The sequence below is a fragment of the Theobroma cacao genome, chromosome 2 (genome assembly GCF_053813885.1).
Source record: "Theobroma cacao isolate CCN51 chromosome 2, ASM5381388v1, whole genome shotgun sequence".
NCBI lineage: Eukaryota > Viridiplantae > Streptophyta > Magnoliopsida > Malvales > Malvaceae > Theobroma > Theobroma cacao.
In genome coordinates, this window is record NC_142640.1 from 8,510,024 (window position 1) to 8,570,971 (window position 60,948).

At 34.8% G+C, this 60,948-nt stretch overlaps 3 protein-coding genes, 2 long non-coding RNA genes and 2 pseudogenes across 8 annotated transcripts; 6 read left to right on the forward strand and 1 right to left on the reverse strand.

Moving 5' to 3' along the window:
* LOC148763983 (dihydroorotate dehydrogenase (quinone), mitochondrial-like) overlaps positions 1-669 on the forward strand; it is a 2,537-nt pseudogene extending 1,868 nt beyond the window's left edge.
* A 1,197-nt stretch (positions 670-1,866) lies between these two features.
* LOC148763984 (uncharacterized) lies at positions 1,867-2,976 on the forward strand. Its single transcript, XR_016024553.1, has 2 exons — positions 1,867-2,315; positions 2,746-2,976. It is a non-coding gene; the product is annotated as an uncharacterized LOC148763984 (long non-coding RNA).
* A 15,422-nt stretch (positions 2,977-18,398) lies between these two features.
* Positions 18,399-20,499, reverse strand: LOC18608467 (secoisolariciresinol dehydrogenase-like). The gene is made up of 2 exons (XM_007043186.3): positions 20,394-20,499; positions 18,399-19,446 (listed from the first exon to the last, which is right to left on the reverse strand). The coding sequence occupies exons 1-2, from the start codon at positions 20,429-20,431 to the stop codon at positions 18,669-18,671; spliced, it is 816 nt and encodes a 271-aa protein (XP_007043248.2). The 5' UTR covers positions 20,432-20,499; the 3' UTR covers positions 18,399-18,668.
* A 4,436-nt stretch (positions 20,500-24,935) lies between these two features.
* LOC148763985 (putative 3-hydroxyisobutyryl-CoA hydrolase 3) lies at positions 24,936-30,663 on the forward strand. Of its 4 annotated transcripts, none has more exons than XM_088803377.1 (14): positions 24,936-25,007; positions 25,379-25,459; positions 25,647-25,715; positions 27,613-27,676; positions 27,944-28,023; positions 28,110-28,193; positions 28,292-28,376; positions 28,523-28,608; positions 28,703-28,824; positions 28,916-28,976; positions 29,068-29,166; positions 29,296-29,397; positions 29,472-29,513; positions 30,147-30,663. In XM_088803377.1, exons 1-14 carry the CDS (start codon positions 24,969-24,971, stop codon positions 30,282-30,284), a joined length of 1,152 nt encoding a protein of 383 aa, XP_088659503.1. In that variant the 5' UTR covers positions 24,936-24,968; the 3' UTR covers positions 30,285-30,663. The 4 variants fall into 4 exon arrangements, with proteins under 4 accessions (XP_088659503.1, XP_088659504.1, XP_088659506.1 ...); XM_088803378.1 differs by having other exon boundaries at positions 30,168-30,663; XM_088803380.1 differs by lacking the exon at positions 25,647-25,715 and having other exon boundaries at positions 24,947-25,007.
* A 448-nt stretch (positions 30,664-31,111) lies between these two features.
* On the forward strand, positions 31,112-34,773 carry LOC148763986 (uncharacterized). Its single transcript, XM_088803384.1, has 2 exons — positions 31,112-32,035; positions 34,615-34,773. The coding sequence occupies exons 1-2, from the start codon at positions 31,112-31,114 to the stop codon at positions 34,618-34,620; spliced, it is 930 nt and encodes a 309-aa protein (XP_088659510.1). The 3' UTR covers positions 34,621-34,773.
* Positions 34,774-43,747: 8,974 nt separating this feature from the next.
* Positions 43,748-49,486, forward strand: LOC148763987 (dihydroorotate dehydrogenase (quinone), mitochondrial-like; annotated as a pseudogene).
* A 1,197-nt stretch (positions 49,487-50,683) lies between these two features.
* On the forward strand, positions 50,684-51,793 carry LOC148763988 (uncharacterized). The gene is made up of 2 exons (XR_016024550.1): positions 50,684-51,132; positions 51,563-51,793. It is a non-coding gene; the product is annotated as an uncharacterized LOC148763988 (long non-coding RNA).
* Positions 51,794-60,948: the final 9,155 nt, after the last annotated feature.

Sequence of the window (60,948 nt, forward strand, 5' to 3'; positions counted from 1 at the left end):
TCAGTGTGCATTAATTTTTTGTTTCTCTTCCTTTTAGTGTTCTTCCCTGACATGCTACTTTCTCTGTTTTCTAGATTATATCAAACACAACCATTTCAAGACCAGATCCCATAAATAAAAATCCAGTCTCTGCAGAATCTGGTGGCTTAAGCTTGAAGCCTCTCTTTAATTTGTCAACCAATGTCTTAATTTGCCTAGAGAAGGATGGTTTCAAGTCTATCCATGATGCTGTTGGTGCTGATTGCAGATAGTATTAATACAATCGATCAAATTATGTTGCATGTTATTTATCTCTAGAGAGAAGTCCAACATCCCTTTATAGAGTTAGTTAACCATTTAGACTGCTAACATATAGAGTTCTGAATTAATTACCAACATTAACCTTAAAAATGAAATACTGCGTCTAGCATTTTCTACCATGTATGGCAACTCAATTGGGAGTTGTGCTGACGTGACTTGTGAGATGATTTGTGGAACCATACATGCATAGCATCAGCAAAAGATGCAGAGCGGATGCTTTACAATTAGAGCAACGTAATACAAATATAAGGTGATTCACGCTGCTGTCTGCATCTAGACTGTATGCATCAACTGACTAATCAATAAGATAGGAAATGCATGTATCAGTACAACACTTAGAATATGAAAATTACTGTATAATTTTTCTCATTGTCTCTTGTAAACCTATTGTTACATATGATTTTTGGTATGATGAATCTTTAATTTGATGCTACACGAGTAAAGAAGATGAAGAAAATTTCAAAGATAAGACGACTTTATGATTGTGTTTAACTTATCAACAAGAAGAATAAAGCAAAATAAGGTTTGGGTTCTCCTTAGTCTTAGCCTTAGTACATAAGAAAGGAAAAACTCGGGTTTTAATTTTAACAATCCAGGCCAGGCCATGGTTGTATCCAGAGTTTTTATATTTTCATCATTTTAATTTAACTTTGTTCAATTAAACCCATTTCTATTTTTGTTGTATTAACAAATTGTTAAGATAAACAAGCTTTACATCATCAATTATTTACATGTCAACCGGTCAACCAAAAACAAAGAAAACATGTTTAACAAAAAAATAATAATAATAAAAGAAAACAAACAAAGAAAAGGAAAACGTGAACGGTGTTCGGCCAAAAAAAAAAAAAAAAGAAACAAACAAAGAAAGCCAACCAAGTTATCAAGGCTATGGAGGATAGAAAACTTGAAAACGATTATAATAACTAACAATCCACGCCATGGTTGTATCCAAGGTTTTTATATTTTCACCATTTTAATTTTGTTTAATTAAACTCATTTCAACTTTTACTGTATTAACAAATCGTTAAGATAAACAAGCTCTACATCATCAATTGTTTACATGTCAGCTGATCAACAATTCTTTTGATCCGTTTTGACTCTCTTTAACAAAACAAATATTTAAGTATTACTATAAGCAAGCTTTAATTGCCTGAATTATAGCTTAACTACATGAACAAGCTATAGAAAGGAATCCATTCACCATTAATAATCTTACCAAACACGTCAACTACTTTCTCATCAATATCCATTGCTTTAAGTTGTTCGTACATCAACTACTTTCTCATCAATATCCATTGCTTTTAATTGTTCGTTCTCACATGAAAAAAAAAACAAAACGTGTTTGGGTAAAAAAAAAAAAAGAAACAAACAAAGAAAACGAGAATGGTGTTTGGCCAATTAAAAAAACAAATAATGAAAACGTGAATATTGTTTAGAAAAAATAAACCGAAAAACAAAATACAAAGAAAGTCAATCAAGTCATCAAGGCCACGAAAGATAGAAAACTTGGAAAGGATTGTAATCAATAACAATCATATTTCCACGAAGGATAGAAAACTTGGAAATGTATATTCTAACAAGGGTATGTTGTCTATTTTAATAAAAAGTTCTCATAAAGTAATGGAGCTTTTGGCTTTAATGGTCCTATCTTCTATTTCTAAACATCTGTGTGATTTAGTGTCTTGAAATGGTCATATCTTTTAACTTATAAGTTTGATATGCATTCTTTTTTTCCAAGGAAAGATCCTATTAATAGGTTGTGGTGGTATTAGCAGGTAAAGTCAGGATACTGAATGATCATTACCTTCATCTTATTATATAGATGATGTCACTATTATCATAATCGTCATCACCATTGCTGCTATTGTTATTATTTTCATCTCCACCATTAATTTGATTTATGCATTCAATATAGTGGTGAGGATGCATGCAATAAAATAAGGGCTGGAGTAACTCTTGTTCAGCTTTATACTGCATTTGCATATGGAGGCCCTGCCTTAATTCCTCAAATGAAGGTATTCTCCTTTAATTTTATGAGTTCTATATTTATTTATTTTCTTTCTCCTTTACATCCTAAAGGGTATAAAACATTATACACTGACAAAAAATGTGTCGTCTTCTCTGATGGCATATCTGTCACCAGTTTGTTATTTGGAACTGCAACTTTTTTGGGACTTGGTGAAATATCATAATCTTGTAAATGCTCATGTCTTTATCCTAGTTCAGGTTTCATCAGTGTCATTTTAAGAAAGAAGTTAAGGATATTTCTTGAGTCCTGGATTTTGCATTCAATTTGTATGCTTTTGGGGTATCTTTCGACTTTTGGAGGGCTGATGTTGGGTTGGGATCATTAAGTTGTCGGGAATGGCCAATTGCTCAAATGGATGAATTATTGTTTTTGTTAAATATTTTGTTTGGCTTATTGTGATTGTGCTGTTTTTGCAGGCTGAACTTGCTGAGTGCCTAGAGAGGGATGGTTTCAAGTCTGTCCATGAAGCTGTTGGTGCTGATTGCATATGGTATTAGTACTTACCTTGCACCAAGAACTTCCTCACAAAATAGCTGTATTGTAATCTTTTGTCCTGTGCTTATCCTACATTATCACTTTTGCTTGGCTCTAATTTTTTTTAGAGGAAATTGTGGGAAATGACCTTCATAGTAAGGTCACTTCAAAAATGATTGTCTCTATAATTTTAACTATTTCTAGCCATTTTTTGGCATGACTTAACAAGAATACCTTTTAATCCAATTAATCCAAATGAAAGCGCGTCTCAGTTTCTTTTTTTCTGCTCTCCCGTCATTCAGCTTAAAATTTCAAAATTAAATCTCGATTTAGATTTAGCTATCCCTCCATCCAGCTCTCCAAAGCCATCGAGGTCTATATCGACAACCAACTTTCTCATGATCCTAAAGTGCAGAGATGACATCAAGGTATTTGTTATGGGTTCTTGCATTTATTTAGGGTTATTCATAGAAGGAAAAAGTTGATGGATAAATTATATGAGTTTGGAAACTTAAATCTGGGTGGGGGTAGCAAAATCAATCAGTTTATAGGCGATGCGTGAATATTTGTTAGGCATTGAGTCATTGGATATTAGGGTGTGTGACTGGATTTTAGGAATCGTTACCTATTTATTTGGCATTAGGTGCTTGAATATTTGTTGAGCATTGCGTGGGTTCTTTATAGGCATTACGTGACTGAATATTTGTTAGAGGTGCGTGACAAGCGTTACGTGACTGAATATTTGTTGAGCATTGCGTGACCTATTTGTAGGCATTGCGTGACTTTAGCTACTTAATGCTGAAGGTGATTCTCTACTGATTATCTTCAATAACCTAATAAGCTCTAATGTAATTAATGAAGTTTATATTTAATTTCAGACTTGTATAGTAGCAATAGTATTAGATTTTGGTTGGTCTACCATAATGCCTAAATTAAAAAAAAAAAAGAGAAAAGAGGAAACGATAACGAATTTCTTGGAAAAGAGAAAAGATATAACATTAAAATCCTTTTTCATTAGTGAAAAAGAGAGAAAATCTTTAAGCTGCTTTTTATTAAGAATTTCTTGAAAAATGATGTTTGGCCTAGCTTTCACTTTTAAGAGGTAGCTAAGATGAAAGGGCAGGCTAAACAGGTACTTAATAACCAATTCAGCCCCCCTTCATTGCATTGATATGGCTGTAGAAAACGAAGAGTCAGCTTTCATACCTATAAATAAAGGGAACCATTAACCATTTGAATCAAATTCAATTATCTTAATCAATCTCAGATAATTGAAAAATGACCTCCAAAGATCTAAGAGTCGAGAAGGGGAAAGAGGCAACCTCTAAAGAGGAGGAGGTGCCTTTGAGTGTGAGGGACCAGTTGCACATATTCTTGAGTGTGAGGGACTAGTTGCACATATTCTAGCAGGAGATGCAAGTCCTCATCGACAACCTGATGCAAAGGACTTTTGACCTAGAAGTTGCCATCTTGAGCAACGAAAAGATTCTTGTCGAGATAGAGTTCAAAGTAGATGAACTTATGAAGAAATGAACTACGGTTCATTTTTTTTGTATCATTTTCTTGTATTTTCGGAGGGGTCTTTTTAATAAAATTTGAATAAAATTTATAGCAATTTTTATTTTCATTGAGCACATATTTTGTTGAGTTATTTTCTTCGTTTAAGTTATATTATACTGAAAAACTTCGTGAGTGGATGTTAGGCATTGGGTGACCTATTATTAGGTATTAGGAGAGTGGGTTATACGCGGTGCGTGAATTGTGCAATACATATCTTCTATTGAGACATTGCATGAGTAGTTTGTATGTATATGGAATAGAGTACCTATGGTGACATGTTGTTATGTATTGCGTGACGTTGGGCCAGTACGTGATTGTTTAAGTTAGCATAACGTGAGTGGATATTAGGCATCGATTGAATTATTATTAGGTATTGCGAGACTAGTGGTGCGCAATTCACCTCTTGTTTAGAGGCTTATTATTCATTGAGTGACTTATTCTTAGTTGTGGCGAGCCTGACGGTGTGTGACTGACTTGTGCAATTCATGTGTTGTTTTGAAGTTTTTGTTCAATAGTTTTTTAGGCAGTGCGTGACTGGTTTTTATATATTGCGTTACCTGTTGTAGCGAGAGTGGTGGCACGTGACTTGTGCAATTCATATGTTGTTTTGAGGGTTTTGTTCAGTAGTTTTTTAGGCTTGCGTGACTGGTTTTTATATATTGCGTTACCTATTGTAGCGAAAGTGGTGGCTTGTGACTTGTGCAATTCATGTATTGTTTTGATGCTTTTGTTCAGTAGTTTTTTAGGCTTGCGTGACTGGTTTTTATATATTGCGTTACCTGTTGTAGCGTGAGTGGTGGCACGTGACTTGTGCAATTCATGTGTTGTTTAAAGGCTTTTGTTCAGTAGTTTTTTAGGGTTGTGAGATTGTTTTTTATATATTGTGTGACCTGTTGTTATGTATTACGAGAGTGGTGGCACGTGACTTGTGTAATTCATATGTTGTTTTGAGGTTTTTGTTCAGTAGTTTTTTAGGATTGCGTTACTGGTTTTTATATATTATGTGACTTGTTGTTATATATTGCGAGAGCGGTGGCGCATGACTTGTGCAATTCGCCTCTTGTTTAAGGGCATTTGTTCACTAGTTATTAGGCATTGCATTAATATGTATTAGACATTGCGACACTTAATTTCTGTAAAATTTTTGCGGTTGGCCAAATGTGACTTAGGCATTGCATAAGTAGTTTCTATGCATTGAGGGGCTATTTTTGATAAATTGACTGATCGTGATACTTATTTTCTATTAAATTTCAGCGACCTGCCAAATGTGAAGCTTATGATTACATACGGTGGTCATTGGGTCGATGACACTTACAAGGGTGGTGAGACACGAGTGAGGGGTGTTGGGAGTGATTTGTCATTTTCGAGACTAGTGAAGCTGGTTAAAGAGGTTGTTGGGTCAACTCACATAATAATGAAATCGAGCTACATACATCGTTCAGCCATGCCTCAGGGGTTTCGTGCGCAGTTATCAGGGATGATGAAGATGTAGCGAGTATTTTGTGAGATGAAAGGACAGTTGTTGTGTTTGTGACAATTAAGGCAGGAAATGCAAACAATATTTCACATGAGCATGGTATCCAGCATAGTAATCAACAAGAACATAATGTTAATTATTTTGACATACCACACCATGCATTTCCTAACAAACAACCATGGCAATCACGTTTAATGTATCCTCATGAATTTCAGCAGCCCGACGCACACATGAGGTGTCTGCAAATGATGTCTGCACAATTTCGACCGGAATGTGCATAGAACGAAATACTCGGTACTTTGTAACAAACACAACTATCGCTCGAAAATGCATTGGGTCCATTGTCATTAGCAAACGACACTGTGATGGTTGTGAGTGATGACGATGCATCGATCAGATTGAAGATGATGTTGAAGAGGACGACACGACGGATCGGAACAATGAGTTGTGTTATGACTGTGAAGATGATTTTGTTTGCAAACATAAAGACCGTTCAGAGGACAACAGGGTTGAGCAGACCGACATTCCTGATTGCAATTATGCAGATGGCGGTACAGGTCATACCATAACTGTTGTGTTAGAAGAGGTTGAGTTGGACGACCATGGTAGAACCGTTGAATTAGAAGATGTTGAGGGTGCGGACCCTATTTACGATAACACCATCGCACTTGAGAACGACATTTGTTCGCCTGATGACACTGATCAAGAGAGGGTAAATACAGGGGGATCTCGTTAATGGATTATTCTCGGGCTAGATATGATATCTTTCCAAACAGTTGGGAGTGAGGAATCCAAATCAATGGACGATTACTTATATCGCGAAAAAGTGTTTTTATCGAAGGCTGAATTGAAACGAACTTTGAGCATGTTGGCACTAAAAGAGCATTTTGAGTTTAGAGTTAAAAAGTCATGTCACGTTCATTTTGAGGTTGGTTGTAAAGATAAGACATGCAAGTTTGCTTTGCAAGCAACGAAGTTGCCTGAGGGAGAATATTGACAACTTCCAACATTGCAGAAGGTACACACGTGTACTGTCGATGGTTTGCACTGTAGGTACCGAACTGCGAGCGCGAGGGTAATTGGTGAGCTTATCTCCAGCAGGGTGCAAGGAAATTGTGTAACCTCATTGAGACTAAAGGAAATAATAGAAGAGATGAATCGCAAGTGGGGATTGCAATGCCTATATGGTAAGGCCTGGCAAGCGAAGGAGTACGTAGAGAGTCTTATGTTCAGTCTGCAGGAAGAGTCATTCCAACTATTTCCCTCCTATTTTCATATGTTGGAATGTGAAAATCCAGGTACTATCATGTTTGTCGCTACTGATGGGGAACAATGATTCAAATATTGTTTCTGGGCATTTGAGTCATGTATTCGAGGGTTCAGTGCTGTAATGCGGCTTGTAGTCACTATCGATGCCACACATTTGAAAGGCAGATTCAAGGGTATTCTGTTTGTGGCGATATGCAAATATGCGAATGAGCAGATATATCCACTTGCATTTGGCATTGGCCATGTCGAAGACGAAGAGTCTTGATCGTGGTTTCTTAACCAATAGCATCGTGCAATTGGTTGTCTGAAAATTCAATGTTCATTTCTGATCAGCATCTTGGCATTAAGAATGCAGTTGAGAAAATGTACAAGGACGCTCATCACTGTCTATGCAATTACCACTTAGAGTAAAACGTTAAAACAGGTTCAAGCGCGAAGATGTTGTAGCGATTTTCACCATGGCCGCCAACTGTTATAGGGTCACCGATTTTGACAAACATATGAATCAGCTGAAACAGCTTTGCAAACTTGCTTATGAAAGCCTTATGAGATTAGGCCCTGAGATGGGCGCGTGCACGGTCACCAGTAAGGTGATACAAGCTAATGACATCCAACACTGCGGAGTGTATTAACTCTTACCTAAGGCATACAAGAAAAATGCTAATAACGGTGTTGATCGAGTACATCAGAGGCATGTTTCAACGTTAGTTCTATGACTGGCACAATAAGGCATTGAATTTGACCACACCCCTTAGCCCTCGGGCTACCGATCTTTTGAACAGACAATTCAATGAAGTATGTCACTTTTCCATACAAGCAATCGATCGGGTGGAGTTTCAAGTTATAGGCGGGAGTAAAGACAGAGTCGTGAACCTCTCCACCAAGTAGTGTTCATGCGGTGAGTTCCAATCCGATCTACTCCCCTGCACGCATGCCATGGTGGCAATAAGGTATGAGTAATCATGTTTTGTTATATTGTGCATGATGAATTGAATTTTTACATTGTTCACCAACTGTGATTTCATTATCTTGGCAGTAAGTGCAAACGTGCAGCTATTGAATTATGCTCGGACTATTACAAGACTTGATCTTGGGCAGAGGGATATACAGTTCCCATTCGCCCGATTTGGCATCTTAGTGAGTGGGACATCCCCGATGACGTTCAACAAATTATCGTTTTGCCACCAAGTTGGCAAGGTCAAGCGGGAAGACCTAAGAGGAAAAGGAATCCATCAGTTGGGGAAGGCAGCGGACAACGTAGATGTTCACAATGCAAGAGCTATGGTCATAATAGAAAAAATTATCAGACTTTGTTTGCATCTCAATCGACAAAAAGGGAAACATCATTTGCTCAGTCGACGGCTCGACGACATCGACCCAAGGCATGTGCAATTTACAAACAACCCGAGCACACGCGAAATCGCTATCCAATGCGGACTACAAACTCTAATAACGTTATAGGTGTCGTACCTGAAGATAGTGGCCCTTCAAACGTCAGTTATTAGGGATTGTTTCGAAGTGGCCATTGATATTTGCATTGAATAATACTATTTCAACTTAAGTTTGACAAAGTTTGAATGAAAAGTAAGATACACAATATGTCCATATGGAAGAGAAAGACCTTATGCTAGTTATGGAGGTTTGAAAAAGTGTACCAAAGCATGAGAATTGAAGTTACTTTGAGAAAGTTATTGATGTTTCAAGGGATGGCTTCCATGCAATATGGAAAACGTTTATTGAGGAAGAAGGAAAGGAAGAAGAAGAAGAAGAAGTTGCTAGAAGTGAGGAGAAAGTGCTGAAAAAAAAATAGATATTAATCTTGTAATTGACTACAGTTTTCATTATTTACGAAAATACCATTGCATAGTTGGATCATCAAATTCCAATTACAGTACTTAGCCCATTTGTCGAATCATCAAAGTCAGATTAACGAATACAAGAAGAAGATAAAAAAAAAAAGAAAGAAAAAGAAGAATGGGAGATTTCAACCCATAATTTAAGATGATGAAAAAGTAGAGCTAGAAGAAGGAAGAGCAACTTTAGCAAAATGGAAAAGAAGCAGCAGACCCTCAACCCCAAAAACGATGCTTTGCTTCGAATTGTGAGTAATTTTTTTAAAATATGATGGGTAAAAATGTCCTTAAAGACATTGCAGAGTGTAATGTAATGTGATTGCATTGGTTTTGGACTGCAATCACATTACATCCATTGGCTGCAATGTGATTACATTGCAATTTTCCATTGCAGTGGTCTGTTACAAAACAAACACTGTAATATAATTTAATTAGGCACATTGCAGGGAATGTGACTTTACATCCCTTATACCAAACGCACCCTTAATGTCGACTATTGTAATCAGAAAACATAAAGGGCATAAGATAACTTCCAACTGTTTTTTTCATATTCCAGTCTTCCCAATATCTATTGATAGCTGCCTTTTCATCTTCCAACCGTTCCAAACTTAGTTTAACGATAAAAGGAAGTTGAACCACTAAAGCTGAACCATCCTACACTATCTTAAGCAATGGCCGCATCTTCGAGCAGACCCAATGTCCATGACAATGGCGACCAAAGTATGGGTGATGATGAATACTCTAGCCTACAATCAAGGAAGAAATGGAAACTAGATCTTTAATTGCCTGTCGCACCAATTGGTTTTTCAATTGAACCAAGTAATGATCCATGCTCTCCCTTACGGTTTAGAAACATCTCACATGGTGGTAGGTATTGGGTAATAGAGAATGCCATGATATTGTAAGGGAAAGTGGTAGATTAGGAAAGCTTAAAGGAAAACATATACCTTGAGGGTGACATATCTTCGTTTTTCGACATGGGTAAACTTGAGGGTCTAAATACCTTTTCATATTTTGATTATAGCTCGACTCTTGTTAGGGAATTTTACTCCAGCATTCACCGGAGTGAAAATGAATTTGAAAATCCTAGAGATTTTGACCTATTTGTTTTGAACGTGTTTTTGGGAGGAATAGAGTTTACAGTGACTCCCTTTGATATTAGGAAGCTTTTGAAAACGAATATATAGACATGGACAATACAGACCTCCACCATCATATGACGCGTCTCGTATGTGGGCCCAAGTGACAGGCAGAAGAGAACCATACACCACAGAGTCATATTCTGTTCGTCATTTGAATTCTGTACTAGATAGGTTGGTACATAATTTTTTGGCATCCACATTACAGGGAAGGATCAGTCATTTAAGACATGTTAGCGCTAAGGATTTGTGGATGATGGAAAAAATTAAAAGGCAGTTTGGCATGAATATTGCAAAATATATGATCATGAGAATAAGACAAGTTGCCATACGGGAAGAGACGACCCTTCCATACGAGAACATCATATCGGCTCTAGTTAAGAAAAAATGGATATGGAGCAATAAGTATCTAGCTGATTGGACCAGTCACAGGCCTTATAATCTCTCGTTTCCATGGCTTGTGAAAAGGGGATATGACTTTAGTCTTGATGAGCCATTAAACTCTGTCGAAGGTAACCCAGTTCATCCTGCCTATGATACTCCATTCAAACAACTGTCTAGAGTTCTTGTTTCCAATGATGTGATGTATAATATGCTTATGAGGATTGATGAGAAACTCAGTAATCAAATTGCTAGAATACAGGCATTAGAATTGAGGATACAGAATGTTGAGAATCTTCTAATACAAAGAATAGATACAGTTGTTCGGGCAGTAAAAGTGAGGTAGAATTGACTGTCCTCAAATGAGTTTCTCCGACATTAACCTCAGAGAAAAAAGAAGTCAGTTGTCATTGGTTCTGGCTGAGTCAACCATACTAGATGAACATTCATATTTGAGAGTTGTGGGTTAACTGGATTATGGATACTGTAGTTTGTATTACATAATTCACTTATGGTATTTTGTTTTCTTTAACTCGATATTTTGTTATGATGGTGCTTGGGGTTGAGTTATGGTTTGATATTGTTCGTGGTAATTGGCTTACCCTTATTCGAAGAACATGACATAAAATAGGTGAGTCACGCAATGCAAGATCAACTAGTCACGCAATGCAAGATCAACTAGTCATGCGATCCCATATCATCGAGTCACGCAATTCAATAAGAATTCGTAACACCACTCCATATATACTACTCACGCGGCTTCATATCAACTAGTAATGTAATTCCATAATATCCAATCACGCGACTCTATTTTTCTACTCACGTGATTTTATAATAAATACTCACACCATTCCATAATAACTAGTAACACCACTCAATATATATTACTCATGCGAGTCAATATCAACTAGTCACGCGATTCTACAAAAAAGTCATGTCACGCGCTTCCATATTAACTAGTAACGTCATTCCATATTTACTACTAACGGGAGTCAATATCAAATACTCACGCGATTCTAAATCTTAACAGTTCACGCGAACCATATTTACTACTCACACGATTCCAAATGGATTAGTGACGCGATTCCATATTAACAACTAACGTGATTCAAAATTTAGTACTCCCGTGACTCCATAACAAATACTCCTGTGAATCAATATCAACTGGTGACGCGATTCCATCCATACCATTCACGCCATTCAATAGCAACTTCTTACAACCCTATGTCACGTAATGCAATTCAACATGTCATATAGGCTATAAAGTAAAGAAGCAAAGGGGGGTTAGCATATGCAAACGAATGATGTTTGGCCTAGCTTTTGCTTTTAAGAGGTAGATAAGATGAAAGGGATGGTCGAACTAGTACTTAATAACCAATTCAGCCCCCCTTCATTGCATTGATATGGGTGTAGAAAACGAAAAGTCAGCATTCATGCCTATAAATAAAAGGAACCATTAACCATTTGAATCAAATTCAATCATCTTAATCAATATCAGATAATTGGAAAAATGACCTCTAGAGATTCAAGAGTCGAGAAGGGGAAAGAGGCAGCCTCTGAAGATGATGAGGTGCCTTTGAGTTTGAGGGACTAGTTGCACATATTCTAGCAAAAAAGCAAATCTAAAACACAAAATGTCTCTCTAAAAGTGGATGGAACTTGTATGAAAGAGTAAACTGAACTGTCTGGTTGAGAAATGAAAAGTAAGATACACAAGATATCCATATGGAAGAGAAAACCTTCAAGTCCAATGGTCGGGTCGTTGGAACTAGTTGGCAAACAATAGAGGTCGAAAACAACTGAACATGGGACTTGAGGGTTTTCTCTTCCATATGGACATCTTGTGTATCTTACTTTTCATTCCCAACCAGACAGTTTAGTTTGCTTTTTCATACAAGTTCCATCCACTTTCAAAGCAACTATTGATATATTCATAAGCTATCGATACTCATGCAGGTCCAGAACAACTGAACGTTTATTGAAACAGAAGGATGGGAAGAAGACGAAGAAGAAGCTGTCGGAAGTGAGGAGAAAGTGCTGGGAAAAATTTGATATTTATCTTATAGTTGACTACAGGTCCCTTTATGTACAAAAATGCCATTGCGTAGTTGGATCATAAAATTCCAATTAGAGTACTTAGCCCATTTGTTGGATCATCAAATTCATTGTACTCTTTCATAATTTGTTTTTCTTTGTAAACCATTAAATAAAGCACAAAATATTTAATAATATTTACGTGATTGATTTTGGCATCCTGCTTCATATTTTTGCCTAGAAAATGGTGTATAATAATAGTAATAGTTATTCTTAATATTGATCGTTGTAATCAAAAAACATAAAGGGTATAAGACAGCTTCCAATCGTTTCTTTCATATTGTAGTTTTCCCGTTGAGTTATGGTTTGATATTGTCGATGATAATTGGCTTACCCTTATTTGAAGAACATGACACAAAATAGGTGAGTCACGCGATGCAAGCGCAACTAGTCACGCAATCCCATATCATCTAGTCACGCGATTCAATAAGAATTCGTAACGTCACTCCATATATACTACTCACGCGAATCGATATCAACTAGTAACGCAATTCCATAATAGCCAGTCATGCAAATCAATTTTTCTACTCACGCGATTTTATAATAAATATTCACGCCATTCCATAATAACTAGTAACACAACCCACATATATTACTCACGTAAGTCAATATAAACTAGTGACGCGATTCCACAAAAAAGTCATGTCACGCGCTTTCATATTAACTAGTAACGACACTCCATATTTATTACTAACCAAAGTAAATATCAAACACTCACGCGATTTTAAATCTTAACAGTTCACGTGATCCATATTTACTACTCACACGATTCCAAGTAGATTAGTGACGTGATTCCATACTAACAACTGACGTGATTCAAAATTTAGTACTCGCGTGACTCCATAACAAATACTCTCACGAATCAATATCAACTGGTGACGCGATTCCATCCACACCATTCACGCAATTCAATAGCAACTGCTTACAACCCTATGTCACGCAATGCAATTCAACATGTCATATAGGCTATAAAGTAAATAAGCAAAAGGGGGCTGGCATATGCAAACGAATGAACGCTGTCATGTAAATTGTGTAAAATACTAACAGACTTTATGATATGAATAAGAAAAAAATAATGTTGTTCTTATTGGACCCGTATGCGTATCACATGAATGAATACAAAGAATAATATGTAAATGATACAACAAAGAATAATATGAAAATGATATAGAATAATGTTAATGTTAATTACAAAATGAAAAAGAATAAACAAATTCAAAAATTTAACAACTTGAGCTATTGGCAAAAATCTCAAGGGCAAACTTTGTTCGAATGCCCTCTATGGCGTTTGCCTTCAGTGTCTGATCCTCCGAGCCGATCAACCACTGCAACGAGGCTATAACCCAATCCCCATAACTGTGTGAATTTTGCTGTATCGGGGTCTTCTCATTTAACCTGTATTTCATCCGCATCAAACCTCATTTTTGACGACCTGAGCTGACAAAGTACCCTGCCCGGTGGCATATAATGGGAAACAATGATGTTAGTGGACTCATCTGCTTATCACGCAAGCCAAAATTCAGTGCTTCTTTTTGACCGTACGATGAGTCCACTAACATCATAGTCCATTTCAGAAAGTTAACGTGCACTACCACCTAGTGGCCGTTGAAAAAGCATGGCACGAGAATTGCGTTAACCTCATGATATGGCAAACCCCACGAAGGTCTCCCACCCCTTGCATACTCAAGCAAATCGTTTGGCATAACCACCTCACTCGGCTTGAATGTCTTCTCGGTGGGGGAAGGCTGCATTTTTTCACTTAGTTGGAGCAAAATAAGTTGTCAATTACGCTATGCATAATAGTTAGATGCAATTAAGTAACCCTAAATCTCATACATTTGAATAATTATAACTCAGTTAAATATAATATACTTACATAGAATGTGGTGTCAACGATCAATATTCTTTGCTTGTAGTGTTGTGGATGGTGCTCGCACACCCACTTACACAACACACTAATGCATGCATCAATTTGTTGGGTGTCCATCAACTCTGTCGGCATCTCTAATCGTCGAAAAAAATCAGGGCCCTCTTACCCTTCGATGCCCAGAATGTTAACCCTGTAAATTTAAAATAGAGTTATATTAAAATTATAGTATTGCAGACTGTTTAATAAATATCCTAGAATCGTTAACCCTAATATAGTCTACTGTTTTCATTTTACCTGGCTTGGTCATTTTTCAGGAATGACTCATATCTGTCTTTCAAATTGTCATTCGCTTTGCGCTGGACTAATAGCGGGTTAACGTACTGGCTTCGAAGGCATTTGCTAGCCAAGATCACATGTGCATCTTCGAGCTCAGGTCGAGGTGGAGCCTCAGCAGAAGGTTCGATCTCACCATAAGGGGGGGCCTCTGCTAGAGTTGGGACAGGAGCAGGACGTGGGGAAGTTGTAGTTCCACTACTCGCAAGATGAGGTACCTCTTCAACCTCATACGGAGAAGGTGGAGCCTAGGGAGAAGGTATGGGCTTAAAATGCTGGGCTGCCTCTACCGGAGATGGAATACCCGCAAGATGATGTTCAATCGGGTTACCAGGAGGTGACCTTCGTCCCTAAACGATTAAAAAAAACAAACACATTAGAACAGTGTATACATTGTACATGTTATAACTCACGCGATGAATAACATAAAACCTCATACCTCAAAATGGTCGATCAGTCGACAGACAATCCGATCCTCCAGCCCTTGCAGTGAGTGCTAGATATGCTCATGCAGTGACTACGTCTACATTTGCATCGCCCGCTAGATCTCCAACTACATTGACTGCATCTGCATCGCCCACTGGATCTCCAACTGTATTGACTACATCTGCATCTGCATATTCGTCTGTAATGACTAAAGGTCTTTCTTCCACTGTGTCTGTATCTTTTGCAGCTTTCGCTTAATGTTCGTAGTCATTTACGAGCGTAACGCCCGGTTATGCGACTCAACATGGGGGACAGCACCTGAAGCAAGAGGAGGGGTAGCAGCAGAAGCAGGAGGAGCAGCAGCAAGAGAAGCACCATGAATAGTTACAAGAAGAAAATGAGGTGCCTCAGCAGCACCGAAATCGGAATGGACCTCTTCATTCGCGATGCGTCTCCGCTTAACGGCTCCTCGTACTAGACTTTTCCCATTTGCGGTCCATTATTTTCCTCCTTTGTTGGGGACCTAATTCTGGGCAACCCTCCAACTTCCATAATAAAATGTATTGCTGCCCCTCGGAGATATTGACCTCAATGTCGACCCAGTTTGCGATCAACATCTCTTTTGCCGTTGGCTCTAACGTCTTCATTGCCCACAACTACACCAAAACATACATTGCCAGTAGGTATAACCCTCGCTACCCTATGACAATAAAAATAAAATTTAATCAAATAAAAAAAATATGGTTTCTTTACTCACCTTGCCCTCTCTCTCAAAACTTGTAATATTGACGTGGAACCTTGTAGGCCTCTTGTCACAATGTCATTTAAGCATTCTTGGCCAAACCTATCTGGACTACCGCTGCCTTCCGAACAAACTTCTAATTACAGGTATTGCTTCCAACGCCCAAAACTGCACATCAATTGTGTAACATTTTTAGTCACCTCATAAATTCTTATGCGAAAACAATAATGACAATGATAAACATTAGGCTATGGCAGACTACTTGAAAAGCCCATATCAATCCGTATAGGTGGTAGCGCTTCTTATCTACTTTGCTTACAGTAGGAGGTTCGAAACCCCTCAGCAAGTAATCCACGGTCAGACTCCAAACGTATGTGCCCCATGGGAATGCATTCCACTCGTCGATGTTCTCAACTAGAGACAACAACCATGGAACGATAGATCGTCTGTAGTCTTGACCGAATAAAACGTTAGTCTCGATCAAGACGAGGGCCATCTTGCTCGCGTCTCCCTTTTGCTGAAACTGCCCTCCCTTGAACGTGTCTAAAACTTATTGGATCTTCACCTCCTTCCCAAGTCTCCAATATCGTAGGTAAATTCCTCCAAAGAGGGCCTCGTAGGGATTGACAATGAAGGCCGATAGAGGACCAAACTTTAGTCTTGTCACCAGACAGAACTCCCTCTTTGAAAAACAGGCCTTCATTTTCCCTATTGCGAACCATAACTCTGCCTCTGTGGCGTCAGGTTCGTTGATTCTGTGCAGCATTAGATTGTACACGAGACTGGCACAAAATGAACTCTTGTTTGCTTCGACGTCCATCATGTGCCCGAAGCATGTTCTCTTAAAGCTTTCCAGCTCATTCACTTGACACAGCATCTGACGTATCACGTGCAGATGCGACCACTTACAGTGGATGTTAATGCCTACATTGAACCCCCACCGGTGCCTCGGCACAAGAGCAAGTACTCTGCGTTTTCCTACTCTGTTCCTGTGCTGGCCATCTGCAACATAAAACAGATAACATTCCCATTTTAATCATGTCAATACCATCATTGTAGATTAACAAAAAAACTACAGGAATTTCTTAGAAATAGCCCTCATCATAAGCTCACTCAAAAAATAACCCTAACAATATTTTTAACTGTTTTTAGACAACCCTGAAACAGAATAATTAATCCAAGTGTGGAGCATGGATTATTAAGTAAATCAACATATACACATTAAAACATTACAGTTGACCCAAAATAATACAGAATGAACCCATGCAGATAAATTTCATGCAGTTATGACACTCGTGCAATTTCCTACAACAATAGTCACGCAATGCCTAATCAATTAGTCACACAATTACTAACAATAAATCACACAATGATTTATAAACAAGTCACGCAATTCTAAGAACAACTAATCGAATCACGCACACACAAACTGATGCTATGCCTGAACAATATTCGCGCAATAACATTGAAACCAGTCACGCAATGGCCTAGAAACCAGTCACGCAATGACTTAAAAACCAGTCACGCAAAGTTAAACCTTTTTGCAATCACGCAAACCCTACGTGACCCCATGCCAAAATCCACTGACACAAAAGGTGCCAACCACATAAGCACGCCCCCACTCATGCAATATCTAACAAAGGGTCATAACAAAGGGTCACCTTTCTACCCCAACAACACCAACAATACCACCTTCATGTTTATATTCAAAAATTTCAAACAACAACAATATCAATATGAACAAGTAATATGTATAGGTTTATACTCAAAAACCTTAACCCTAAACATGAACAATAACCGTCCTGTCAAAAACCTCCACATGGTTCAAAATGAAATAAAAAATTCATAAAAAAATTTTATACCTTTCTCAGAGTTATGTCAACTTCTTCACACTGCTCAATATGTGAACTACCTTTATCAGAATAATAACCACTCCAAAAGGCTCCTACCACTGCCAAAATGCTCAGAAGTTGAACTGTCAAGGAATGCTTTTGACAGACTTGCTTCTGCGGATATGTAAGGTCTCTCGATGAAAACCGAAGAGTTGTGGTCCATATAAAGGACATACTTGACCCGTTAATAGGTTTTTGGTTTAGGCGCGGAGCCTAGTGAATGGGTCAGTTTCATTAAGGACAATTTTGTCTAATTTTTTTTTCTCTTGGCTAAAAACAGATAAAATTATACGGAGGACAATTTTCAAAAACACCTTATGCCTGAGGCCCATTTAAGAAAAGTTTTTTTTTTCTTATCATTTTCCATTAATCTGCCTCCTTCTATGAGTTTGAGAGGATTTACACGTACAATATGAGAAAACAATTTTGATACATTGTAGTCGCATAAAATATCAATTTCTGTGAATTTTCAGGGCAAACATACCTTGCTTCAATAAAATTGTTGTTTGGTATAAAAAAACAGCAAAAAGTATATAATCAATAGAAAAAAAGGCAAAAATTAAACAAAAAAAACTCTTGAAATTTTTATTTCTCAGTCCTTTGATGGTAACAGTATCCAGGGACGACGCCATTATAAACGATATTTTCTACTTATTGATGGTAACAATACTATATCTACTAAAGTAACACTGCTGTTTATCAGGAAAAGATAAACTCTACTTTTTCAAAGCAACATCTGGGGCAAGGAAGTAGAGTGCCTAAGTTAAACAAGAAAAACTTCGACCCTGGGAGCTAGCTGGCAATGAAGCATCAAAGATGACGAGAAAATCTACTGAGATGACGCAAACAAGCCAAAAGCTGGATTGATAGTGGTAAAACCTCCGTCCACTGCAAGATTGTGCCCACTCACATACTTGGACTCGTCAGAACCCAGGTACAGTGCAGCCTCAGCCACATCTACTTGTTGAAGAACGACCCCTTTCAGGTTAGAATAAACACGAGGGCGTTCATCTCCATCCAGCTTGAAGAAATTCATAGCCGTCCGTGTTGCAATGAAGTAGGAAGATAAGCAGTTCACTCGAATCCCAAACCTCCCGAGCTCTGCTGCCACGTTCTTGGTGAGTCCTAAAATGGCATGCTTTGAACTTGTGTATGCATGAGAAGCAACCCCACCGACACTAGATGAAACGCTACCCAGTGAAATTATGCTGCCTTTTCTTGCAGGAATCATTACTCGAGCCGCATGCTTAGTTCCCAAGAAAACGCCTGTCAAGTTAACGCTAATGACACGCTCAAAATCAGCCACATTATTCTCTACGATGCTTGGTTTGGCGTCGTCAATGACGGCAGCATTGTTTACCATTATATCAAGCTTTCCATGTAAGGAAATTACGGTGTTAACTGCAATTTCGACATCAGATTCTTTGACTATGTCGCAATGCACGAAGGATGCAACTGCAAGACCAATATCTTTGCATACGGATTGGCCTAATTCATCTTGAATGTCAGCAATGATAACTTTAGCTCCGTGCTCGCAAAAGAGTCTTGCAATGCACTCACCAATGCCGCTAGCACCTCCTGTGATCAATGCCACCTTGCCTTCTAGCCTAAGAACAATTCTCAATAAAAATAAAAAACCATGTAATTATCAATAAAACTAGCATTATTAATTAAAATTTTTAAAAAAACTAACATTATTAATACAAATAAGTTACAATTTTATGTGTTAAGGAAATACTTAAATATTGAATTAATAGTTAAAACTTGTAAGTTCGACTCAAAAACATTGGATTGAGAGTGAGATGTTCTATGTGTGGTGTTGAATCTGACTACTGCATGACCTCCCAGGCTTTCCTATGGATTTATTTTATTTCTCACTTGAAAAGCTGTGCATGATTTGGTGTCAAGCATGCTATGCTTCTGGTGACTCTTCGGTTGTTTCTGTGTCGCATGTTTGTTCTGTTCCTGTGACTCGCGGGTTGATGCTGTGTTGCATACTTGTGGTGGTGACGTTGCCTTATACTTCCTGATGATATTGTGCTATTCTGTGTAAATATTTTCCGGTGTAAGACTCTGTTTTCCATTAGGCGCATTTGTACGGACAGAACCTCGTTGGGTTACTGTCTGTTTGGTCTCTTAGGCCACACCCTTGGCTTTTGCCAAAGTATCGTATCAATTTTGTGATAATAAAATATCAGATTTGATTAAAAAATAATATAAAATATATTTTAGCCTTGGAAAGAAAAATAAGGGTTCAGATCCTATATATTATTTTTTGTTATTAATGTTTAATATATTCTTTATTGATGACATTCGTGTTGTTGATAAATAAATAGAAATTTATGAACTATTTGAACAAGTTAATGATTATTATAAGTTTACTGAATAATATTATTAATAAAAAAAATAGATAAAGCGAATATGATGGTTGATACAATAACAAAGATGCCTCCTTTTAACTAAAACTCAATATAGATATGTAAAAAATAACAATAAATATGGGAACACACATTGATTGATCAGTAATATACATGAGCTAATGAAATATATATACCTTCTTGCAGCAGGTGGAAGTAGGGAAGCACATGCCATTTTGATCTTCTGGCTGGAGATTTGTTAATCTCCTTAGATTTCTAGGCAAATTATATTGTATGTCCTCCATCTCCAGAGAGAAGCCCAACATCCTTTTATATAGAGATAGTTAACCGTGTAACAGATACAAAGTTGATGGAATGCATCCAACATAGAGTTTTTTAATTAATTACCAACGCTTATCCTAAATCAAAATTTTATATTAATTACTTGCAGCATTGACTTTAAATTAAAAAAAAAAATCCTACGTCCAGCATTTTCAAAATTGGTGGGCAACTTAATTAGCGGTGTGTAAATATTTACTTTTTGTGACTTGTGCTAATGTGAAAAGTGAAATGATTTGTGGACCTATGCATGCATACGAACCTGCATAGCATCAGCTAAAGGTGCAGAGAGGTTGTTGGACAATTAGGGCAACAAATCTAATCAAGGGAGCCCAGTCATTTGTAATGTGATTCAAGCTAATTTTGTCATTATCTTTTATCAATATATGTGGCATGTGATAAGAGTAGTAGACAAAATGAAGAAAATTTTTAAAGATATAGCTTGTAATTGATTTTTCGTGTAGGGAATCTTTATTTTGATGTGATAAGAGTCGTAGACAAAACGAAAAAATTTTTCAAAGATATAGCTTGCGTTTGATTTTTCGTATAGAGAAATTTTATTTTGATATCATAAGAGTCGTAGACAAAATGAAGAAAATTTTCAAAGATATACTTGCATTTGATTTTTCGTATAAGGAATCTTTATTTTGATGTGATAAGAGTCGTAGACAAAATGAAATTTTTTTTTAAAAAATATAGCGAGATATGATATATGAAAGATAATATGATTTTATGATTGTGTTTAACACGTAAATAACCAAAAGAAAAATAAAATAATTTAAGAGAATGAAATAAATAATTAAGTTTTACTATAAACAAGCTTTAATTATTAAGAAAAGACATTTACGTAATTAATTATTAAGTCATGTTATAAACAGGAATGATGTGTGGAACTATATATGCATACGAACCTGCATAGCATCAGCTAAAGGTGCAGAGAGGTTGTTGGACAATTAGGGCAACAAATCTAATCAAGGGAGCCCAGTCATTTGTAATGTGATTCAAGCTAATTTTGTCATTATCTTTTATCAATATATGTGGCATGTGATAAGAGTAGTCGACAAAATGAAGAAAATTTTTAAAGATATAGCTTGTAATTGATTTTTCGTGCAGGGAATCTTTATTTTGATGTGATAAGAGTCGTAGACAAAACGAAAAAAATTTTCAAAGATATAGCTTGCGTTTGATTTTTCGTATAGAGAAATTTTATTTTGATATCATAAGAGTCGTAGACAAAATGAAGAAAATTTTCAAAGATATACTTGCATTTGATTTTTCGTATAAGGAATCTTTATTTTGATGTGATAAGAGTCGTAGACAAAATGAAATTTTTTTTAAAAAAATATAGCGAGATATGATATATGAAAGATAATATGATTTTATGATTGTGTTTAACACGTAAATAACCAAAAGAAAAATAAAATAATTTAAGAGAATGAAATAAATAATTAAGTTTTACTATAAACAAGCTTTAATTATTAAGAAAAGACATTTACGTAATTAATTATTAAGTCATTTTATAAACAGGAATGATGTGTGGAACTATATATGCATACGAACCTGCATAGCATCAGCTAAAGGTGCAGACAGGCTGTTTGACAATTAGGGCAACAAATGAAGAAAATTTTTAAAGATATAGCTTTATATGTGATTTTTATATAGAGAATTTTTATTTTGATGTGATAAGAGTGATTAGATAAAATGAAGAAAATTTTTAAAGACATAGTGAAATATGTTATTTGAAAGATAATATAGTTTTATGATTATGTTTAACACGTTGACAAAAGAAAAGGAATGATATAATTAAAGAGGACGAAATAAATAATTAAATTTTACTATAAACAAGCTTTAATTATTAAAAAAAGACATTTACCTAATTAATTATTAAGTCATGTTTTTTTCTTTTTGAAAATTTTCAACTGAAACTAATAGTTTTTATAAATTGCACCATTCAAATTCACACTGCAAAAGAACAAATTTACTGAACTGGAAAAACAAAAATGGAAAAATTTCCTTCACATTTATCTGATCTGGACCATGCCAACGGTGACCAGCTTTTGAATCTTGTTCATCACCATAGGATTCTTCACGTGCTCCTGTGCCGCATGTGAGTTTCTTTCTCATCATTGTACATGGCATCTAATCATTTGTACCAACATTGATGGTATTATGATAAAAATAAGAGTAAAATCTTAAATTTTAATTAAAATTTCACGTAAATTCATTATTTTTTAAAATAAATTATAAAATTTAAAAATACAAATCACATTAACAAAAAATATAAAAAATTAAAATTTTTTTTCTTTCAAACAATGTGGTTGGCTGGTGGTTTTCCTATTCTTCAGTTTACCACCCCACAGCAAATGCTCTCTTCCCTTGACCTAAGAGAAATTTATTTTTTGTAAAAAAAATTTAAAAATTTAATTTACATAATATTAATTTTTTAAATTAATAAAGAGTAAAATTATTTTTTTAATATTACTATTTCATCAAATTGACAAAACACTAATGTTTAACTAACAGTTAGACTTATGTGTCTAGCAGAAAATTTTTTTGAAACGGATAATTTATTTTAAAAATTAATAAATTCATGTAAAATTATGATAATAATTTAAAAAAATTTAAATATTTAATTTTTTTTTTAAAAACAAACAAATAAAATGTAAATGGTGAAGTGATTGCTTTGATTTTAAGATTCGTTTCTCATCCATGTACATCGCATTCAATCATTCACACCAGCGTTAATTCTCTCTGTTTATTCTTTTACCTCTCTTTTCTCTTTTGTCTTGCCTGATAATTCTTCTCAACCCACATCCGCCACGATTTTTTGTTAGATGTTTCTTTAGGCTCGTGTGGTATGTAGAGCAGATTGTGGCTTTGTACAGATGCCTCTCCTTTTGGATTTTTTGTTTACCTCACCTGTAGCTGGTCTCGGTGTAGGTTCAGTGGAGATTTGTGGTAATTTTTGTTAAGCACTTCTCCCTTTACTCTTTATGATATATATATATATATATGACTTTTCAAAAAAAAAACAAATAAAACAAATGTGGATACTGTTTGGTTAAAAAAGAAACAAAAAAATAAAATGTGTATGCTGAGTTTTCTCTTTCTTATCCGAAATGGGTTAATTTGGTTTAGTTTTTTTCCTTCTATCTTTTAAAATCTTATAATTACGTGGGTTGGGTTGGTTGGAGGGATCTTGTAACGACCCAAGTCCAACTACTGGTTTAGTAATTTTTTAAACTTAAACCACGTGGTCTTCAAAAATTTCAAGTTGCTAGTAGTCGTTGACTTGGATTGTTATATAAGTCTTAACAATTATATTCACATCAGATGTGGGATGTTGGGCATCACAATCCCAGCCACACATCACATTCACAGAACCAAGAAGTTTATATCGGACTGGCGTAGGCTCTGATACCGTTTGTAACAATCTAAGTCCAACCACTGGTCCAGTAACTTTTTGGGCCTAAACCACGTGGTCTTTAAAAGTTCAAGCTCAAGTTGCTAGTAGTGGTGGACTTGGATTGTTATATAGGTCTTAACAATCATATTCACATCAGATGTGAGATGTTGAGTATTACATATCTATTAAAATGATTAGACAAACTATTTAGTTAGAGTTTTTTTTTTATAAATATTTTAAAAAAATTTAAATAAATCTTTATATTTTTATTACGTTTTAATGAAGTCTTTGTATTTTTATTTTGAACTAAATAAGTCTTATAATTTTATTTTAAATCAAATAAGTCTTTGTATTTTTATTTTGAATTAAACAAACTCTAAGATTAATTATTAATTTAACGAAAATATCATTTATCAGTTTATATCGCGTGGCGCTTAAGTAATATACTAACGTATCATAATTGATGATTATATAATATGTCTATATATTATAATTGATTATAAGGTAATATGTTAATTTAGTATGATAATATGATAGTATGACATATTATTGAAGGTTATTTTTGAAATGAATTTATGAGATTGGTTATTTTTCACAATTATTTCACAAATAATTGTATCAAATAATAGTAGTAATACATTCAAATATTTGATTCAATAAATAATGTGTGTGCATATATATATATTGATTAAAAAAATTATATTCAAATTCCATTTCCAAATAAAAAAAAATATCCTTTTTAATATTTTCCTTAAATTGGACTTGACAACGAAGAGACAAAGGAAGCCATAGACTTGGTACTTCTAAATTCACGACAACAAAGTAGGCAACAACAAAATCGTGACTAGCACATCCCACTTGCAGAAATGACGTGGCAAATTAAAATATTATTACCAAATTAATCAACGATTAATATTTTGGGCTTGGGAATCTATTCTCAAGCTTTGAGTACTCTATATATATGGAATACCTGCTTGATCTGTTGTATACCCCTTTTAAGTTGGAAGTTAGAACACAAAAAATCATCATGGCCCTCGCGTTCACCTTGGAAAGAGAGCACAATCAGGTTACAATATGCTTGTTCTTTTTCCTTTCTCACATTTTCTTTCTATTTATCTATGATTTTTAATTAGCCTTTTAACATCATTTCTTTTCGGTGGTGCCATAAACCCTTTTAAAAATGGGCAATAAACTAATAACTGACGAGCTAAGTTTGTATCCTTAACATTAAATATCCTCCAATATGTTTTATTTCTTATGATTCTTCTAAATTAAATGGTTAATAAATTAAGTAAACTCAAACATTTAGTTTATTAATTAGTACATGATTTCTCTGTCTAAAGAGTTGAGAGTTTGAATCCCTCTTCTCCATGTATATATTTTCAAACTGGTTTAACGACTTCAAAATTCAACAAATTTCAGTATTGCTATCTGCAGGTACTATTCGAGGGAGATTCATCAGCCAAGAAAGTGATTTTGAACAGACCAAAGAAGCTAAATGTTCTCAGTTATGAAATGGTAAGTTCGACTTAATTACTTATTATATATAATATCCACTAAATTTTTATACTATTCATTTGATAAAAATATCAAAATGTTAAAAAATCTAAATCAGCATTAAACTTTTTGTTCTTTTTTACATGCAATTTCAAAGTAAAATGAAACTTATATATGCTTGGCATTATTGTTGAACTCTAATTTGCAGATCTGTCAAATGCTAACCAACTTCCAAGCATATGAGCAAGATTCTACAACAAATTTCGTGATTTTGAAGGTAGTTAATCGTCAGAATCCAAAAACATATGAAAAATGATCTTTTAATTTGTTTTAGACTAGTCAATGGGTTGCTTCACTTTCCAGGAATCCAAGCCATTCTTTCTTTTATATGGATAGATTAATATTTTTCTCTCTTAACCAAATATAAATGGTACTAAGATCAGTAGACTGTACAATCTTTATTATCTCAGAAGTTTGAGATAAACAGGCATGAAAATAAAGCAAGACACATCTTTATAAATTTACAATCAACTTTAGCAAGAGATAGTTTTTACTTTCCCTTACCACCAAGTATAAAACTTTTCGAATCTATCAATGTCAAACTTTGTTAAGAAATCTGCAAAATAATTTGTTTCTTTGAGAGTATGTAAAAAACAACCTTCCTTAGGATCTTCTTTAACCTATCTGTTTCACTAAAAATTCTTCATTTCTGTCAAGGTCTTAAGTTCAAATTGCACACCTAGGATGTAGCTACCATAAAATTCAAACTCTACCATAAGAGATTTCTTATCCAAACCAAAAGAAAAATATGAAAAGCAGTTTGATTGCCACCAATTCAACATAATTCTATTCTTGCTCTCTTAATGAGCCAAAAAAGATATTATTGAACCAAAAGAATCTCTCAAAACCTCTCCACCACCCACATCCGCATCAAATTGGAGCTCTTTAGGAGGAATCCAAGAAATACCTCTTTGAGATTCAACATTTTTACAAATAGTAAAAAAAGTCCATAGATTTGACCACCCCCAAACTCATCAATAGCTCTATTTCTTTCTATAGTTTTGATTCAAAACATAAATCTAATTTTAACAAGAAAACTATATCTTATCTATCCAACCATTTCCTATTAAACACTAGGTCATTTCTTGCTATTCATAAAAATCATAAAGTAGCTCCACACATGTTAAATCATTTCTTTTTCAAAATATTACCGATCATTATATCTTCACATAATTGGAGAAAAATTTTCAATAAACTTTACGATTATTCAATGTAATCCCCGTCACTTTAAATCAGAACCACATATAATTCACAAATAATAGTAAGAAATTAGAAAATGGCAACTATCATCATCGTGACCACAGTACATGCATCAACAATTAATATTTTCAAATTGAAAAACTTTGACCATCAAAAAGCTTTTAATAGGAATGCAATTAAAAATAGGAAAGTTTGTACTTTTTGGGTATAATATATTTTCAAATTGAGGAAAATCAAGGCCTTCTAAATCTAAAGCACGGGTTGTGTTCCCAGGACAGCTGTGGCTTTCTTCACTGAAAAAGGAACCTTTGTTATCCAAAACTCTCAAACTAGTTTATCGCTCTTCCTCGCTATCCAAATGGATTTGGTCGAGCATCCGCAGCAAATCCTCCAAAGAGTCTATTTCTCGCTCAAATAGCCTTCTTTTAAAGATCAAGTTCCATTAATGAACAGCATTGCTCGTTGCTTTGGCCAATCTCCTACTCCATGGTTAAAAGGAAAAACCTTCTATCAAAGGAAAATCCAACACCCACTTGTCCAACCAAAAACCACACCATGATACCATTACCTACTACCCATATCAACACTCATTCCTACCAGCCAACTTATCAACACCATCAATACTTGGTAAACTTACAATGTTTCTCTAAATATTCGACATTCTTTCCTTATGATTGATTAATAACGATCATTGTAAACAACTTTCACCATATTTTTCACTGAGAAATTTTCTCTATGAAGCCTTTTGGTCCACTTTATACCACTACCACTTCATTAATAAAGTAATATTCTACACATCATAGTCCATTTCACCTACGCTAATTAATTTCCTTTCATTCTTATATTAATAAAGCCATATTAATATTCATGGATACATTAATATTATTACTACTGACCAAAAGTTGTTCTTGCAGAGCAATGGAAGAGCATTTTGCGCCGGAGGCGATGTTGTGGCCGTACTTGGTGCTCTGATAATAGGTTAGTTTGTTCCTTATTCGTAATTTTTTTCTACTTTTGGTGCACTTTAATCATTTTCTATGTTAATATATTGAGCTAGTGGCTGCTTTGGCCTTTGGCTAATAAAACAACATATTGTTTATTAAACAGAATTAAATCTATAATTATAGATTTTTACTTCCTTATTTTTATTCTCTTTTTAACTTATTTATAATAAATATATTCATATTATCACTTATGTCTTGTTCATACATAATTTAAGATCCTAGATGATCAATGAATGATCAGGTCATTGGAGTTTCGGAGCAAATTTTTACCGAAAGCAATATGCTTTAGATTACTTACTCGCAACATATGAGAAGCCCTTGGTAAGTTGGATTTAGGACTACTCTTTTAATTATTACATAATCCCTCTAACTCTTCTAATTAATTCTTTTAATTCGGATTACTGAAGATTTCCCTTATCAACGGTGTTGTTATGGGAGGTGGTGCTGGCTTATCTATGCATGCAAAGTTTAGAATTGTTACGGAGAATGCTGTAAGTTTTCTTCTTTTTGTTTTATATGTATGTATATTGAACTAGTTTGAGAAAGAAATAAATTAACATTAATTTATGTAAATCCCAACTTTGAACAGGTGTTTGCCATGCCGGAAGCGTCAATAGGCCTTTTCCCCGATGTTGGAGCGTCCTATTTTCTTTCTAGACTTCCAGGCTATTTCGGTAATAGATTCTTTCCCGACCCGAACACATAACTGAATAAAGCTCTAAGAATGTAACAAATTAATTTGGAAAACTCTTCAGATGGGCATGAACCTAATACAGGAGAAATATTAAAATTTTTGTTCAATTGATGTCAAATATTGAAGGAGAATATTTGGGACTAACTGGAGCAAGGTTGGATGGAATGGAAATGCTTGCATGTGGACTTGCAACTCATTTCGTTTTGTCCAAGGTAAATTTTATTGAACGGATTTACATTTTCTTTTCGCAATGGTATGCATAAAATTTTCATAAATAAAAAACATGATATGTTTTACATGTGTTAGGACCTAGTTTTGCTCGAAAATGAGCTTGATAAAGTGGGAACGTCAGACACAACAGAGATTGCCAGACAAATTGAGAGATTCTCATGTGCAGCACCTATTAAACGAGAGAGTGCTTATGCAAGGTTATATGATAATTGTTGATAATTCCTTCTTCTGTCGTAACCCTTCTATATTTGATTCTTATCCTACCTTTGAGTTGCGTTAATAAATCAGATTGGACACTATAAACAAATGTTTCTCGAAGAATACGGTTGAAGACATATTATTAGCGCTTGTAAGTGTATCTTAACACCTTATTTTTACAAATATATATATATATATATTAAACAATTATATTACAAAAATAAAATAATTTTTGTATGCAGGAGAAGGAAATGAAATATAAAGCAGAAAAGTGGATAATCAAGGCAATAAAGTCTATGGAAGCTGCTAGTCCCACTAGCCTTAAAATCTTTTTGAGATCAGTATGTTATTGTTCATATTCTAAATAGTGAAAAATCACTTAATTTGCTGTTATTGTTCATATTTTATTCAAATAGTAATAATAAAGAGGTTTGAAATTGATAATATATTTTTTTTAAATCTTTGATCAGATCAGGAAAGGGCGAGAACAAACACTTGAACAATGTCTTAGTTTTGAGTATATAGTCGTATGTAACATTCTACGAGGATCTATTAGCAAAGATTTTTGGGAGGTAAGGACGAAGGATTGATGATGCCTTGGTTAATTTCAAGATTAAATTTATTACTAAATTGATGATGCTTGCAGGGTGGAAGAGCGAAGCTAATTGAAAAAGACAATAAACCCAAGGTACTCTTGCCATTATGTGAAGATCTATTTGCAATGATTTTTTAACACTTAATTGAATACAATTGCAACTATACATTCAATTCATTTCTGAAATCCTACTTTCGTTGGAACATATAAAATATTCCAAGACAAGACAATAGAGGGAAAACGGGTATCAGTACATGGAACTTTAGATGTTAATAACAGAGTTGTGCAAGCCCTCTCTTTCTTGAAGAAATGTCTGAAATAAAGTATACTTGACACAAACCAAAGAATGATTTCCTGCTGCTTTTCTGATACTAGGTGTTTCAGTTTCAAGTAATAAACAATCAACATATATTCTAAGATTTTTTTTTGTTTTTGAAATAAAAAATCATGATTGTCAAAGTTTCACCTCAAGCATCTTCCTACAGAATAGCAAATTGATTAGTACAAATTTGTTAGATTTTTCTGAAGCAAAGTTTGCAAGATATTACAGGACAAACAGTGTCGTATTTCATAAGTAAGACTTAATGGGTTGGGTTAGATTCTAAGCACAATGATGTTCATCACCTTTCAGTAATAAAATGCTGCTATTCAAAAAAGAAAAAGATTCTAAGCACAATGCTTACTCCATTCATTTGATTTTTGTTTCTTTTTGAATATATATGACAGTGGGCGCCTTCAAATTTGCAGTCAGTTAGCGAAGAAACAGTAAATCGCTATTTTACTGAGGTTGATGATCCTCACTGGGAAATTCTACGTCTTCCTGATCGACCCAACTTGGTTGATGCTCTGAAATCCAAGATGTGAGCAATTTGGCGGACAGACCACAAACAAAGATTTGGAGTATTGCAACATCTTTTAGTTTAATTCCACAACTTTGTACCTGTACAAGTAGATTTTAGTAGGAAACATCTGCAACATATGTAGTGCCTCGTATGGAAGACCAAAGTGAACAAGCAAGGAATAAAAGTCAGCTCCAGCCTTTGCCCAGCAGGTACTGGGTAGTGAGCTCCTTTTGACTGTGTACTCGTAGGTTGCTCCTGTCTGATCTTGCCATGTCAAGAAAAGGGACCCCACCCTTGTGGAAACCTTCCAAACCTTTCTATTTTTAAAATAAATTTTATGGTGAAACTGTGCTAGAACAGAGAATCTGTTCTTAATTCTAAGCCATTTGTTTGCTTCAGAATCTGAAGTTGATCTGGTAAGGTAAGTCTTCTCTCTTTTGGTCATCCATTTCCTTTTTGCGATCGAATATGAATTGATCGTTATGCCCACCATACAAGTTTATTCCTTTGTTATCATTTCCATTTTCCGTGTAATATATTGCTTTTTGCATTTCTTTATAATTCCTCTGTTAGATTTCTCATAAAAGACCAGAAAAGTAAAGCGAAGCTATAATCTGGAATTCTGGATATCATTTTCTTGTTCCAGTTTTCTCAATCTCGACGTATATTTTGTTGTCCTTTAGTATCTGATATATAGAAAGAAAACAAGGATTATTTTCGTGCTGAAATCTTGATTCGACCTTTTTTCGTCACCTGGATGGAACCTCACGAAGCATGATTCTTTAGAAAGCTTATATTAATGCTAAAATATTCTGAACAGAATGTATGCCTTTTTGATGGCAGGAGAAAATGTCCTTTCTTCTTGAATTCTTGAAATGCGCTCTGTGTTGTGAAGACGAGCACGTTGATGGTAGTTGTGAGGATGAGTGCAGTGATGTTAGTGACAATGAAACCTCCTTCAGCAATATTTATAGTACAACTAGGATTTATAACACATTTTCTAGCTGGCTCTCCACTCCTAGTTCTTCCATAGACGAATCATCTTCAGTAACCAGAACTCGCAATTACCCACAGCATTACTTAAATTCATCTCTCAGTTCATCGCTCTTGAACCCAACCAGAAAAGAGTCAACATGGCAGTCCAGGCCAAGTGATGTACCTGTTGAATACAGGGTAGTTCTAGGTTCAGAGACAAATAATCCTAGTTCAATTGGATCATTGTATCTGAAGTCTGTGGACAGAATTTATCAAGTGCCTCAGAATCCTAGGAGTTCTGGTACATACAACATTCATTCATCTCCAACTCCCACGAAACCACCTCAGTCTTCAACTAAGCTGATTCTCGCTCCTTGTAGTCCATCGCCATCATCCCTTAAACCCCCAACATCTTCTCCTAAACCCCCCGCATCTTCAAAACCATCTCCATCATCTCCAACGCCTTCTAAACCGTCTATGTGGTCTCCCAAACCCTCTTCAACATCTTCTAAACCAAGTTCATCCTCCTCCACGCCATCTTCATCTTCTTCTAACCCCCTTCCGTCCCTTAAGCCAACTGTATCCCCTGTACCTTCTTATTTTATCGACCAGCAAGGGAAAGGAAAGTATACTTGGGCTGATCCAAAGGATACATTACCTATTTACAAGATTCCCAAGGACATTGAGGACTTAATCAAGAGAGATATTCTGCCTGAAGTTCTGGTGAAAGCCTTGTCTCCTTCAACTTACCAGGATTATTTTGCAGCTCTTCTCTATGCCGAGGACTACTACATTGAGGTAAAGAAAACAATTGCCTTTCATGAAAAGTTCAATAATCCAATTCTATCTAACTTTTCTATTTGTCTCTTTCTTTTAACCTAAGAGACTTCATCAAAATTTGTTTTGTGTAATTTATGTCATTGATTTATTCATGTTGAATGTTTTGGTGTGGGATTTAGCTGGGCTGAATGTACTTATAAGACTATTGTCCTTAATTAAGCTATGATCTATGATAAACAAGTACTCAACATAACAAGTAATGATTGAAAGCTTGCAATGGGCTTCTTGTAGCTTGAGTTGTAACCAGTCTTTTGACTAATTTAGAATTGCCAGCCTTAAACTCCAATCTTTTTGTATCAGAGCAACTAGTGAGGACTGAAAAGTAGTATTACCATGGGACGCCAGAGTTGTGAAGTGTGAAAGAAAAAAAAAAAAATTACAAAGCAGTAAAACCATCTCCACATACTATCCAAGTTGAATGCATTAGAGTTTAGTATGAGGGCTCATAGGCATATTGTTTGATTGGGCTAAATATTCAGAAAATTTCTTTTAGGTGCTCTACTTAATGTAAAACAATTCTTCCAAAAGGGTAATGACCACGCAAAAAAAAAAAAATTTAGAAAAAAGGAGAATGGTTTTGGCAATGACTGTCATCTCTAAAACTATAATCCAAGCTAAGATTGAGGAATTTAGGAGAAATTTTAATATTAAAGGATATTTATTTATTTCAAAATGATAAAAAAATAAATTTGAAATAAACATGTAAAATAAGTTTAACATAAATAAATAAATGAGTAAAAAAAATTCTCCGATAAAGAAATTTCAAGAATGTTATCAAGGATAATTTTCTTAAAAATTTTTGGGTGAGAAATTTTTCTTGAATTCTACCATAAGTATGAGAGTATTCAAGAGACATTTCAATATCAAGAGATTTTTATTTATTTGAAGAAACATATAAATATAAATATAAATTAAATAAATAAGATAAGTCAAGGACTGAATAAAAATTCTCTGAGTATGAAATTTCGATAAGGTTAAAAGTAATAACTTCGAGAAAATTTCTAGGTGAGAAATTCTTTTGAATTCTACTATAAGTATTGGAGTATTCAAAAGACATTTCAATATCAAAGGATTTTTCTTTGTTGTAAAAATGATAAAATAAAATAATAAAATATAAAATTAATTAAAAAAAATAAAACTAGATATAGAATTTAAAATTGATTTATTAAGGCTAAAAGGATAACATATAATTAATTAGGTACCATGTTAAGTGGACATTGTGAAGGTACTAACACCTTCTTCACACGTAGCTATACTTCCGAACCTAGCTTGTTTCATAGACAAGAACCTATCCTTTTAAATGAACTTAAGTCAAGCTTGGGATTTCATTAAAAAGTATAGATTCATCTAAGTAACCAATCACACCTAAACAAAAAAAAATTGGTGGTGACTCTTCTTTCAAGTCAAACGGTTGAGTTTATAAACTTACACATTATGACAGCTTGGTGACTCCACTGGGGAATTTGTGAGTTAAGCTTATAATTAATTATGTGATATCCTAAAGCCTTAACTAATTCGATATTCTATTTTATTTTCCTTAGTTTTGATTTTGGTCACTTTGTTTGTGCATATACTTGTTGTTTTGAGATTTGTATGTCCCTTTGCACACACTAAACTTTTTCATGCAAGCAGGAGTCCTATACCCAGGCTCTATCCTATTAAGAGGAAGTAGAGTACTACTCTCGTGAGGTGATAACCTCTGTGTGGGAATGCAAAACACTTCCACTCAAATTGAATCTTTTTCATTGGTAGCTTGTAATAAGTGAAGATTTAGGCGCTTTACTAGTCTAAAGGGGATGTCAGTAAGGAACAATTTAAGAACCTTTAGCTTTGTGTGAAACCTTTCCCAACATATAGTAAGCTATAAGAAGCCAAATCTAAGTAGAGCCTTACCAACCCATTGCATAGAAGAGCAAACAAAGTTTGGTATACATGATAAATACCTTGAAATGCATTCATTCACCATTATTCATAAACAGATGCATATTCATTTTGTGTTTGTAAATAGATCAATAATTGTAAAAAATGCAATCATCATTTTATGGCGTAAGCACATTCTAATCCATGTTTATGGCAATAAGAAGGTTAAAGAACAGTTCAACCACTGAAAACCTCGAGGGAGCCTATTCATTATTTGTATCAAACCAAGTCTTAGAATAAGATCATGGTGTCGTAATGTGCGGGTCCGAGAACCCGACCATTAGACGTGGGATAATTTAAGGAGTCGCCACCAATCCTTTTTTACGTAGGTGTGATTGGCCACTTAATAAATTTGTTCTATTCAACGAAATTCTAAATTAATTTTAGTTCGTCGAAAGAACGATAACTGATCTACATATTTTATTTAAAGTTAGGTTCGAGAGTATGGTTATGCACAAGGAAGGATTAGCACCCTATGACGCCCGTTCCACGAACGGTACCATTTAATCATATATTATCCTAACCCATTAATTTTATTTTTATGTTTCTTTAATTTTATTTATTTAATTAATCTTTTATTCTATTAACAAGTTAAAATGTTTTATTTGGTTTTACAGGTTTGACGTACACGTGATGCAATCATGAAATGCATGACAAAAAATCTGAGTAATGCCAAACGAAACCTTTATTGAGGATATTTTTCGAATCTGCCCATCACATTGGTGTGATTCAAAAATATTCCATCACTTAGGGAATTATTAGAGAAACTCGCTTTTTCAAGTTTAATGAGTAAATCCCATTATCGAGGTAGTCATTTGCAAGTAAAAATGATATTTTTTGTGAATGCAAACCTATTACGAGCGGAAGCCTTTTTATTAAAGATATTCTCCGAGCCCTCCCATCATTCTAGTGGGACTCAGAGGTATTTTTCACTTATGAAATTTTTTGAAGAAACTCACCTTCGCAAGTTCTCTCGAAAAGTCCCATCATTAGGGTAGTTGGTTGCAAGCAAAAATGATATTTTTTTGTGAATGCAAACTTATTAGAGCGGAAGCCTTTTTATTAAAGAAATTCTTCGAGCCTTTCTATCGTACTGGTGGGACTTGGAGGTATCTTTTCACCTAGAAAATTTTTCAAAGAAACTCACCTTCGCAAGCTCTCTCGGACAGTCCCATCATCGGGGCTTATACTCGTATACAAAATATATCTATATGCCATGACATTTAACAATGTAACAATGGTACGTGATGCACTCATAATTTTAATGTTTGTTCTTTATTTTATTATTTCTCCGTGTGAGCATATATACCATGAATAAATATTTTATATTTACTTATTGTTCCATTGTTTATTTCGTTATGTATTTTGTTATGTAAGTACTTATTTAGTTTACTATATGAATTTTCCAAAATCATGTTTTTTAGACCAAGTATTATTATTATTTTTTATTTCATAATTATTGTTTATTTATATGTATTTTATCTATTCTTTTTTGTATTATTATTATGATTACCAAATTTATTGTTACCATTAATTCCTTATTTCTTTTGTTTGTATATTTTGATTATTTGGTAATTAAGTAAATATAGACTTTTTATTTATTTAAAATTAAGAATATCGGAATCCCGAATTAAGACCCTTCTATTGTACTGGTGGAGTCTTAATCAAAATCCCTAACCTAAAAAAATTCACTCAAAATTGTGACTTCTCGCGTTTCGAATGAACATCTCATCATCGACAACTCATATGGTTAGATATTCTCTCAATTAGTAATATTATGTATATTTTTATATTTAATAATTTCGTATTGAATCCCATTCTTTTATTTAGTTATTTTTTATATGTACACCTATATATATTTAAATATTCCATTTCTACTACCTACCTAACCTATTTTCATTCATGATTAAATATATTTTATTTTATCTTATGTTTTCTTTCATTTGTAAAAGTATATTTCTTTATAATTAGGCATTTTACCATTTTTTCTATTTAAATCTCTCTTCACTAAACATTTATTTATTATTTATTTTTTTAGTTTACGTTACTAATCCTATAACCGTGAATATACTTTTTATGTAAACATTTATTTTCTACTTATACATATATGGATAAATTCTACTTATCTAATCCTAATTTTCTTTAACTAAAAAACTCATTTATATAATTTTTTATGACTAACCATATTACCTCTTTTATTTTTAAAAAATATTATTTATATATTATTATTTGTATGGTTTTCTGTTTATTATAATTTCTTAAATATATTTTCTCTTATTTATTATTTTATAAATATATTTATAACCTTGTAAAACTATATTAAATACTAATAAAATTAATAATAACAATAACATGCATGCCCAAATAGCCAAAGATCTAAAACTTACCCAAAATTGTAAGCCCAATGAAGCCCAAAGGAACTCAATCCACAAGAGCCCATAAGCTTTTCTTCTCTTCCTCTTCCTTTCTTTTTTTTTTTTGGCCGGCTTTCCTACTCTCTTTTTTTTTTCTTTCATTTCCTTCTTTCTCTTTCTTTTTTTCTCCTTTTCCTTCTCTTCCTCTCCTTTTGGTCGGCATCTTCCCTTCTCTCTTTCCTTGGCTTTCCTTTCTTTCCCTCTTTTTTTTTCTTTTTTCTCTTCCTTTCTTTCTCTCTCTCTCTTTTTCTTTTCCTTTCTTCTCCCTCTTCTCGACTTTCCTTTCTCCCCCTCTTTCTTTTTCTTTTTTTTTCTATTCTTTCCATCTCTCTTTCTTCCTCATTAGCGTCTTTTCTACCTTTAGCCGGCTTTGTCACCAGCCTCCCCTTTTGATTCAGACCCAACCCATCAAAAATAAAATCTGCTCCACTCCTCTCTCATTACCCAAACCCATTGGCTTTTTCCCTTTTTTTTAATGCCTTTTTTTGTTGTGATTTTTTTTATTGTGACTAGGATAGTTGGCTGATAGAATTTAGGATTTTTTTTTTGATTTGCAGGTTTTTGTTGTTTGAAGAAAATGAGAATTTTTTGTTGTTGTTGGATTTGGTTTTTTTTTTTTGTTTCAAAATCCTCCCCTCTTGTTTGTTTGAGAACCCCTTTTTAAGAGCTAGATTGTCTAAATTCTTGGACAATCCAAATGTGAAATCATGGTCTTCTGACCATGATTTCACAAGGTCTGGCACTAGGAGGGTTGGTAGCCGGAGATGACCCATTCTCCCCAAATCTAACTACCTCTCAGGGGCATTAAATACCTTGCAATGATTGACTGGAGAGAGAAGCTGAGCATACGCTCAATCCTTTCCCTTCTCTGTTCTTTTTTATTATTATTATTATTATATTATATTTTTATTTATTTTTATTTTTGGTTGATTTTTTTGGAAATAGGTGTCTACACATGGCAAATGAAAAGTTGAGTCAAATAAAAATGGTTGAGAAAACTCAAGAAGTGATAATGGAAAAGATGGTAAGATTGATGGAAAATATGACCACTATAAAGGGAAAAGGTAAACTAAAGAACCTTTTGCTTTAAGTGATGACAAAAGGGAGCCTTAGATGCATGTTCCTCAGGGCTACCAATTGAGGCATACCAATTCCAACCACTTATGGATCAAACATCAACCTAAGGACACATTGTGCCAGCTTTAAGTGTCAATGCTTGTAACCTAATCCCTATGTCTTATTTGGACAATCCTAAAGATCAGAAAAAGTGAAAAGGAGTTTTAGGGACACAAAAAAAGTATGACCATTTGGAGGAACATCTTAGAGCTATTGAAGGTTTGGATAGTTATACTATCATTAATGCTGCAGAGTTATGTCTAGTGCTTGGTGTGGTGATCCCACCTAAATTTAAGATCCTAGATTTTGAAAAGTATGATGGGACAAATGTCTAATGGTTCACATCATTATGTATTGTCGGTGAATGACTACTTATACAAAAAAAATGATTAACTCTTGGTTCATTACTTCTAAAATAATTTTACAGGGTCTGTAGTTGGATGGTATGTCAAATTGGACAGAAATAGAATCCAATCTTGGAAGGATCTCGCTAGAGCTTTTATATCTCAATATAGGCACGTCATAGTCATAGCCACAGATAGATTTTCTTTGCAGAGCATGAAAAACAAAATCACAGAAAGTTTTAAAGAGTATGCTCAAGGAAGGAGAAATATGGCTGTGCAAGTCCAACCACCTTTCAATAACAAGAAGACAACGATCTTGTTTATCAATATTTTGCATACTCCATACTATGAAAGGCTAATTGGCAATGCCACCAAAATTTCACCGACACGGTGATTTCATGAGAAATTATGAAAGTGCTATCAAGTAAAGCCATTCATTCTGAACTTTTTGTACACATGTTGGGTAATGAACAATTGAAGAATGGTTAGGAGATTGCATTGGTAAATCTAGGACCCCCTAGCTTGAAGTAGAATAATTAGAGGGTCATGGAGTTATTTGTCACTCTTGAGTCTCTTGCAAAGTAATTGACTTAAATCCTTAATGCTTATGCTTAAGAGTTTAGGGAAAGTTTTTCTGAACAATGGGCTTTAATTCCATATCATTTAAATAAAAATGACACATATGATGCATTCTCATAATTGTTCTTCCATTGTCATTTCTTTATTTACATATCTCTTCAATTTAAGTTGTCATATCCCTACATCCCTTTAATTTTACCTATCTCCAAGTTTCCAAGTATTGAATATGAGGCTAGTATTTATAAAAATTCTGGATTTGATTTTGAAAAAAATACATGTGTTGATGAGCATGATAACAAAAAGAATATTGATAATTGTCTCTTGTCTCATGATTTGCTAAGGTTGGTCGTGCAAAAAGAAAACAGATAGAACCTTATAATGAATTGAAAAATGTAAGGAAGGAAAAAAGAGAAAGAGAGAGAGAAAAGAACAAAAAAAAAATGATGGAAAAAAGAAAAAAATCATCCTTTGTTTCATATTTATCTCCTCTAGAGTTTGCTTTTCGATGGAAGTAATCATGTTTGAGATGAGAAATGACCATCTTTCATTTTTTCTTCATAAATGAGAAATTATCAATTTTTTACCCTTTTAAGCTTATTGAATTTTTTTTTATAATATACCTTATCTAAAGATTACCTTCTATATTATGAGGCAATTACAAAAGAAAACCTTCAAAAGGCATGAATCTAATCTTACTTCAAGGACAAAGAAAGAATGCCTTTTATTAAAAGGGTAAAAGTGGAGTAATTTGAGTTCTACAAAAACAAAAAATCTTGAACTCAACCCATCAAAATAGGAAAATGTGACATAAAAAAAAAGAAAGAAATAAGATGGATTGATGAAAGCAAACTAAGATTGCACTGAAATGGACCTTGATGAAAGCAAATTGCACTCCAACCAAGCTATGGCGCCAACACAAAGCTATAATCCAAACAAGCAACCAAACTATGGTGTCAATTGATTATTATTTTCTTATTATGATTTAAACGGTATCATTTAATACCTTCACTATATAAACCCAAAATAAAACACTAACTCCATTGTTACACAAGCTTTTCTCTCTCTAATGCACAACACCTTTTCTCCCTTCTTTCCCCTTCATCAAATGGAAACCCTTGAATTTTTCCAAAACTAATCTCTTTCTCTCACCACTAAAAGCAAAGTTTTCTGCTTACTGAAAGCTTTTCTTTCTCTTATTTTCCCTTTCCCAGATTTTTGGCTAGTATTTATGGCCATTTTTGTTTTAATCTTAACTTGGATTGGGATTTTCTTTTTCAAAAATTGAATTTGAAAATTGGTAGATTAGGATTGCTTTCATTCAAACTTTTTTTTCTTTTCTTTTATCTTTATTATTATCTTTTTTTAATTTTTTTAATATTTTACTTATCTTTATTTTTGTTAGTGAGACACCTTGGACAAAATAGGGTGTCTACAAAGACTATCTAACCATCTTTTACTAATCTTTTTTTCATCTTCCATCTTCTAGTATCCAACCATTTCTTTTTTTGAAGGGCTCAAGAAATTGTTGAGAAGGTGCAATGCTGACTAGAATTTAAGGGTAATGAGAACGATGGAGATCAACGAGAATTAGAGGAGAAAAAGACTCCCAAACTAGTGTTTTGTCTACAATCTTTCCATGGTTTTTCATGGTTAGATGATGCTAAAGGAAAGGTTGTTGGTATATTTTGTGTTTGGTGTCAATGATCCAACGATGTATGTATTTATAGGGCTTCAAAGGGATTGTAAGGGACGTATATGGTGTTTGTGAAAGAATATTTGTCACTAGATATATATCTCATCAGGTTTGATATGGGGCAACTTGTAAGGTACATGGAGTGTTTGTTAGGTGTTACAAATAACTGTAAAAGAGCAAAAGAGGGTTACGGTTTGATATCTAACCCTTGATTATTAATAAAATGAATTGGTTTATCAAAAAATAAAAAGTATATAATCAATAAAAAAACTCTCAAAATTTTCATTTTGTAGTCCTTTGACCCTTGTAAATAGTCTAATATCCAAGGAAGACCCATTATAAACAATACTTTTTACTTTTTGATGCTAACAATACTATATCAACTAAAATAACAAAGAATAAGGAACAATTTATCTAATAAGGGTAAATTATTATAGAGAAAATTGTGAGAAATAACCTTCTTTACAAGCCTAATTTAAAAATAGTCCTCATAATAATTTCAACTATTTTTACCCAATTTTTGGCATGACTTGATAACAATGCCCTTTAAACAATTTCAAACAAAGTAAATGGTCCCGTTTATCCTTATCTCAGCATCTAGAAAAAAAATTCTAAAATTATTATTTATCTAGCCATCTAGTTCTCTCTTGGCATCCCAAATTCTGTCACTTACAAAATGCTATTTATCTTGCCATCTGGCTCTCAATTCGCCGTCCCAAAGAGCAGAGATGACATCAAGGTCTGTGTTTTGGGTTGTTGGGTTTATTGGTTTATATTCACAGAATAAAGTCCTAAAGTCGAGGGGTTAAAATTGATTAAACATGTATGTAAATTAGAGATCTATGTGACCTTGGCAACTTAAACCTGGCTACTGAAAGTAGGCAAATCAATTAGTTATTAAGCATTACGTTATTGGTTTTTAAGCGTTGAGTCATTAGTTTCTAGGCATAGGAGAAATAAAGGTTTTTAGGCATTGCGTTACTGGTTTATAGGCATTACGAGATTGGTATTTAAGCATTATGTCACTAGTTTGTCAGCATTGCAAGACTGGTATTTAGGCATTACGTGATTTAGGCATTTCGAGACAATCTTTTAGGCATTACGAGACTAAGTAGTAGGTATTGCGTGATTGGTTTTTAGGCATTGTGTGACTGAGTTGTAGGGATTGTGGGATTGATTTTTAGGCATTATGTGACTGGGTTGTAGGGATTGATTTTTAATGTGTGGGGAATTGATTTTATGGGTCCATTCATTACATCCTTCAATAATGAATACATTTTGATTGCTGTTGATTATGTCTCTAAATGGGTTGAAGCTGTTGCATTGCCAAGGAACGACTCTAAAGTAGTGATAAACTTCTTGCAAAGGAATATCTTCACACATTTTTGGTACATTTAGAGCCATAATTAGTGATGAAGGATCTCACTTCTGCAACAAAAATTTTGAGGCATTCTTGGCCAAACATGGAGTGAAACACAAAATAGTTACTACTTATCATTCTCAAACAAGTGGCCAAGCTAAAGTTTCAAATCGAGAGATTAAAAGAATTTAGGAGAAGATTGTATGTCCTTCCAAAAAAGATTGGTCCAAAAAGTTGGATAATACTTTATGGGCTTATAGAACAACATGTAAAACTCCAATTAGGATGTCTCCTTATAGATTGGTGTTTGGAAAAGCTTGTCATTTTCCCGTCGAGGTTGAACACAAGGCATATTGGGTAATTAAGAAACTTAATTTTAATCTTCAAGTAGCCAGAGAAAAATGTCTTTTGCAACTCAATGAGATGGATGAATTTCGTCAAGAAGCAATGAGAGTGCAAGAATCTACAAAGAAAAGACAAAATGATGGCATGACAAAAAAATCATAAGGAGAAGTATTGAGCCTGGCCAACATGTTCTCCTATACAATTCTTGTTTAAGATTATATCTTGGAAAGTTGAAATCTTGTTGATCTGGACCTTTCACTGTGATGAAAGTATATCCCCATGAAGCAGTGGAGGTAATTGATGATAAATCAACCTTCAAGGTGAATGGGCAACGATTAAAGCATTATTAGGTGGCGATTTCGATTGTCAAAGGTCCTCAATCACGCTTATCGATGCAATTTAAATCAGAGAAAGTCAAACCAAAGATAATAAATCAAGTGATTCTTGGGAGGCAACTCAAGCATTCTAACTTACATTTTTATTTTCTTTTAATTATTTATTTACTTATTATTAAATTATTAACACTTTATTTTTATTTTGCAGGTACATATATAGAAAAAAATCAAAAAATAAAAAATTTTAAGGAAAAGGGGTAGGCCGCGACTTCCCCAAGAGGAGGCTACGGCCCAACAAGACCCAACAACGTAGGCCGCGATGCCCCTAAAAGGTTGGTCGCGACCCCGTTAAAAAAAAAAAAAACCCATTAAGGCCTCGTTGCTCCGAAAACAAGGCCTCTGCCTCGTGGCTTTTTATAACATGAACCATGGCTCCCACAAAGGGTAGGCCATGACCCCCACTATTATGGGCTGCCATTGAAGGGTAACCCACTACCCAGAAACCACCTCCCATTTATTAACCCCCTCTCTATTGGGGGCTACCAACAATGGACAACCCACAACACATACATGCCCCTTATATGAACCCCTCCCCCTTTACTTCAGCGCCCCTACCCTTCTTCCCTTAGTGCAATTTTCTACACTTTTCACATTTCTTTCCCACCAATTCTTCTCCGTCTCTCCTCTACTCATCCCCCTACCCTTATTTCCCTTTCATCTTTCTTTCTCCATACCTATTACCCACATCAATCTCTTCCTTCCACACTTATTTTGGAACAAATTTGCTCTAACTTTTAAGTAAGTTTCCATATTTTTTCTCATATTTATATATTTATATCTATTTTTTTTATTTTTAAGAAATATTGTTGACTTATTTTCCATTATTTATTTTGTTGGAAATTTGTGATGAGTATTGATGATTCTTGAGACAATGTGCTTAGTTATTTTATGTGTATGGTAGATTGTTTAGATTTGTGCTTCACATTTATAGGGTATGTTGAAATTGGGAATATGGGTGAGTTTCTTGATTTTCAATTATTTTTTCCTATGCGTAGTAGTTTAGAAATATTATAATTGTTGGATTTTTACTTGATACTACAAGCATTATTTTATTATGATGAGAAGACATATGGGTTAATATCGTTGGTGGTCTATTGTGTTTTGTTGGTATTTTTCTTTTCTTTTGGTTGAGAATTAATTATAGGAAATTTATGAATGGCACCCGAACGATTAAGACAAAATTCTAATGGTTTGTTTGATTATACTAGATTTGTGTCAGCTAATGCTATGGCTAGACACCAATTCTTTTGCTAACAAAATTACAATACTTGAACGAGAATTGAATCAAGGGTTGATTACACACATTGACCTTCAACCAATGATTGAGAGCCACTACTAGCAAAAATTTTGTGCCTTGCTAGCAGTTGCAAGCATCCCTCTAGTAAGAGAATTTTACGCTAACGTTGTTGAAGCTATTAGTGATTTTCTTTCTATGCGAGGTAATTAGTTCCATTCTAGAGCCATGTCATCAATAAATTTTATGAAGCTTCTAATATTGACAACGATGGCTATGGGCAATTTTTGTCTGAGCATGAAGATTGGGATGATATCATTCATATACTTTGTGAGGTGGGTGCTCAATGGTAATTTTTTAATAATGAACCTGTTTCATTCAAAAGGAATGTGATGAAACCAACTTCTAAAATATGGTTGTATTTTGTGGCTTCCAAATTACTTGCTACCACACGTACCAGTAACGTCACAAAAGATTGAGCCATTCTTATTCATTCCATCATGATTGGATGCACAATTGATATTGGTTGCGTAATTTACAAAGCCATGACTCACACTGCACAATCAAAGTATGAAGGCTTGTGGTTCCTTTCTTTGATTACAGCTTTGTGCAAACAAGCTGGTGTAACTTGGGATGCTAGTGGGAAGTTGTTGCACCCTAAACATCTAATTGATCTCAATCTTATCCTTAGACAACCTCAAACTTCTACTAAGGGTAGTTTTTCTTTTACACACCATCCACGCCCCCTTTCGACCAAGACACCAACAATTGTCAATGACTTAAAAAATTGAAAACCTAGAGCACTTAGTTTCATCATGGGTTACTTTCATCTTGGGATGTTTCAGAGAGTTTGGCTTGGTGGCTTAAATGTAGAGAGTTAAGAGGTCTTCATGTTAACTTTTTCTTGAAGTACATATGTTTCACCCTCCTACCTTGTTCTTATGTACCTTTTCACATACGCCTTTTTCTTTTATACATGTTCACATACTCTTTTTTCTCTAAACTTGTTCTCATATAGCTTTTTTCATCTACCTTTTCTCTATTACCTTCTACTTGAGAACAAGGCTTATCGCATCAAATTACTTCAACGGTCACTCATATTATATGCCATAAAATCACCACTTTAATGTCCATATAATGTGTTACATTAACAGTTATTCCCATTAAATTTCTTCATAATAATGACATTCATTAGGCGTATTAAAGCCTATTATTGAGTAACCACCTTTTTTGGCACTATATATAGAGCCTCACAATTCATTTATGGGGGTTTCTCTTTTGGCTCAAAGCTAACACATTCTTCTTTAGAGCTTCTCTTTTTAATTATCTTCTACTTCATAATTCTCTTTCACCTGCCACAATACTTAGAACTACAGGAACTACTCCGATTTTTCTCTTTACCTCATCTGGCACATCTTTTTACTAGTTTGCAATGCTTCTTCTTCTTATTAGAAGAACCCCTTTTACATTTTGGTGACTCTACTAGGGATGAGTGATTGCATTAGGAAAAAGCTTACTAGAAAAAAGAAACTATCTTACAGGAAAAGATGAACAGTTCCACCATCACTTGTTGAATGTAGAGGCTTGCGTAGAATATTCCACAAGAAGATGTAAGCAGGAGAATTATTGATTAAGAATAATAGGGTCCACAACAATTCGCTTCTCACTCATGTATGATATTTCTATGATTTTGACTTTTCATTTCTTTATAAATTGCAATTTGACATTAAAAAAAATCAAATTCAGCTGCTAGCATTATCGCTTATATTTTGACTATAATTATATTATATTATTGGTCGCAAGCTTTATCGCTCATTCTTTAATCATAGATCATCACTCTTACTTCAGTCACAAGCTTTACTTCTCATTCTTTGACCATAATTTATCGTTCATATTCCAACCACTAGCTTTATCGCTTATAATTTTTCTGTAATGATGTTACACTATTGGCCACAAGCTTTATCGCTCAATTTTTGGTCTTAGCTTATTACTCACAAATTGGCCACAACTTTCACTTTTATTTATTTAAAAGGGTGAATTAATCTCCTTCACTTCAGGTTAGAGTTAATCTCCTTAATGTAAAGTTGGGAGTTCCCCTTTGACCGCATACAATGTGAAATGTGAATAAGTACGCAACAAGCGTTTAACATTATTATTATTGCAAAAAGAAAAAGAAATACGATATACCAATAGCAAAGCACTAGCTCAAATGAGCTTTCAAAAGACTAGTTAATTACATATTCCATAAAAAAGAGCTATTATTGATAAAGATATCTAATTGTTCTCGTACTTCAGCTTCACGCTTTCTCAGTGAAGCTATCTTTGTTACAATGTCTTCTAACTCTTTTTCTAAAGAATATTTGTTGAGAAAAGCATGGCTTTAGATCTACAATTATTGAGGCATTCAAGTTTGGTGAGTATTTATTAACAGAGCATGAGAAATCATTAAAGCTTTACCCAACACCTTCATCATTAAACAAGTGACATCCACGTTTTTAAAAAAAGAGGTACTCCAAAATTCTCCCTTTATACTGAAAATATGTTCCAAGTATTCCACGTACTTTGATTAAATTTGAAAACTATGGAAGTCAATTTTCCTACCACTCTATTCAATACATGCTATTTAAGCACCCAAAACACTATTGCCATCTTTGTGTGCTGGCACTAGGGAGAAAATTACGGTGTTAACTACAATTTCGACATCAGATTCTCTGACTATGTTGCAATGCACGATGGATGCAATTGCAAGACCAATATCTTTGCATAAGGATTGGCCTAATTCACCTTGAATGTTAGCAATGATAACTTTAGCTCTGTGCTTGCAAAAGAGTCTTGTGATGCACTCCCCAATACCGCTAGCACCTCCTGTGATCAATGCCACCTGGCCTTCTAGCCTTAGAACAATTCTCAATAAAAAAAAGACCATGTAATTGTCGATAATCAGTAACTAGCATTATTAATAGAACTAAGTTACAATTTTATGTGTCTGGCTGCATGCGTACAATTTCTTAGAGATAAAATATTGATTGACAATTGTTGCAGAAATACTTAAAAATATTTCATTAATGGTTAAAATTAATTAGTTATAAAATATTTTTAAACCTTAGGATCTCTTGTATCATTTTCTGTTATTATTATCTAATTTATTGTTTATTGATGATATTTGTGTTTTTGAGAATTAGTTAAGAAATTATAAACTACCTCAGTAAGCGTACGATTATTATAAATCTATTAAATAATATTATGAGAAAATTATGAAAGATAACTTTTCTTACAAATTCAATTCAAAAATATCTTTTATTATAATTTTAATTATTTTTAATCAATTTTTAACATAATTTAATAACAATATTTTTTAAAATAATTTTAGATAAATTAAAAAAAATTAATTTTTTTTTATCCTACCATCTATATAAAAGTTTTAAAAATAAATCTCTATTTGTCTCACCGTTCATTTCTTTCTCAGTATCTTAAAAGAGCAGAGGTGATATCATGATAGTGTCTTAGGGTCTTGGATGCAGAGGTTGCCCATACACTAGCTGTTTCAGCTGCCGCTCGTGGTTCGGTTCCTAGGGAGAAGAGGCCTGATCCACCGATTTTGGGATTAGAAGTTTGAGGAAGGAAGTTCTCAAACCCTATAGGTCTTTCTGCTGGCTTTGATAAAAATGCAGAAGCTGTTGAAGGCTTACTTGGTATGGGTTTTGGCTTTGTGGAAGTTGGTTCGGTAACCCCTGTTCCACAGGAGGGTAACCCAATGCCACGCATCTTTAGATTGCGACAAGAAGGGTGAGAATGCCTAATCTCCCTTTCTACAATTTTTTTAATTATGATCTTGCTTGTTTGGTGGCATTGGATTGGAGCAGGCAATAATTTAATGTGGTTTTTCTGAGAGATTTGATTGCTTGAACTCATGTTGTTTGGAGTTTAAGATTTTCTATTTTATCTAACTCGATTTATTCGTCAGTGCTATCATCAATCGGTGTGGGTTCAACAGTGAAGGAATTGTTGCTGTTGCAAGGCGATTGGGTGCCCAGCATGGTAAGAGGAAGTTGGAGACTTCAAGCTCTTCATCACCCTCCAGTGATGAAGCCAACCATGGGGGCAAAGCTGGTCCTGGAATTCTAGGGTTCAATCTTGGAAAGAATAAGACAAGTGATGCTGCTGCTGCTGATTATGTTCAAGGAGTTCACACATTATCCCAGTATGCCGATTACTTGGTAGTTCTATATTCTTTATTTTGGTTAATTCATTCCTCTCCATGTTTTTTATGAGTACAAAATCTTCACACAAGATAAATGATAGAATTGGTAACTTGTATTATCTAAAAATGTTGCTTAGCATGACTTGCTCCCTTGAAATTTCCTATGCTTACCTCTTTAAGGAGGGAGGTGGATACATATTTTTCAAAATATTAATATGTTTTCTGATATAACCTCGCGGGGGGGAGGGGGTTTGTAATATTACTACAAGAAGTTTTCCTTGAGTTTTTCTTTGTTTAAAACAGCCGTACAATTCAATTGTTTAAATGCCATAATATTGACCTCCTTTTGCACTACTTTCTAAGGTTATTAATGTTTCGTCACCAAACACTCCTAGATTGCGTATGCTTCAGGGAAGGAAACAGTTGAAGGATCTTGTTAAGAAGGTATAGATCTCTGGCTCTGAACTTAATCTTCCTTTTCTGATATATTACAGCAGAAGTTTGATCTTCTCAACTTTGCTTTGCATTTTCGTCAAAGGTTCAAGCTGCTCGTGATGAAATGCAATGGGGAGAGGAGGGTCCTCCTCCATTGCTTGTTAAAATTGCTCCAGACTTGTCTAAAGAAGACTAGAGGATATAGCAGCCGTATGTCCTATTTGCATTTAGATACTACTTCATCGCTTGCCTATATAATGTTCTTATTCTTCTTTTTCTTTGATCTTAGGTTGCTCTTGCCCTCCGCTTGGATGGATTGGTAATTTTCTTCCCCTTTAAAATTTTCTATATTTCTTGTCCATGTCTTGTGCGATTAGACTTTTCTCACTTGATGGTGCATTTCAGTCATATCTCTAACTCATATGCTTTTATAGTTTGTATTCATATATGACCTTTTTGTTTTTTCACTAACATTTTGGACAAATGGAACAAGTTTTACTCTAGTCCTTACATTAATCTGTAAAGAAAGTTGCATTTTCTTAAAGAATAATATTCCCAATGAATTATTTCTTCTAAATGCAATGAAAGAGCATTGCTCAGTAGTAGTCTAAATGTTAATAATGGTGTGATTTAAGAAGCTGTGATGTCATAGTTTCTTTTTTGTTTACTTCATTTTTTCTATATAAGGTTCAGAGTGAATAGTATCAGTGTGCATTAATTTTTTGTTTCTCTTCCTTTTAGTGTTCTTCCCTGACATGCTACTTTCTCTGTTTTCTAGATTATATCAAACACAACCATTTCAAGACCAGATCCCATAAATAAAAATCCAGTCTCTGCAGAATCTGGTGGCTTAAGCTTGAAGCCTCTCTTTAATTTGTCAACCAATGTCTTAATTTGCCTAGAGAAGGATGGTTTCAAGTCTATCCATGATGCTGTTGGTGCTGATTGCAGATAGTATTAATACAATCGATCAAATTATGTTGCATGTTATTTATCTCTAGAGAGAAGTCCAACATCCCTTTATAGAGTTAGTTAACCATTTAGACTGCTAACATATAGAGTTCTGAATTAATTACCAACATTAACCTTAAAAATGAAATACTGCGTCTAGCATTTTCTACCATGTATGGCAACTCAATTGGGAGTTGTGCTGACGTGACTTGTGAGATGATTTGTGGAACCATACATGCATAGCATCAGCAAAAGATGCAGAGCGGATGCTTTACAATTAGAGCAACGTAATACAAATATAAGGTGATTCACGCTGCTGTCTGCATCTAGACTGTATGCATCAACTGACTAATCAATAAGATAGGAAATGCATGTATCAGTACAACACTTAGAATATGAAAATTACTGTATAATTTTTCTCATTGTCTCTTGTAAACCTATTGTTACATATGATTTTTGGTATGATGAATCTTTAATTTGATGCTACACGAGTAAAGAAGATGAAGAAAATTTCAAAGATAAGACGACTTTATGATTGTGTTTAACTTATCAACAAGAAGAATAAAGCAAAATAAGGTTTGGGTTCTCCTTAGTCTTAGCCTTAGTACATAAGAAAGGAAAAACTCGGGTTTTAATTTTAACAATCCAGGCCAGGCCATGGTTGTATCCAGAGTTTTTATATTTTCATCATTTTAATTTAACTTTGTTCAATTAAACCCATTTCTATTTTTGTTGTATTAACAAATTGTTAAGATAAACAAGCTTTACATCATCAATTATTTACATGTCAACCGGTCAACCAAAAACAAAGAAAACATGTTTAACAAAAAAATAATAATAATAAAAGAAAACAAACAAAGAAAAGGAAAACGTGAACGGTGTTCGGCCAAAAAAAAAAAAAAAAGAAACAAACAAAGAAAGCCAACCAAGTTATCAAGGCTATGGAGGATAGAAAACTTGAAAACGATTATAATAACTAACAATCCACGCCATGGTTGTATCCAAGGTTTTTATATTTTCACCATTTTAATTTTGTTTAATTAAACTCATTTCAACTTTTACTGTATTAACAAATCGTTAAGATAAACAAGCTCTACATCATCAATTGTTTACATGTCAGCTGATCAACAATTCTTTTGATCCGTTTTGACTCTCTTTAACAAAACAAATATTTAAGTATTACTATAAGCAAGCTTTAATTGCCTGAATTATAGCTTAACTACATGAACAAGCTATAGAAAGGAATCCATTCACCATTAATAATCTTACCAAACACGTCAACTACTTTCTCATCAATATCCATTGCTTTAAGTTGTTCGTACATCAACTACTTTCTCATCAATATCCATTGCTTTTAATTGTTCGTTCTCACATGAAAAAAAAAACAAAACGTGTTTGGGTAAAAAAAAAAAAAGAAACAAACAAAGAAAACGAGAATGGTGTTTGGCCAATTAAAAAAACAAATAATGAAAACGTGAATATTGTTTAGAAAAAATAAACCGAAAAACAAAATACAAAGAAAGTCAATCAAGTCATCAAGGCCACGAAAGATAGAAAACTTGGAAAGGATTGTAATCAATAACAATCATATTTCCACGAAGGATAGAAAACTTGGAAATGTATATTCTAACAAGGGTATGTTGTCTATTTTAATAAAAAGTTCTCATAAAGTAATGGAGCTTTTGGCTTTAATGGTCCTATCTTCTATTTCTAAACATCTGTGTGATTTAGTGTCTTGAAATGGTCATATCTTTTAACTTATAAGTTTGATATGCATTCTTTTTTTCCAAGGAAAGATCCTATTAATAGGTTGTGGTGGTATTAGCAGGTAAAGTCAGGATACTGAATGATCATTACCTTCATCTTATTATATAGATGATGTCACTATTATCATAATCGTCATCACCATTGCTGCTATTGTTATTATTTTCATCTCCACCATTAATTTGATTTATGCATTCAATATAGTGGTGAGGATGCATGCAATAAAATAAGGGCTGGAGTAACTCTTGTTCAGCTTTATACTGCATTTGCATATGGAGGCCCTGCCTTAATTCCTCAAATGAAGGTATTCTCCTTTAATTTTATGAGTTCTATATTTATTTATTTTCTTTCTCCTTTACATCCTAAAGGGTATAAAACATTATACACTGACAAAAAATGTGTCGTCTTCTCTGATGGCATATCTGTCACCAGTTTGTTATTTGGAACTGCAACTTTTTTGGGACTTGGTGAAATATCATAATCTTGTAAATGCTCATGTCTTTATCCTAGTTCAGGTTTCATCAGTGTCATTTTAAGAAAGAAGTTAAGGATATTTCTTGAGTCCTGGATTTTGCATTCAATTTGTATGCTTTTGGGGTATCTTTCGACTTTTGGAGGGCTGATGTTGGGTTGGGATCATTAAGTTGTCGGGAATGGCCAATTGCTCAAATGGATGAATTATTGTTTTTGTTAAATATTTTGTTTGGCTTATTGTGATTGTGCTGTTTTTGCAGGCTGAACTTGCTGAGTGCCTAGAGAGGGATGGTTTCAAGTCTGTCCATGAAGCTGTTGGTGCTGATTGCATATGGTATTAGTACTTACCTTGCACCAAGAACTTCCTCACAAAATAGCTGTATTGTAATCTTTTGTCCTGTGCTTATCCTACATTATCACTTTTGCTTGGCTCTAATTTTTTTTAGAGGAAATTGTGGGAAATGACCTTCATAGTAAGGTCACTTCAAAAATGATTGTCTCTATAATTTTAACTATTTCTAGCCATTTTTTGGCATGACTTAACAAGAATACCTTTTAATCCAATTAATCCAAATGAAAGCGCGTCTCAGTTTCTTTTTTTCTGCTCTCCCGTCATTCAGCTTAAAATTTCAAAATTAAATCTCGATTTAGATTTAGCTATCCCTCCGTCCAGCTCTCCAAAGCCATCGAGGTCTATATCGACAACCAACTTTCTCATGATCCTAAAGTGCAGAGATGACATCAAGGTATTTGTTATGGGTTCTTGCATTTATTTAGGGTTATTCATAGAAGGAAAAAGTTGATGGATAAATTATATGAGTTTGGAAACTTAAATCTGGGTGGGGGTAGCAAAATCAATCAGTTTATAGGCGATGCGTGAATATTTGTTAGGCATTGAGTCATTGGATATTAGGGTGTGTGACTGGATTTTAGGAATCGTTACCTATTTATTTGGCATTAGGTGCTTGAATATTTGTTGAGCATTGCGTGGGTTCTTTATAGGCATTACGTGACTGAATATTTGTTAGAGGTGCGTGACAAGCGTTACGTGACTGAATATTTGTTGAGCATTGCGTGACCTATTTGTAGGCATTGCGTGACTTTAGCTACTTAATGCTGAAGGTGATTCTCTACTGATTATCTTCAATAACCTAATAAGCTCTAATGTAATTAATGAAGTTTATATTTAATTTCAGACTTGTATAGTAGCAATAGTATTAGATTTTGGTTGGTCTACCATAATGCCTAAATTAAAAAAAAAAAAGAGAAAAGAGGAAACGATAACGAATTTCTTGGAAAAGAGAAAAGATATAACATTAAAATCCTTTTTCATTAGTGAAAAAGAGAGAAAATCTTTAAGCTGCTTTTTATTAAGAATTTCTTGAAAAATGATGTTTGGCCTAGCTTTCACTTTTAAGAGGTAGCTAAGATGAAAGGGCAGGCTAAACAGGTACTTAATAACCAATTCAGCCCCCATTCATTGCATTGATATGGCTGTAGAAAACGAAGAGTCGGCTTTCATACCTATAAATAAAGGGAACCATTAACCATTTGAATCAAATTCAATTATCTTAATCAATCTCAGATAATTGAAAAATGACCTCCAAAGATCTAAGAGTCGAGAAGGGGAAAGAGGCAACCTCTAAAGAGGAGGAGGTGCCTTTGAGTGTGAGGGACCAGTTGCACATATTCTTGAGTGTGAGGGACTAGTTGCACATATTCTAGCAGGAGATGCAAGTTCTCATCGACAACCTGATGCAAAGGACTTTTGACCTAGAAGTTGCCATCTTGAGCAACGAAAAGATTCTTGTCGAGATAGAGTTCAAAGTAGATGAACTTATGAAGAAATGAACTACGGTTCATTTTTTTTGTATCATTTTCTTGTATTTTCGGAGGGGTCTTTTTAATAAAATTTGAATAAAATTTATAGCAATTTTTATTTTCATTGAGCACATATTTTGTTGAGTTATTTTCTTCGTTTAAGTTATATTATACTGAAAAACTTCGTGAGTGGATGTTAGGCATTGGGTGACCTATTATTAGGTATTAGGAGAGTGGGTTATACGCGGTGCGTGAATTGTGCAATACATATCTTCTATTGAGACATTGCATGAGTAGTTTGTATGTATATGGAATAGAGTACCTATGGTGACATGTTGTTATGTATTGCGTGACGTTGGGCCAGTACGTGATTGTTTAAGTTAGCATAACGTGAGTGGATATTAGGCATCGATTGAATTATTATTAGGTATTGCGAGACTAGTGGTGCGCAATTCACCTCTTGTTTAGAGGCTTATTATTCATTGAGTGACTTATTCTTAGTTGTGGCGAGCCTGACGGTGTGTGACTGACTTGTGCAATTCATGTGTTGTTTTGAAGTTTTTGTTCAATAGTTTTTTAGGCAGTGCGTGACTGGTTTTTATATATTGCGTTACCTGTTGTAGCGAGAGTGGTGGCACGTGACTTGTGCAATTCATATGTTGTTTTGAGGGTTTTGTTCAGTAGTTTTTTAGGCTTGCGTGACTGGTTTTTATATATTGCGTTACCTATTGTAGCGAAAGTGGTGGCTTGTGACTTGTGCAATTCATGTATTGTTTTGATGCTTTTGTTCAGTAGTTTTTTAGGCTTGCGTGACTGGTTTTTATATATTGCGTTACCTGTTGTAGCGTGAGTGGTGGCACGTGACTTGTGCAATTCATGTGTTGTTTAAAGGCTTTTGTTCAGTAGTTTTTTAGGGTTGTGAGATTGTTTTTTATATATTGTGTGACCTGTTGTTATGTATTACGAGAGTGGTGGCACGTGACTTGTGTAATTCATATGTTGTTTTGAGGTTTTTGTTCAGTAGTTTTTTAGGATTGCGTTACTGGTTTTTATATATTATGTGACTTGTTGTTATATATTGCGAGAGCGGTGGCGCATGACTTGTGCAATTCGCCTCTTGTTTAAGGGCATTTGTTCACTAGTTATTAGGCATTGCATTAATACGTATTAGACATTGCGACACTTAATTTCTGTAAAATTTTTGCGGTTGGCCAAATGTGACTTAGGCATTGCATAAGTAGTTTCTATGCATTGAGGGGCTATTTTTGATAAATTGACTGATCGTGATACTTATTTTCTATTAAATTTCAGCGACCTGCCAAATGTGAAGCTTATGATTACATACGGTGGTCATTGGGTCGATGACACTTACAAGGGTGGTGAGACACGAGTGAGGGGTGTTGGGAGTGATTTGTCATTTTCGAGACTAGTGAAGCTGGTTAAAGAGGTTGTTGGGTCAACTCACATAATAATGAAATCGAGCTACATACATCGTTCAGCCATGCCTCAGGGGTTTCGTGCGCAGTTATCAGGGATGATGAAGATGTAGCGAGTATTTTGTGAGATGAAAGGACAGTTGTTGTGTTTGTGACAATTAAGGCAGGAAATGCAAACAATATTTCACATGAGCATGGTATCCAACATAGTAATCAACAAGAACATAATGTTAATTATTTTGACATACCACACCATGCATTTCCTAACAAACAACCATGGCAATCACGTTTAATGTATCCTCATGAATTTCAGCAGCCCGACGCACACATGAGGTGTCTGCAAATGATGTCTGCACAATTTCGACCGGAATGTGCATAGAACGAAATACTCGGTACTTTGTAACAAACACAACTATCGCTCGAAAATGCATTGGGTCCATTGTCATTAGCAAACGACACTGTGATGGTTGTGAGTGATGACGATGCATCGATCAGATTGAAGATGATGTTGAAGAGGACGACACGACGGATCGGAACAATGAGTTGTGTTATGACTGTGAAGATGATTTTGTTTGCAAACATAAAAACCGTTCAGAGGACAACAGGGTTGAGCAGACCGACATTCCTGATTGCAATCATGCAGATGGCGGTACAGGTCATACCATAACTGTTGTGTTAGAAGAGGTTGAGTTGGACGACCATGGTAGAACCGTTGAATTAGAAGATGTTGAGGGTGCGGACCCTATTTACGATAACACCATCGCACTTGAGAACGACATTTGTTCGCCTGATGACAGTGATCAAGAGAGGGTAAATACAAGGGGATCTCGTTAATGGATTATTCTCGGGCTAGATATGATATCTTTCCAAACAGTTGGGAGTGAGGAATCCAAATCAATGGACGATTACTTATATCGCGAAAAAGTGTTTTTATCGAAGGCTGAATTGAAACGAACTTTGAGCATGTTGGCACTAAAAGAGCATTTTGAGTTTAGAGTTAAAAAGTCATGTCACGTTCATTTTGAGGTTGGTTGTAAAGATAAGACATGCAAGTTTGCTTTGCAAGCAACGAAGTTGCCTGAGGGAGAATATTGACAACTTCCAACATTGCAGAAGGTACACACGTGTACTGTCGATGGTTTGCACTGTAGGTACCGAACTGCGAGCGCGAGGGTAATTGGTGAGCTTATCTCCAGCAGGGTGCAAGGAAATTGTGTAACCTCATTGAGACTAAAGGAAATAATAGAAGAGATGAATCGCAAGTGGGGATTGCAATGCCTATATGGTAAGGCCTGGCAAGTGAAGGAGTACGCAGAGAGTCTTATGTTCAGTCTGCAGGAAGAGTCATTCCAACTATTTCCCTCCTATTTTCATATGTTGGAATGTGAAAATCCAGGTACTATCATGTTTGTCGCTACTGATGGGGAACAATGATTCAAATATTGTTTCTGGGCATTTGAGTCATGTATTCGAGGGTTCAGTGCTGTAATGCGGCTTGTAGTCACTATCGATGCCACACATTTGAAAGGCAGATTCAAGGGTATTCTGTTTGTGGCGATATGCAAATATGCGAATGAGCAGATATATCCACTTGCATTTGGCATTGGCCATGTCGAAGACGAAGAGTCTTGATCGTGGTTTCTTAACCAATAGCGTCGTGCAATTGGTTGTCTGAAAATTCAATGTTCATTTCTGATCAGCATCTTGGCATTAAGAATGCAGTTGAGAAAATGTACAAGGACGCTCATCACTGTCTATGCAATTACCACTTAGAGTAAAACGTTAAAACAGGTTCAAGCGCGAAGATGTTGTAGCGATTTTCACCATGGCCGCCAACTGTTATAGGGTCACCGATTTTGACAAACATATGAATCAGCTGAAACAGCTTTGCAAACTTGCTTATGAAAGCCTTATGAGATTACGCCCTGAGATGGGCGCGTGCACGGTCACCAGTAAGGCGATACAAGCTAATGACATCCAACACTGCGGAGTGTATTAACTCTTACCTAAGGCATACAAGAAAAATGCTAATAACGGTGTTGATCGAGTACATCAGAGGCATGTTTCAACGTTAGTTCTATGACTGGCACAATAAGGCATTGAATTTGACCACACCCCTTAGCCCTCGGGCTACCGATCTTTTGAACAGACAATTCAATGAAGTATGTCACTTTTCCATACAAGCAATCGATCGGGTGGAGTTTCAAGTTATAGGCGGGAGTAAAGACAGAGTCGTGAACCTCTCCACCAAGTAGTGTTCATGCGGTGAGTTCCAATCCGATCTACTCCCCTGCACGCATGCCATGGTGGCAATAAGGTATGAGTAATCATGTTTTGTTATATTGTGCATGATGAATTGAATTTTTACATTGTTCACCAACTGTGATTTCATTATCTTGGCAGTAAGTGCAAACGTGCAGCTATTGAATTATGCTCGGACTATTACAAGACTTGATCTTGGGCAGAGGGATATGCAGTTCCCATTCGCCCGATTTGGCATCTTAGTGAGTGGGACATCCCCGATGACGTTCAACAAATTATCGTTTTGCCACCAAGTTGGCAAGGTCAAGCGGGAAGACCTAAGAGGAAAAGGAATCCATCAGTTGGGGAAGGCAGCGGACAACGTAGATGTTCACAATGCAAGAGCTATGGTCATAATAGAAAAAATTATCAGACTTTGTTTGCATCTCAATCGACAAAAAGGGAAACATCATTTGCTCAGTCGACGGCTCGACGACATCGACCCAAGGCATGTGCAATTTACAAACAACCCGAGCACACGCGAAATCGCTATCCAATGCGGACTACAAACTCTAATAACGTTATAGGTGTCGTACCTGAAGATAGTGGCCCTTCAAACGTCAGTTATTAGGGATTGTTTCGAAGTGGCCATTGATATTTGCATTGAATAATACTATTTCAACTTAAGTTTGACAAAGTTTGAATGAAAAGTAAGATACACAATATGTCCATATGGAAGAGAAAGACCTTATGCTAGTTATGGAGGTTTGAAAAAGTGTACCAAAGCATGAGAATTGAAGTTACTTTGAGAAAGTTATTGATGTTTCAAGGGATGGCTTCCATGCAATATGGAAAACGTTTATTGAGGAAGAAGGAAAGGAAGAAGAAGAAGAAGAAGTTGCTAGAAGTGAGGAGAAAGTGCTGAAAAAAAAATAGATATTAATCTTGTAATTGACTACAGTTTTCATTATTTACGAAAATGCCATTGCATAGTTGGATCATCAAATTCCAATTACAGTACTTAGCCCATTTGTCGAATCATCAAAGTCAGATTAACGAATACAAGAAGAAGATAAAAAAAAAAGAAAGAAAAAGAAGAATGGGAGATTTCAACCCATAATTTAAGATGATGAAAAAGTAGAGCTAGAAGAAGGAAGAGCAACTTTAGCAAAATGGAAAAGAAGCAGCAGACCCTCAACCCCAAAAACGATGCTTTGCTTCGAATTGTGAGTAATTTTTTTAAAATATGATGGGTAAAAATGTCCTTAAAGACATTGCAGAGTGTAATGTAATGTGATTGCATTGGTTTTGGACTGCAATCACATTACATCCATTGGCTGCAATGTGATTACATTGCAATTTTCCATTGCAGTGGTCTGTTACAAAACAAACACTGTAATATAATTTAATTAGGCACATTGCAGGGAATGTGACTTTACATCCCTTATACCAAACGCACCCTTAATGTCGACTATTGTAATCAGAAAACATAAAGGGCATAAGATAACTTCCAACTGTTTTTTTCATATTCCAGTCTTCCCAATATCTATTGATAGCTGCCTTTTCATCTTCCAACCGTTCCAAACTTAGTTTAACGATAAAAGGAAGTTGAACCACTAAAGCTGAACCATCCTACACTATCTTAAGCAATGGCCGCATCTTCGAGCAGACCCAATGTCCATGACAATGGCGACCAAAGTATGGGTGATGATGAATACTCTAGCCTACAATCAAGGAAGAAATGGAAACTAGATCTTTAACTGCCTGTCGCACCAATTGGTTTTTCAATTGAACCAAGTAATGATCCATGCTCTCCCTTACGGTTTAGAAACATCTCACATGGTGGTAGGTATTGGGTAATAGAGAATGCCATGATATTGTAAGGGAAAGTGGTAGATTAGGAAAGCTTAAAGGAAAACATATACCTTGAGGGTGACATATCTTCGTTTTTCGACATGGGTAAACTTGAGGGTCTAAATACCTTTTCATATTTTGATTATAGCTCGACTCTTGTTAGGGAATTTTACTCCAGCATTCACCGGAGTGAAAATGAATTTGAAAATCCTAGAGATTTTGACCTATTTGTTTTGAACGTGTTTTTGGGAGGAATAGAGTTTACAGTGACTCCCTTTGATATTAGGAAGCTTTTGAAAACGAATATATAGACATGGACAATACAGACCTCCACCATCATATGACGCGTCTCGTATGTGGGCCCAAGTGACAGGCAGAAGAGAACCATACACCACAGAGTCATATTCTGTTCGTCATTTGAATTCTGTACTAGATAGGTTGGTACATAATTTTTTGGCATCCACATTACAGGGAAGGATCAGTCATTTAAGACATGTTAGCGCTAAGGATTTGTGGATGATGGAAAAAATTAAAAGGCAGTTTGGCATGAATATTGCAAAATATATGATCATGAGAATAAGACAAGTTGCCATACGGGAAGAGACGACCCTTCCATACGAGAACATCATATCGGCTCTAGTTAAGAAAAAATGGATATGGAGCAATAAGTATCTAGCTGATTGGACCAGTCACAGGCCTTATAATCTCTCGTTTCCATGGCTTGTGAAAAGGGGATATGACTTTAGTCTTGATGAGCCATTAAACTCTGTCGAAGGTAACCCAGTTCATCCTGCCTATGATACTCCATTCAAACAACTGTCTAGAGTTCTTGTTTCCAATGATGTGATGTATAATATGCTTATGAGGATTGATGAGAAACTCAGTAATCAAATTGCTAGAATACAGGCATTAGAATTGAGGATACAGAATGTTGAGAATCTTCTAATACAAAGAATAGATACAGTTGTTCGGGCAGTAAAAGTGAGGTAGAATTGACTGTCCTCAAATGAGTTTCTCCGACATTAACCTCAGAGAAAAAAGAAGTCAGTTGTCATTGGTTCTGGCTGAGTCAACCATACTAGATGAACATTCATATTTGAGAGTTGTGGGTTAACTGGATTATGGATACTGTAGTTTGTATTACATAATTCACTTATGGTATTTTGTTTTCTTTAACTCGATATTTTGTTATGATGGTGCTTGGGGTTGAGTTATGATTTGATATTGTTCGTGGTAATTGGCTTACCCTTATTCGAAGAACATGACATAAAATAGGTGAGTCACGCAATGCAAGATCAACTAGTCACGCAATGCAAGATCAACTAGTCATGCGATCCCATATCATCGAGTCACGCAATTCAATAAGAATTCGTAACACCACTCCATATATACTACTCACGCGGCTTCATATCAACTAGTAATGTAATTCCATAATATCCAATCACGCGACTCTATTTTTCTACTCACGTGATTTTATAATAAATACTCACACCATTCCATAATAACTAGTAACACCACTCAATATATATTACTCATGCGAGTCAATATCAACTAGTCACGCGATTCTACAAAAAAGTCATGTCACGCGCTTCCATATTAACTAGTAACGTCATTCCATATTTACTACTAACGGGAGTCAATATCAAATACTCACGCGATTCTAAATCTTAACAGTTCACGCGAACCATATTTACTACTCACACGATTCCAAATGGATTAGTGACGCGATTCCATATTAACAACTAACGTGATTCAAAATTTAGTACTCCCGTGACTCCATAACAAATACTCCTGTGAATCAATATCAACTGGTGACGCGATTCCATCCATACCATTCACGCCATTCAATAGCAACTTCTTACAACCCTATGTCACGTAATGCAATTCAACATGTCATATAGGCTATAAAGTAAAGAAGCAAAGGGGGGTTAGCATATGCAAACGAATGATGTTTGGCCTAGCTTTTGCTTTTAAGAGGTAGATAAGATGAAAGGGATGGTCGAACTAGTACTTAATAACCAATTCAGCCCCCCTTCATTGCATTGATATGGGTGTAGAAAACGAAAAGTCAGCATTCATGCCTATAAATAAAAGGAACCATTAACCATTTGAATCAAATTCAATCATCTTAATCAATATCAGATAATTGGAAAAATGACCTCTAGAGATTCAAGAGTCGAGAAGGGGAAAGAGGCAGCCTCTGAAGATGATGAGGTGCCTTTGAGTTTGAGGGACTAGTTGCACATATTCTAGCAAAAAAGCAAATCTAAAACACAAAATGTCTCTCTAAAAGT

What these genes read in the sequence shown, in the direction of transcription:
- LOC148763985 (XM_088803377.1), top strand. Translation starts at nt 24,969, where the DNA reads ATGGCCCTCGCGTTCACCTTGGAAAGAGAGCACAATCAG. An exon ending in TGGAAAGAGAGCACAATCAG is followed by an intron (nt 25,008 to 25,378) that starts GTTACAATATGC and finishes TGCTATCTGCAG; the next exon opens with GTACTATTCGAGGGAGATTC. An exon ending in CAACATATGAGAAGCCCTTG is followed by an intron (nt 28,024 to 28,109) that starts GTAAGTTGGATT and finishes GGATTACTGAAG; the next exon opens with ATTTCCCTTATCAACGGTGT.
- LOC148763986 (XM_088803384.1), top strand. Translation starts at nt 31,112, where the DNA reads ATGTCCTTTCTTCTTGAATTCTTGAAATGCGCTCTGTGTTGTGAAGAC.
- LOC18608467 (XM_007043186.3), bottom strand. Translation starts at nt 20,431, where the DNA reads ATGGCATGTGCTTCCCTACTTCCACCTGCTGCAAGAAG. An exon ending in CTTCCACCTGCTGCAAGAAG is followed by an intron (nt 19,447 to 20,393) that starts GTATATATATTT and finishes AATTGTTCTTAG; the next exon opens with GCTAGAAGGCAAGGTGGCAT.